General features: G+C 46.2%; 2 protein-coding genes and 1 long non-coding RNA gene across 8 annotated transcripts in view; 1 reads left to right on the forward strand and 2 right to left on the reverse strand.

The window, feature by feature from the left end:
• Positions 1-16,126: 16,126 nt before the first annotated feature.
• On the reverse strand, positions 16,127-42,699 carry LOC141564520 (uncharacterized). Of its 5 annotated transcripts, none has more exons than XR_012488643.1 (5): positions 34,290-42,699; positions 32,684-33,465; positions 30,335-30,472; positions 19,577-19,729; positions 16,127-16,308 (listed from the first exon to the last, which is right to left on the reverse strand). It is a non-coding gene; the product is annotated as an uncharacterized LOC141564520 (long non-coding RNA). The 5 variants fall into 5 exon arrangements; XR_012488642.1 differs by having other exon boundaries at positions 32,684-33,222; positions 34,290-42,695; XR_012488641.1 differs by lacking the exons at positions 32,684-33,465; positions 34,290-42,699 and adding an exon at positions 31,304-31,342.
• Positions 42,700-43,248: 549 nt separating this feature from the next.
• Positions 43,249-47,732, reverse strand: ZBTB45 (zinc finger and BTB domain containing 45). Of its 2 annotated transcripts, XM_074307076.1 has the most exons (3): positions 47,536-47,732; positions 45,271-46,832; positions 43,249-44,388 (listed from the first exon to the last, which is right to left on the reverse strand). In XM_074307076.1, exons 2-3 carry the CDS (start codon positions 46,820-46,822, stop codon positions 44,132-44,134), a joined length of 1,809 nt encoding a protein of 602 aa, XP_074163177.1. In that variant the 5' UTR covers positions 46,823-46,832; positions 47,536-47,732; the 3' UTR covers positions 43,249-44,131. The 2 variants fall into 2 exon arrangements, with proteins under 2 accessions (XP_074163177.1, XP_074163176.1); XM_074307075.1 differs by lacking the exon at positions 47,536-47,732 and having other exon boundaries at positions 45,271-46,978.
• Positions 47,733-68,229: 20,497 nt separating this feature from the next.
• Positions 68,230-70,500, forward strand: part of TRIM28 (tripartite motif containing 28) — a 5,219-nt gene continuing 2,948 nt past the window's right edge. Inside the window, exons 1-5 of the mRNA XM_074307078.1 lie at positions 68,230-69,207; positions 69,360-69,472; positions 69,900-70,032; positions 70,119-70,254; positions 70,338-70,454. Coding sequence (XP_074163179.1) covers positions 68,727-69,207; positions 69,360-69,472; positions 69,900-70,032; positions 70,119-70,254; positions 70,338-70,454 — 980 coding nt within the window. The 5' untranslated portion in view covers positions 68,230-68,726. The remainder of the gene's footprint in view (positions 69,208-69,359; positions 69,473-69,899; positions 70,033-70,118; positions 70,255-70,337; positions 70,455-70,500) is intronic.

The raw sequence follows: 70,500 nt of genomic DNA on the forward strand, positions 1-70,500 counted from the left end.
GAAAGTTCTCTCTCAGGAGATGTGTTGTAGCCCCACTTTGTGTCAGGTGTATATAGCACAAGTGCTAAAGCCAATTAGGAAGGCGTGGCTTCATGCCATGATACTACATTATATGGATGATATACTGTTATCAACGAGCAGTGGGAAAGATCTCTCTGCCTTGCTTAAAGAGACCATGAGCATTCTTGCTCTACATGGACTGGTAGTAGCCTCAGAAAAGATCCAACATAACTATCCTATCATTTACTGGGACTCCGCATGGGGACTTCTGCAGTTACCAATCAGATACCTAACTTACAATTAGACAGGGTAAATACTCTGAATCTATTTCAGAAACTAATTGAACAAATTCAATGGTTAAGGGCTCGTGTCTCTATTCCTATTTCTTTGATGCAGCCTTTATATGACATCTTGAAAGGAGAGTCTGATCTAAACTCCCCTGGTAAATGGACCTCTTCCATGAAGGACACAATTTATAAGATCATTGCTCTTGCTTCTAAATCTGAAATGGCCAGGTGGGACTCCACGTGTCCTGTAAAAGTCTCTTTAGTAGACAAAAATGTCCTTTCATATTACATCAAGGCAGTAAAATTTTGGAATATGTGTACATGAAAAGACCACAGAAGATATTACCAAACCATATATCAAGATGCTGGGATAACTTGCCCTTGAGGCAGTAAAAAGAGCTTCTCATCTAACAGGGAAAAGACTCTTACTATATTTACCCTTTGAACTGGGAGCTAGAGAAGTCATGATGCAAATTTATTGGCCATGGGCCATTGTGCTTAATGGGCTATACTAAGGCCCCTTCTACAAGATTGCTCCTTTCTTTGCTCTCCCATAATTCGGTACAGCCCCCTCGTGAGACAATTGATGAGCCTGTGCCAGGCGCAATTGTCTTTACTGCACCACTAAGAACCACAAGGCCTCAATTTATCATGAGCACTCAAGAGTTTCTGGTGTTAAAGACTTCCTATGACTCCACCTAGAAAAATGAGCTTTTCAATATTCTCCAGGCCTGTAAGAGATACTCAGAGCCCATTACAGACAGTTTATATGCTCTCTGAGTGCTCAGAGGCATTGAGGATACCATCCTATGACCTCAGACCTCTTTAATTGCTAACATTCTGGCTGAATTGCAGCAGATTTCACAGACTAGAAAATCTCCCATTTATGTCCTGCACGGATACTCTCAGCAATGCTGTGCAGGAGGCATAATTGTGGGCAATGAGATAGTGGACTGTGTTTAAATGCTCCCTTTTCACGGTTGCCACACTCTCTGAACATGTCCATGACTTTCTCCACTTACCTGCTAATTCTCTACATTGCCTTTATGGCCTCACCTGGGGAACAAGCCCAACAGATAGTGAGTGAAACAGTGTGTTCGGTTTCTCCCTCCCCCACTTAGTAAAGGAATTATTCCCCGGGGTTTATTCCTCAGTGATTTGTGGCATCATATGGATAGCACTGGAGAACACGCAAAAAGTCTTTTGGAAGGATGTGGAAGAACACTGGCAAAGTCCATTTCTAGTACTTGGGAGAGGGCTGGATTATTTATTTCTTGCAATCCTGACAGGGAAAGTTTCTGGATTCCAAAAAGAACAAAGAAAGTTGCCTCTATTAAAACAGGGGCCAAAGAAGAAGAGGAGACGATCCAAGAAATGCCCGAGACAGCACCATAGGGAAGAGATGACTACCCTTGCTGGACTGGCTTAGTGATTGTATCCAACATTCTTCCTTTCCCATCCCCTTCTATTGGATCCCATAAGCTCTATGTAGCAGTTTTCATATTATTGTTTCTTTTGCTTTTGCCTACTTTGCTAGGATGCTTTATATGTATTCTCTATAAATTCTTTAGAGGTACTTAAGGAAGAGCTTCTCATTCTTCAACATGAGAAAACTCGGTCTTAATTTAAAAAAAAAAAAAAAGGGAGATGTAAGGGGCAATAAGCACTGCTCTCTCTTTGAAATATGCCATGGAGCCTTTATAGCCAAATCTGTTGATAGGGTGGGTCCAGGAGGTAATGAGGGGCTTGGCCTCTGAGGCAGGAGGTTGTGTCTTGCAGGAGTTAAAGGAACTGCTAATACGTTTCTTGATGGGGGGATGTCTTCTTGCTAGATCTCCTCCTGGGATGCAATGCTAACTCCAGAAGTCTCCCTTCTGGGGCCTCACCTAAGCAGTTCTCAATGGGCCAGGCAATCCCAGAAGAGAGATAGCATAAATAAACAGCCTTGAGCAGAACTTATTTTCTTGCTTCCTGCTAACCCCACTGAGAGAATGACTCAATAAAGACAGAATGTTGATCAATTATCTTAAAGTTTATCTGGGATAATCCCCAAAATTATTATCCAAAGATCCTGGTAGAATGTGCCCAGATGGTCTGGCACAAAAAAAAAAAAAAAAAAAAAAAAAAAGTGTTTATTTCAAGGATTTTCTTTTTATTTTAATGAGCAAAAGTATTTTTTCTAAAGAAATAAATAATAGACATCTTTAAAATGTAATTAGCCAAGACACAATTTATTCCTTGGGTAAGTACAAAAACTGAAGCTTGTTTCAAATGCTGCGAGAGCAGGGGAGTGATGGGAAGAGATGGAAAACAATCACCAAGAAATTACATTAAACTTACAGATGTGATATATCATGAAACAATATGAATATTTAGTATATTGCGTGAAATGACATTTTTGAAGAAAGGATTGATAGTTCAGACAATAAAAATGATAGTGAATACAAGTGATTGTCAATGGAGACCATCTTTCTAGTAATGTGGACAGAACACTCCTAGATTCAGGTCTAAATCCTGCTAGGATTTAGGCTAAGTCAGCCATTCTGCCCTCATGACCAGAGTTGTGAATGTCTTGAGAATGCCAGCCCTGCCTATTTCACATGTATGGTGTAAGGATCCAATGTGATTGTGTGTGAAGCTCTTTGTAAAAAAGAAATTAACATAAAAAGGAAATGGGAGGTAAAATGAGGCAAATTACATCATATGAAGAGATGTAAAAGACCTCTTATAGTAGAAAGAAAGAATAGAAGGGGGTGAGCATTGTTTGAACCTTAATCTCATTGAATTTAGTTTAAAGAAGTAATAACATGCATATTAGTTTGGTACAGAAATTTGTCACACCCTATTAGGGAAGTCTGGGGGAAAAGGATAAGAAAGAGAACCCAAATCAAGGCAATCTTAATAAACTTTGAATAGAAAATGCCATCTGCATCCAAAAAAAAGAACCATAGAGATTTAATGTAAATCAACACATGTCATATTCATTGTTTTTTCTGTGTTTTTTTTTTCTTACCCATGGTTTTTCCCTCTTGCTCCATTTTTTCTCTCCCAGCATGATTCATAAAGCAATGTGTTCCAAAAAATCAATCAATCAATGAAAAAATAAAAATAAAAGAATGGCTGATTAAAAAAAAAAAAAAAAAAAAAAAAAAAAAGACGGCAAATTGAGGAGAAGCAAAACACTGGTAATAAGGGAAAGGGTAAAAAGAGAAAGGTATAAATGGGGAAAACAGTATGACACAGAGTTTTTTGTTTGTTTCTTTTCTGAGGCAAATGGGGTTAAGTTGATGTGGGTTAAGATTCCTTTCTAATTCCCAGCCCCCATGAATTCCAATGGGAGATATTTGGACTCTCCCAGCCCCTATGGGATCAGAGCTAACTTGGGCTGTCCCAGTCCCCATTCTAATGATCTGCTCAGGTTTCTCAACCCCCACCCCAAGCACAAACAGTTCCTTATCTAAAAACCCATTGAATTCTATTCAAATTCTAACTCAGGCTGAAACTCAGCCTGGAGCCAACATGGGACTCCACCCATGAGCCCCTTCAGATAAAAAAGGAACCCTGGAGTCCACTCCTTGCAGGAGTCCCAAACATGGCATCCTTGTGCGGGCCATATCAGGGGTTTCTGCCCACCTGGTGCCAGCCCTGGCCCTGGTGTCTTTCTACCTTTCAACCTTACTTCCAAACCCCACAATAAACTTTTTTTTTATCAATCTAGGTTTTCAGGCCTGTAAATTCCTCTACAGGGAACCCTGCACCACCACTAGAACTCATTTAACTCTGTATCCTTGCGCCGAATCCAAAGGGGTTGCAGGGAAGCTCCATTTGACTTCCTGTACCTAGAACCCCCCACTAGACCTCAATTAAACCTAATTTTATTTAGATACTCCTTATCTAATTCTCATCAAAGTGACTAGCCCAAGGTCACACTCCTGATATCAGGGATAGTACTCTATCCACTGCACTACCTAACTGCTCCAGAGTTAATAATCTTAACTGTGAATTTGTTGTTTTTTGGTTTTGTTTTTGTTTTTTTTTTATCGGTTCTACTTTTATTTTTTTAATTTTTTCCATCTTATAATTATAATTTTTTTTGACATTACATATGCATGGGTAATTTTTTTACAGCATTATCCCTTGTACTCACTTCTTTTTCACATTTTCCCCTCCCTCCATCTACCCCCTCCCCTAGATAACAGGCAATCCCATACATGTTACATGTGTTACAGTATATCCTAGATACAATATATGTGTGTAAAACCGAGTTTCTTGTTGCACAGTAAGAATTGCATTCAGAAGGTAAAAGTAACCTGGGTAGCTTAACTGTGAATTTGAATGAGATGAATTCTTCCCATAAAATGGAAGCAGATAACAGAGTGGATTAAAAGCAGAATAAAAAAAAAAAAAATTTTGAAGCAGAGAAATACATACAGAATAAAGGTTAAAGGTTGTTGCGCAATCTATTATGCTTCAGCTAAAGTAAAAAAAAAAAAAAATATATATATATATATATATATATAGGGGTACTGATCTCAGACCAAACAAAAGAGAAAATAGATCTAATTAAAAGCAAGAAAAGAAACTACATCTTGCTAAAGATAGATGGTGATAGATAATGAAATTATAACCATATAGACAGTGATAGATAATGAAGTAATATCAATACTAAACATATATACCAAGCAGTATAGTATCCAAATTTTTTGAGAAGTTAAGTGAGTTATAGGAAGAAATAGCAAAATCCTATTGCTGAGGGACTTCAATCTTCCTCTGTCAGAATCAATTGCTAAGCATCTAAATTCTTAGAGGAAAATTTAAGTGAGTTGCAAGAAGAAATAGCAAAAGTATACTAATGGGGGAGCTCAACATCCTTCTATCAGAACTAGATAAATCTAAATAAAAAATAAGCAAAAAAGTTAAGGAGGTGAATTTTAGAAAAGTTGAGTATGATAGACCTTTGGGAAAAAATTGAATGTGGATAAAAAGGAATATATCTTTTTCACAATGGTATGTATCGGGGCATTAAAAACTTCACAATAAAATGCAGAAAGACAGAAATATCAATGATATCATACTCAGATTATGATGCGATAAAAAATACACTCAATAAAGAGCCATGGAAAATTATAAACCAAAACTTAATTGGAAACTAAATAATCTAATCCTAAAGAATGAGTGGGTCTAACACCAAATCAGAAACACCCAATAATTTCATCCAGGTGAATGATGATAATAAGACAATGTACCAAAACTTATGGGATTCAGTAAAGTAGTCTTAGGGAAATTTTTATATGCATTATTCAAATTATCAGAAGAGTAAATACAGAAATAGTCTCATTTTGGAAAAAGAAATTGAACAACCCATCAACGAACTTCACAAGAAAAAATCTCCAAGGCCAGATGGATTCACAAGTAAATTCTTCATTTAAAGTTAATTCCAATATTTATTTAAACTAATTGGAAAAACAGATGAAGAAGGAGTCCTACCAAATTCCTTTTATGACACAGATATGGTGGTGATTTATACCTAAATCAGGAAGAGCCCTAATTTTATAGGGCTAGATATCCAGTCTTTCCAGAACAGCTATACTAAATATAGAATAATTTCACTGAATAAGCAATATGTCAGCAGAATTACAAGTTGGGTGAAGCAGAGTATCTCTACATAAGATGGATAGGATTCTCCTTAATTTGGGTAGGACATGGTACAAGCCATCACAGTCATAAAAATGGCCATCTGCTCCTATTAGCCAAAGGATTGGTCTAGAGGTACAAAAATATTTGGGGGGATTTTCCAAATAGTTGTCAACTCTGCTAAAGTGGGTTTAGTCATCATCACAAAGCAAAACAAGGGTGGAAGGTCTTTAGTTAACTTCCTGTAGTTAAGCAAGTGAACTGAGAATCGGCAGCTTACAACTCTGGAGCCTTATATATATAGAATTTTGGTATATGATTCTATCACATTGATTAATACTGGTTAGAATAGAATAGGGATCCAAAACGAATTATTTCTTTTATTCCCCACCCACCCACCCTTTAATCCACAGAAAACACCAGCCTTTTTATGAATCATTACAATCTAAAAGCATAGAGGGCAGTCTTTCTTGGGTAAAGCAAAACCAGAAGGGGGCTATCCCTTACTGAGGTATAAAGGTGACATTAGAGAAGAGGGAGATGGGCATGATTTATAAAATACTGATCATGTTCCATTTGATTATACATTAACTCATAATATCCTAACACACACTGATTATTTGAGGTGACTCATTAACAAAAATCCAGAGGGAGAGATACCTCCTGGTAAAACATGCCTAAAAGATATGAAAATTGGGAATCCATAGTGCATTTGATCAAGCACAGGAATGTGAGCATTGCCTACCCTGTACATGAGTTCTGGAAATCTTATGAATTTATGAAAAAGATTCAAGCAATTTTGACCAACAGTCACTCCATTTTGGTGATATGAGCCTCCTGATCCAGTCTTCTGGACATCTCTCCTCTTTGCAAAACTGGAATGAGTGGGGGCTTCAGAGCAGCTTCAAGTGTATTTGCTTTTCCTATTCAGGTCACTTGCAGAGGTTTCCGTCTCTGTTAAAAATTTGTGGTAAAATTGATCTAAATACAATTCTAATTTGCTATTACAATAACCAGGTCAGATATTAGAGCCAGCTCAATCTTAATAGTACTAAGTGAACATATCATTGGGGTGAAACAAGGATGTCCATTATCACCACTATTATTCAACATTGTACTAGAAATGTTAACTTTAACAATAAGAAAAGAAAAATAAATTAAAGGAATTAGAACAGGCAATAAGAAAATAAAATAAAATAGCACTCTTTGCAAATGATATTATGATATACTTAGAGAATCCGAGAAAATCATCCAAAAACCTATCGGAAACAACTCATAGCTCTAGAAAAACTGCAGGATATTAAAAAAAAAAAAATCAAAGGAGAGTCATTGAGTGAAAATTTTTAAAGCATCCAAGAAAAACAAGATGATTGTGGGGAAAAAGATTTAAATCAGCTAGAAAAGGAGATAGAGTCTTAAAGACAAAAATAACTCTTTGAACATTAGAATTGGGCAAGGGGAACCCAGTGAAGCTATGAGAGAACAAGAAATAACAAAAAGATTATAAAGTATGAAAAAAAAACAGAACAGAATATGAAACATAAGAAAAATAACAGATCTGGAGAACAGATCAAGAAAAGAAAATATAAGAATAATTGGATTGCCTAAAAGTTGTGACCAAAAAAAGAATCTTGACACAATAATGCAAAAAAATAATCCAAGAGAATTGTCCTGGAATGATAGAACACAAGGGAAAAAAATCCACTGATCACCACCTCAACAAGATCCTTTGTGGAAAACACATAGGAATATTATTGCCAATTTTCAAAAACCCCAGATCAAAGAGAACATTTTGCAAGATTCTGGAGCTACAATTAGAATTGTACAGGATTTATCAGCAGTAGAATCATATCTACTGGCAATCAAAAGAACTAGGCCTATGGCCAAAAATATCATATCCAGCAAAACAAATTATCTATAATACTAAATGAGAAAAAAAAAATGGACATTCAATGAACTTGCAGATTTTTAGGACTTTGTATCAACCAAACTTCTATCAAGAACCATTATCAAAGATCAATTTCAAAGAGTTTAACATGGACAAATTATGTCTTATTTAACATGGGAAATGTATAGCATATATTTAGGATTGAGATCAACAACAGGGCAGCTAAAAAGAAAGATTGGGGCAGACTTGAGATAAAAATAGTAATTTCATACATATGAGGTACAGCAGAAGAACAGACACAGAGACATTAGAGAGGGAAGGAGGGCTCATAGTTCTGAAAACCTGTCACTTTGGAAATGGGTTAAATAGGCAATACTACACATATACTATGAAGGGTATAACACCCTCCAAAATCTACAAAGAAATAAGGGGGTAGGGATGAGCAGACAAAGCAAATAGTGGGAAGAAAACAAGGGAGGGATCCATGGATGGTAGGAAGTTAAGTAATAGTAAGGCAAATTAGGAGAAACATTAAAGCAAAGGGTCAGCAGGGATGGGAAAGAAATGTGTGTGTGTGGAGGGGTATGTATGCGTATATACATATGTATATGTATATCTTTTCTTAACTATACCCTGCTTGGGGGTGAGAGAGGATGAAAGGGGGAAAAGAATAAAGTAAAAAAGATGAGCTGCAGAGAACAAAAGAACAATTTACAAGGAAGTCAAAATGGATACTCATGAACAGTGGTCCTCAAAAAAAAAATTTTTTTTTTAAGGTGGCAGTTAAAACGGGCCACCATTGTCCTTTTTTTTTTTCCCCCTGAGGTTGGGGCTAAGTGACTTGCCCAGGGTCACACAGCTAGGAACTGTTAAGTGTCTGAGACTAGATTTGAACTTGGGTCCTTCTGAATTCAGGGATGGTGCTCTATCCACTGCACCACCTAGCTGCCCTGGTCCTCAAACTTGTTAAATAGGAGGCCAGTTCACTGTCCCTCAGACTGTGGGAGGGCCGGACTATAAGTAAAAACAAAAACTCACACTCTGTCTCTGCCCCTCAACCCATTTACCATAACCCAGTGGGCTGCATAAACATCCTCAGCACGCATCTGGCCAATGGGCCATAGTTTAAGAACCCCTGCTCATGAATATAATGTCTTCTAAAATATAAATATTTCCTTGGGCTGGTATTTGTTTTTCATAGAGGGCCAATACTGAATAAGTCCATGTACAGGAAGAATCTGGTTCAGGTATTACTTGAGACCTGCTCAGTGCACAGTTCAAATGAATGAGAGATAGTCTTTTGAAGAATGCATGTGACAGGAACAAGGTATCACAACTATGCTATTTATCACTGTTATGATAAAGACATTATTTAGCTGCTGCTATTTCCAGCTCTGTGATGAGAACTACATCATTAATATCAAACTGAAATGTCAAAGTATGGTCTATAGATTAACTCTGGAAGGCCTGCAAGAGTATAGAAATTCAGGCTCTCAGGTTAATAAATGAAAAACACGTAATACATTTTCCATATTTTCCACCTGACTCATGCATATCAATCACACCCACACTCTCAATATTCATTGAGGCTGGACTCTGTGGTTGAACAAGGGACCTGAATGACCTGGCAGAGGAGAATGACCTCTTGGTGAGGTCAATGATTAAAAAAAAGAAAAAAAAAAAAAAAAGGTAAGCAAGAGGTGAAAGTAGTTTATCACCAGGCTAATACGAAGATTAGGATATAAGAAATAAGATATGATATAAAATATAGGATTGATTCTTGTCCAGCTGATATCAAGATAGCATACATATTGAATTTGAATAAGGCAAAATCAATCAGGTGGCAGGGACAGAGAGACATCCTATGAAAAATCAGGCAAGGATCCAAAGAGACTTTGACTTTGTTAATTGCTTATTCACCATGAGGAGGCAGCTTAAATTTTATTGAGACATTTTATTGAGAGAACATTACACTCACTGGGATATTTTAATAAAAAAGGGGAAAAGGATAGAACAGTTACTAATCATACTTTAACAAAAAAGTAGGAAAATTAAAAAACAAAACAAAACAAAAAAAAACCTTGGGTTATTAATTGCATAAGTCAGTATTTGAATTTGGGAACACATAATTGACAAAATTATTCAAAATTTTAAGAGGAGATTCTAACCCCAATTCAAAAAGAGTGACTAAGAAAGTGAGGATCAGCTGCAAAGAGCAGCTGATAGTATTTACAGATGCTACTAACAAACCTCTTTACATATATTCCACCTACTTCTAAATGTTTTTAACACCCCATTTGAATCTACATAGCAGAATGAGTTATATGCAATTATTGCTGCACTGTATACTGCTCAATGACATAATTTTTTCAAATAGCAAATATACTATTTATGTGATTAATAATGTAGAAACAGCCCCTGACCTGGACCCCCTGCTGGCTAAATGAGATTCCTTTAAGAGTAGTTGCTTCTATTGTTTTAAAGACTGGTTTATGTTTGCAAAATGTTAATAACTGAGTAGTTTTTGTTTTTTTAGTTTATGGCTTTTGGCAAAGCTGGAATCCTTTTCCATGTCACTGTTGTGTTTGTATCTCTGTCTCTGTGCAGAATGCCTGTTGGTCTTTGTTGTGAGCTAGATTTTGTTACTTGGAAAGATTTCTTAACATCCCTGATTTCCACCCTAAACAGGGAAAAAGTCTGACTTTTTCCTGTGGACCCCAGTTCTGGTCAATCTTGGAGCTACAGAAATAAAGTTAGCTAATTAAAAGTATAGAACTGCAAAAATGACATCTTAGCAGATTCTCAAGGTTTTGAGAGAAATGATTAAGAAATTTGACTAGTCATTCTAAGATTGCAACAATAAAAAACAATTAGGAAAATAGCAACTCCTCTTTGACTTCTACCTTATCTAGTCTCCTTTTACTTCATGGGGAAATTATCCCAGAAATAAGCCCTCTCCACAACTCTGATCATTCAGCATGCTCCACTCCCTAGAGTCCTGAGGGTATCTTAGTTGTGGGGATTGCTAACAAGAACAATATAGCCCAAGTCCCTCTGTTTGCTAACTCCTTTCATCTCAGATCAGATTAAAAGAATGCTAAAATACTAGAGAGAAACTCAAATTCTGCCTCACCTGTAGAAATGGGGAAAGTAGTAATAGCTATGGGGGACCCATACAATCTTGCCCAAATACCTCCCCAACCCAGCTTGGGGAAATGAGGATAGAGTGGAGGTCAAGCCCAGTGGTCAGCATTCTCTGAGCCCTAGAATCCGAAACTACCATTGATGGGGGTTTGATTCCTTTCTAATTGCCCAACCCCTATGGCTGACCTTAATTCACAAATCCTAATCAAAAGCACCCTTTTGAATATCCAGGCCCAGCCCCCACCATCAGCTCAGCTTCCCCCAGCCCCCACGGGATCTGAGCTATCTGAAAAACCCATCAAGAACTTGGGGATACCACCCACAATCCCCTTCTAGGTATAAAAGAGCCGAGTTGGAGCTCTCTCCTTGCAGGAGCCCTTCCTCCCAACACATGGTATCCTTCTGGCCACGTAAGGGTTCCTAGCTGCCCAGCGGCCACTTCTGGCCCTGGTGTCTTTCTAACTGAGCTTTACTTCCAAATTTCTACAATAAAGTTTATATTTATCAATCTAGGTTTGGGGGCCTGTAAATTCATTTACAGGGGACATTGCACCTCATGGGATTATCTTACTATCTATACACCGACAAACGGGATTCCCCATTTCCTTTCCCTCATTACCATCGAAGGGAGATGGAGACACCAGTCACCCAGCCTTCAGCAGGTTCTGTCAAACAACTGCCTGGGAAGAATCTGGGTGCCTCTGGCAGCACCCAGTATGGCAGTGTGAAGTGAGAAAGCCAGTCAGTCTCTGCATTTGGTAAGCCCGCCATTCTCTGTGTCAGTTGCAGAAATGTATTAGTTATATAATTTATGGCCAATTATTTTATCTCTGCCCAGTTTTCTGATTTATAAAGAGAAATAATGATTGTTACCATGAAGATCATATGATTACAAAAGTGTTTAGCATAAAATATCCTATATGAATATTAACTTTATTGGATATAATTGCTTCAAATTTGTTAACTTTACACGTGACAACATACAATGTCAATGTTGATATAAATGATTTGTGTGTGTGAACTAAATTAAGCAAAATCAACTAAATTAAGGCCTCCCTAGGACTAGGAGAATAGTGCATAGAGGAAAGAGTTGGTTTTTTTTTTTTTTTTTTCCCTCCTTCCCTGACTGAACTAGGGATAAGGGTGAAAAAAGAAAGAAAACATACATAATTTAGTGGTTTGTAATTTGAGAAATGATAGAAGCAATTTTAACGGAGCTTTAATTACTACATCTCTAATCAGAGCAAAAGGTCAAAAGAAGTCATAAGCACAACCCAAATATGTAATATCTTGCTGATTTCAATCTGAAAATATGTAGTCATCATATTCTAAATAATTAGGTGAATGAGTATTTGTCCTAGTCATCTATCAGTTAGTAGTTGTGACTGTAGGAAATAAAGTCCTTTAAAGGTTTCCAAAATAATGTGAGAATAACTAAGATTGTTAAGACCTGTTATTTTATTGAAACTAAAGCTAAAGCGTCTTTAATATTTTTATGTACTGTGTGTCCTGTGACACATACATTTCTTTACATGAAAAACTGCTGGCCAATCTATATTGGTCTCTATACATCTTAAAGCAGTCCTTGTGGATTTGGCTTTCTAGCTCAGATGAGCCTAACCTCTCTGTTAGACTTGTTTTTTTATTCTAGATATCGGTCAGAGGGCAGCTGCATTAACAAGCTTCAAGGAGCTGAATCAACCATTGGATGCTTCAATCAGTTCCATAAAAGAATGGGACCCTGCAAGTGATTCAGTTTTATGCCCATTTTCAGCAGAAAGAAGTTTCAGAAGATGAGATCACTGCCCCTGCCCTCGGAGGACTTTGGGGCCCAATGGTTTGGGGAAAACTTGGAACTGCTTGTTGTCTAGGTCTCCTTGGGACTTATGATGGGACAAATTTTTACATCTCAGATATGGGATTTCTGATATTTCAGACCTGTACAGACATGTGTGGAATACAGATGTTTCTAATTACAGATACTGTTTTAAGAAATGGAATTAGAATCCAGATCATGAATGTACCAGGAGGTACATTGTAAAATGTTACAATTGTGTTTTATCCCAGTGTCTTCTAATTCATTGCCTTTGGTTCTTCTTATTGAACAGCCATCCTATGTGATGGCGCCTACTAAGATTAATCACAATTGGTACAGGTCAGCAGGTGAACAGACTTAGGATGATATCAAAAGAAAATCAGAAAAAATAGAAGTAGGAAAAGATTTGTTACTCATTGCTGGAGTTCTAGCAGCAAAAGCAATGACTATTTTGCTGTTTCAGCTACAGCTCTAACAGAATCTATTCAGACTGCCCATTCTGCAGAACAAAAATATATCACGAGCTCTTAAAGAACAAATTAATGAGTTAAAACTAGAATTAAACTTAATAGAACAATCATTAATTTGGTAAGGTAATCATGTAAACAATTTGGAAACTTGATTACAACTAGCCTGTGATTATAGATTCACTCATGTATGGGTAACTCCATATGGATGGATGGGATAATGATATCACCAATGTGATATGCTTCAAATAAAGAACAGGATAAACGGAACTCTACAAGATTCCAGCCTCACCTGGAATAGATCTATTAGTTGCTTTAGCAGAAAACATGGCAGAAAGGAGCATCCCTGGAATTGGTCCTGAGAGCATAGCAAACCAAGTGGTTAAAAAAATAAATCCTAAAAATAATCTGACTTCTATGCTTTTGCATTTTGCTCCTCTTACATATGTTATTCTTATACTCCCTGGCTTAGCCCGTTGTGCTTTCTGGCATGTTTTTCAGTCATTGTCAACTATGGGAACTGAAGTTCATAGGCTTCACCTTCTGGAAAAAAAAAGGGGGGGGAAATGTAAGAGACCAATATCGAATAAATCCATATACACGAAGAGGCTGGTCCAGGTTTTACTTAAGACCTGCTCTCTCTATGGGCACACAGTTCAAAGCACACACCTTCTCCCTTAACAATGAGGGAAAGATGTACTGAAGATAAATTTAGGGTCATCTTGATGAATGCATGTGACAGGAACAAGGCAGCACAACTATGCTATTTGTGACTTGTGATAAACACATTGTTGTTATTAGTTACTGCTCTTTACAACTGTTATGATTCATTGTAATTGTTTGGAACTCTGTTACGATACATTGTTATTGTCTGTTACTATTCATGTCTCTATTTTGATTGGTATGTTGGTATAGTTGCTTTTGGTCTGTTATGTGATACATTGTTATTGCTAATGTTAAATGGCAAAAGTATAGTCTATACATTAACCCTTTAATGTACATAGTGCCACCTAGAGGTAGTTGGCATTAATGCAACACTAGCTTAACCACTATAATAAAGGAAAATTGCTAAGCAAATCTTTCTGCCTAACTCACGGATATTATTCATACCCAGCCACGCTCTCGATATTCATTGGAGCTGGACTTCAACAGTTGTTATATATTTTGAATCCTCCCTATGTTCTGCTGAGCAATGTTCTCTGTTTTTCTGTTTTGCTTATTCTTTCTTTAAATAAAACAAACTTGAAAAAAAGTTTCCTCAGGTTCCTCCAGTACTAAAATACCCACAAAAATATGACAGCTAGCATTTATATATACAATGATTCAAGATTGCAGAGTTTATCTAACCCTTCATTTGAACATCCCCATAGGCGCTGTTTAAAGATAAGAAAACTGAGGCTAAGAGATTATGGTCCCACAGCTAATAAAACAGGATTCAAAAACTCAGAACTTTCAGATTCAAAATCCAGCATTCTACTCACTGAGCCACCTAGCTGCCATGCAGTTAAATCAGGGTCCAGCACAATTTTTAAATCCTCTTCTTTCTTGGCCTCTCCATAGCCTTTGCCACTGTGAATTATCCACTTCTGAGGTCTCTTCTAAGTTTTCAGGGTGCTGCTTTCTCCTGATTTCCCTCCTCCCTCTCCTTTGCTGGAGTGTCCATTAATTCCTAAAGGGGACCTTGTGAGCCCTCCTTTCTTCTTCAGTACTATCTCATTTGAAGATTTGTTATCTCTATTCATTTATCCAGCACTAATCTCTTTCCCAGCCTCAGGTCTGGAGAACCAGCTACCTATTAAACATCTTCAACTGGGCTAGCCCAGCTGTTTCAAATTCAACATCCCAAACTCTTCACACATACCCCTCCTAAATTTCCTATTAAGGAAGTTGAGAGCACAACCATCCTCACCTACAGCTTGGATGTCATCCTCAACTGGTCATTCTCTCTCCTTCACCACCACCCCAATATGCAACCTATTACCAAGTTCTGTGGGGCTTGACTTCCAACTTCTTTGGGCCTTTATCATTTCACACCTGGGTTGTCCCAATAGCCTGCTGGGTAGTCTTCCTGCCTCAAGTATCCTTCACTCCAGTTCAACCTTCACCCACCGGTCAAGGTGATCTATCTCACAGGAAAACTTAATGATATTGCTCTCCCTACTCAGGAAGATCCAATGGGGCCCCATTAACTCCAGGATCAAATCTCCAAGTCTCTCTGTCTTGTTCATTTGATTGTTTTGAGACAATATGAGTTGTGACTTACCTGTTGTCCCACAGCCAGGAAGTATCTGGGGCCAGATTTGAACTCGGGTCGTCCTGACCCCAGGGCCAGAACTCTATCAAACACACCATCTACTTGCCCCTCATTGCTTTTGAAACCTCTTCACAACCTCACTCAGCTTTCCACTCTTCCTACATTATATATCCCTCTGATGATCCAGGGGCATTGCTATTTCTCAATCTCGATTTTCCATTTTCCAACTCCATACCTTTGCCTAAAATGTTCTCCCTCCTCACCTTCACCTCCTTGTTCTCCTGAATATTGCAAATCCCATCTCCTGCAAGAGGCCTTCCTCAGTTCCCCCCACTGCTAGGGTCTTTCTTCTAACATCATCTCCAGTTTACCCTGCGTGTACCTTGTTTGTAATTGCTAGCCCACTGTTTTCCTCATTCGATCGTAAGGTTCTTGAAGACAAGGTGCTGTTTTTTTACCTTTTTAGTCCCTGTCGCCTAAAATGCAAGCAGCTGCTAAATATGTTGGATAGGAATGGCGGCCATGACCGTGGTTTTCAGTGCTGGTTGTGATAAACTAGTTGCTTTGTCTATTTTTCAAATTGTTTAACAATAAGGGAAGTTGTAGGTGGGAAAAGGGTAAACATATACTTGTAAATGAAAGTGATGTAAAATGATCTATTTTCTGGATTCTAGAAAAGTATTTTGCTTTTCCCAAACTCTATTCTCAGTGTAGCACTTCATGCACCTTCTCCCGGATGGAGTTATGAAAAGCCGCCACAAGGTAAGAGCAGCCAGCGTTCGTGAGCCCCCATTGGTGTGTTCTTCTTACCAGTCATCCTGGAGACAAAGATTAAGGAAAAAGACATTTACTTCAGTGGCATAACAAATAAAATGGCAAACCCCCTTCCTCAAGTCATATGTATACACACATACTCCATATTGTTGTAGCTCCAAAGATGCACCGACCCAAGTTCTGCCTTAACTGTTCAAACAAATAAAACATTTGCTATCGCTATGTGGTATATGTCAATCATATGTGTGCTACCCCATGCACATAGGCATTTCCTTTGTGGGGAAATTGGGAGGACCTGTTTTATAATGAAGAAATCAAAGATCACGAAGACTCAATGTTACAATGTCTTTCAGGGCTCCCAAATATATCCTACCCAGAAAGCAATTTTTGCTTCTAACCCAGGTTAAAGTAACTTGGTCATTTCTGAAAAAGGCCTCATTTCTAATAGATAGATAGATAGATAGACAGACAGACAGACAGACAGACAGATAGATAGATAGATTCAAATATATAAGAATACAAGCCATTTCCCTTTGATAATCAAAAAATATAAACAATTTTCAGATGAAGAAATTAAAGCCATTTCTAGTCACATGAAAAAATGTTCTAAAACACTATTGATTACAGAAATGCAAATTAAGACAACTCTGAGTGGCCACCTCACACCTCTCAGATTGGCTAAGATGACATGGATGAGACATGGGAAAACTGGAACACTAATGCATTGTTGGTGGAGCTATGAAATGATCCCTCCATTCGCAATTTGGAACTATGACTAAAACTGCTATAAAACTATCCATAGCCTGCTGACGATATCTCTACTGAGTCTCTTTCCCAAAGAAATCATATAAGAGGGGAAAAGCACCCACACAGGCAATAATGTTTGTGGCAGCCCTTTTTGTAGTGTCAAGAAATTGGAAACTGAGTGGATGCCTATAAATTGGAGAATGGATGATTAAGTTATGGCATATGAATGTTTTAGAATATTATTGTTCTGTAAGAAATGACCAGCAAGGGGCAGCTAGGTGGCGCAGTGGATAGAGCACCAGCCTTGAATTCAGGAGGACGCGAGTTCAAATCTGATCTCAGACACTTAATACTTCCTAGCTGTGTGACCCTGGGCAAGTCACTTAACCCCAGCCTCAGGAAAAAGAAAAAAAAAAAAAAAGAAAAAAAAAAAAAAAAAGAAATGACCAGCAAGATGATTTTAGGGAGGCCTGGAGAGACTTATCAGAAACTGCTGCTGAGTGAAATGAGCAGAACCAGGAGATCCTTGAATAACAACAATTAGATTAAATGATGATTAATTGTGATGGACTTGGCTCTTTTCAACAATGAGGTGATCCAAGACAATTCTAATAGACTTGGGATGAAAAATGCCATCGAACCCAGAGAGAGAACTATAGAAACTAAGTGTAGTTCAAAACATATTTTCATCTTTATTTTGTTGTTTCCTTTTTTTTTTCTTTCTCATGTTTTTCCCTTTTGACCTGATTTTTCTTGCAGATTGGTGAATATGAAAATATGTTTAGGACAATTGCATATGTTTAGCCTATATTAGATTGCTTGCTCTCTTAGGAAGAGGGGAGGAAAGGAGGGATGGAAGGAGGAAGGGAGAAAAAATTGGAACACAAAAGTTTTGCAAAGGTGAATGATGGACAAGAGATACAAAGAGAAATTCCATTTAAAGTAATTGTCAATAGTATAAAATATCTGGGAATCTATCTGCCAGGGGAAAGTCAGGAACTATATGAGCAAAACTACAAAACACAAATCATGTCAGATCTAAACAATTGGAAAAATATTAAGGGCTCTTGGAAAGGCCAAGTGAATATACTAAAGAGACAATACTACCTAAACTAATCTATTTATTTAATGCTATCCCACTCAATTACCAAAAAACAACAAAATTCATATGGAAGAATAAAAGGTCAAGAATTTCAAGGGAACTAATGGAAAAAAAAAAAATCAAATGAAGGTGACCCAGCTGTACTAGACCTAAAACTTTATTATAAAGCACTGGTCATCAAAACCATTTGGTATTGGCTAAGAAATAGACTAGTTAATCATAGAACAGATTAGGTTCACAGAACAAAATAGTCAATTACTATAGCAATCTAGTGTTTGACAAACCCAAAGACCACAGCTTTTGGGATAAGAATTCGCTATTTAACAAAAACTGTTGGGAAAATTGGAAATTAGTATAGCAGAAACTAGGCATGGACCCACACTTAACACTGTATAACAAGATAAGGTCCAAATGGGTTCATGATCTAGATATAAAGAATGAGATTATAAATAACTTAGAAGAATATAGGATAGTTTATCATTTAGATTTGAGGAAGAGGAAGGAATTTGTGACCAAAGAAGAACTAAAGATCGCTATTGGTCACCAAATAGAAAATTTTGATTATAAAAGTTTTTGTACAAACAAAACTAATGCAGACAAGATCAGAAGGGAAGCTATAAACTGGGAAAACATTTTTATATTCAAGGGTTCTGATTTCCCTTGTTTTGTTTTGTTTTTTTCTGTTTTTTTTTTTGGTTTTTTTTTTTTTTTTTTTTGCTGAGGCAATTGGGGTTAAGTGACTTGCCCCAGGGTCACACAGCAAGGAAGTGTTAAGTGTCTAAGGCCACATTTGAACTCAGGTCCTCCTGATTTCACAGCTGGTCCTCTATTCATTGCACCACCTAATTGCCCCGGGTTCTGATTTCCAAATTATATAGAGAATTGACTCAAATTTATAAGAAATCAAACCATTCTCTCATTGATAAATGGTCAAAGGATATGAACAGATAATTTTCAGATAAAGAAATTGAAACTATCTGTAGCCACATAAAAAGGTGTTCCAAATCACTATTGATCAGAGAAATCAAATTAAGACAACTCTGAGATACTACTACACACCTCTCAGATTGGCTAAAACAACAGGAAAAGGTAATGATGAATGTTAGAGATGTGGGAAAACTGGGACATTGATACATTGTTGGTGGAATTGTGAACAAATACAATCATTCTGGAGCTTGATTTGGAACTATAATCAAAAACTTATCAAACTGTGCATACCGTTTGACGTAGCAGTGTTTCTACTGGGCTTATATCCCAAAGAGATCTTGAAGGAGGGAAAGGGATGCACATGTGCAAAAATGTTTGTGGCAGCCCTTTTAATAGTGGCAAGAAACTGTAAACTGAGTGGATGCCATCAGTTGCAGAATGGCTGAATAAATTGTGTTATGTGAATATTATGGAATATTATTGTTCTATAAGAAACAACCAGCAGAATGATTTCAGAGAGGCCTAGAGAGACTTACCTGAACTGATGCTAAGTAAAATGGCCAGAACCAGGAGATGATTATACACTTCAACAACAATACTATATGAGGATCAATTCTGACGGATGTGGCTCTCTTCAACAATGAGATGATTCAAACCAGTGCCAATTGTTCAGTAATCAGGTGAGTCAGCTACACCCAGAGAGAGAACTATGGGAAATGAGTTGGAGTACAACATAGCATTCTCACTTTTTCTGTTATTGTTTACATTTTTGTTTTCCAATTCAGGTTTTTTCCTTTTTTTCTAGATCCGATTTTTCTTGTGCAGCAAGATAACTGTATAAATATGTATACATATATTGGATTTAACATATTTAACATGTATTGGACTACCTGCCATCTGGGGAGGGAAAAAGTTGGAATAGAAGGTTTTGTAAGGGTCAGTGTTGAAAAATTGCATATGATTTGTAAATAAAAACCTATATAACATTATTGTTATATAACATTATTGTTTTATATATATATATAATATATATAATAAAAAATATATATAATATATATATATAACAAACATATATATAATAAAAAAGGTGAATGCTGGAAACTGGTGAAACTGCTGGTGAATGCTGTGTATGTATTTGGAAAAATAAAATGCTATTTTTTAAAAAGCCCTCCAGCCCTTCTTGTAGTGGCTAGAAACTGGAAAATGAATGGATGCCCATCAATTTGAGAATGGTTGGGTAAATTGTGGTACATGAATATTATGGAATATTATTGTTCTGAAGGAAATGACCAGGATGCTTTCAGAAAGGCCTGGAGAGACTGACATGAACTGATGCTGAGTAAAATGAGTAGGACCAGGAGATCATTATATACTTCAACAACAATACTATATGACGATCAGTTCTGATGGACATGGCTCTCTTCAAGAATGAGATGAACCAAATCAGCTCCACCAACTTTTAAACTAACAGAACTTTGCCAGCAATGTGGACAAGCGAGCCATGCCCCTCCTAGACCTTTTGCCTGGCTCTTAAAGAAGCCGAAGCTTCCAGCCTCTCAGAGAGCAAGCATGTCCCATACGTTTTAAAACGGGACTTGGTTTCCCTAATTTGGTCATCCTGCCTTAGAGCAATGCCTCCCATCATAGCCTTTTAACTATAGAAGCTCAAAACTATGCTTTTGCATGCTCATGCTCATGTCTACAAAGACAGGGGATTCCAAACTCCTCTCGGTTTTTTTCCTAATCTCAGAGCACTTGCTTAAACTTTCCTCAGCTCCTTGTGGAGAGATGAATAGCCTAGATGTGGAAACCAGGCTAGGTCCTTTCTCTCACTTTCCTACCCAACTTTACAGGTGGGAACTTTTCCCTCCTCATTTTCTCAGTCCCAAGAACTTTTGCTCTTAGCATATATACTCTCTCCCTTTTTTCTGGACTGGCATTCTATGATCCTTCCAGCAATTAAAGATTTCTTTTCTAAGCTCCAACCTTGGTCAGGTTGCAGCTTCAAGAAAGATCTTTGGAATGATGGGGAATAAAATTCCAAATCAAATTTAATTACATTGCTAAGAGAGTGAAGATAGCTTCTTTCTTTTCTCTTCTCATTCCCTGACTGCAGCAGGAAAAGAGGAGTTAGAGAGACTGAAACTATTTGAAAACTCCTTAACCACTTTCAATTCGGTGAAAACCTTTAAAGGAAAGAGGCCTTTCCTGTTGACTTTTTCTCTAACTTGCAGAATTCCCTTGTAGGGATTCCTGTGGTGTCTCTCTCTAGACTTGTTCTCTATTCTAAAGCTGCTCCCTAACAAATTCTTCCTTGCTCTGTTGTGCCACAATTCTCTTATACTGTCTCAGTTTCCCTAAACTGATCTCTATCTTGCCTCAGTTTCTCTGGCATTACAGCTCAAGGAGCATTTTGTTGCTCTCCTTCTCTAGAGAAGGTCAAGGGGCTATAGAACCTGGATACTCTCTAAAGTCAGGCGAAGAGCTACTGAATGGAGAACACTAAAGCTTTTTTTCCCTAGAAGTCAAGGATTTCGGTCTTTCTGATTTCCCATTTGGTGACTGTTCATGAAGGTTTTTTTTTTCCTCCAATAAGCCACTATCCCACCCTTTCTATAGCAAGGTGAGACAGCTCGACATCGACATCCCAGGATAATAAACCCTTTTATCAATTTAGGTTTTGGAGTCTGTAAATTCTTTTACAGAGAACCTCTGCGCCACCAGAAGAAAGTCCCCAAAACTCCCTATCCTTGTGCTGAATTCCAAGGGGTTGCAGAGCCAAACCTCTCCATTCAGTTCCCTAAACCTGCCACTAGACCTTATCATTTAACTCCCTGACCACAAGAAACCTTAATCTCATTTTGGCTCCTAAATCTAAACTTTATCATTTGTAGTCACATGAAAAAATGTTCTAAGTCACTATTGATTAGAAAAATGCAAATTAAGACAATTCTCAGGACTTTTTCACATCTGTCAGATTGACTAAGATAATGGAAAAAGATGATAAATGCTAGTGGGGATGTGGGAAAAGTGGAACATTAATGCATCATTGGTGGAGTTGTGAACAGATCCACCATTCTGGAGAGCAATTTGGAACTTTGCCCATGGGACTACAAAACTATACCCTTTGATCCAGCAGTTTCACTATTGGGTCTGTATCCAAAGTAGATCATAAAAAAAAAAAAGAGAAAAGGACCTACATGTGCAAAAATGTTTGTGGCAACAAGAAATGGGAAACTGAGTGGAGAATACTGAATAAGGCATGGGATACGAATGTGATGGAATATTGTTCTGTAAGAAATGATCAATAGGATGATTTGAGAGAGGCCTAGAGACTTACATGAACTGATGCTGAGTGAAATGAGCAGAACCAGGAGATCATTATACACAGTAACAAGAAGACTATACGCTGATCAGTTCTGATGGACATGGCTCTCTTCAACAATGAGATGTTTCAGATCATTTCCAATGATTTTGTGATAAAGACAGCCAGGACTCTGGTCCAGAGAAAGGACTGTGGGAACTGAGTGCAGACCACAACATAGCATTTTCATTTCTTTTGCTATTTGCTTGAATTTTATTTTCTTCACTTTCTTTTCTTGATTTGATTTTTCTTGTGTGGGATGATAATTGTATAAATATATATGCATATATTGGACTTAACATATATTTCTACTATGTTTAACATACAGAACTACTCACCATCTAGGGGAGAGGAGTGGGAGGGGGTGGGGGAAACTAGAACAAAAGATTTTATAAGGGCTAATATTGCAGAATTATCTATGCATATGTTTTGAAAAATAAAAAGCTTTATTAAAAAAAAAAATCAGGAAAGCTTAAGTCTAAAGTTGTATTCCTTGAGCTCAATCCATCTTAAGTGGCCAACAATCATGGGCACTAAGTAGTACGTTGGACAACTCTGACAAAAGAACTAATTCCTTCCCATAAAGAGGGACTTCTACTGAGCTTTGACCAACTGTAGTTGGAATTTGATTTAAAATCAGGCAAAAAAGAGCATGAGATTCTCCTTTAGACCATGATCTCCATGAGGGCAGGATTGAAGCTCATTTCAGGTTAATATGAACTAAGAGAGTAGTTGGGTGGCCCAGTGGATGGAGTGTGGGGCTAGGAATCAGAAAGTTGAGTCTTCAGGACTTTCTACTGGTTGATCCAGAGCCGTCCACTTCACTCTGTTTACCTCAGACATTCATTTGTAAAATGAGCTGGAGAAGGAAATAGCCAACTAGGTTTGCCAAAAACAAAACAAAATAAAAAATGAACCAAAATGGGCCATGGAGATCTGGACATGGCTGAAACTCGTGAATAACAACAAATGAAGTATAAGCTCTGAATTCTGCAGAACAGGTAAAACCAGTGGCTTCCATGGAAGTGGGGGGCAAAGTTTCCCTTTTTGGGGTTATCTGGTTTAGTTTCACTTTAGCTGTCATCTCATTAAGAAAAAGAATACCTCAAGAAAAGATACCTAGGCTTTAGCAGAATATTACACAAATGTTTAGGAAAGCTTTAGGTCTCACTAGCTAAGAGAACGGAAACTTTGCTTGGAGAGGTTAATCGCATTTGTTTTACTACTCTGATCAATGCAATGATCCAAGACAATCCCAAAGGATTCATTCATGGTGAAAAAGTGCTTACCACATCCAGAGGGAGAACTCAGGAAGTTGGTGCACACACAATTTTTTTAGGATTTTTTGCCCCAATATGGCTGCCATGGAAACGTTTTTTGAATTATTTCATATGTATAGCTGCTATCACATTGCTGGGCTTCTCAGCAGATGGGGGAGAGGATAGGAAAAAGGGAGAGACAAGAATGCTAAAAATAAATAATAAAAGGGGGAGCAGAGAGAACAGCAAGGAAGAGGCTCCTTCCAAGCAGAATGCTTTTTATGTTAATAAGATGCTTGAGTCAAAGGAAAAATTTGTCTAAATGGAAAAAAATTAATTTATGTCATTTGACTAGCAATCATCTTTGTTTCAGGTCTATGTTGTTTTTGGTTAGTATTTGGATATGGTCTAGTAATTATCTATAAGGGCCCAAGCCTCAATTTAAAGAATGCATTGTTTAAAGAAATTTTTAAATCATGATTTTTCTCCCCGTTTGATGTCTCTGACAATATCAAGAGAAAGAAGGGGCTATTTTACAAAGTCAAGTCCCCAAGAATATTTTTTTTTTAAAGAAGCTTCCTTTAGCCTGTAGAGAGTATAACCTAAGCATAGATTAGGGTTCAAGCAAAGACAAAGAATAAATAGTGTGTGAAAATTTAGGGTTAGAGTGGGGAGCGAGCATTTAGTGTGTGAAAGATTAATTTGACTCCTTATCATAGCACGGATGCTTATAATGTTAATTCCATTAAGATTTCGATTGACTTTCATCATAGGGCAATTTAATTAAAAGGTTAAGTAAATGCCTACAAAATTATACCAATTCTTACAGAATGTAAGAAATCTCTTTGAGTGATTTGGAACCTGAAAAGTCAATCTCCTGGAATAAAAGTTTTGCAAAATCTACAGAAACAAAGTGGAAAATCCATTCCAGGTACAGTTAACTACTGCCACCAATTAGGGACACTGAGATGCAACAGTATAATGATCTATAACAACTCTGAAGGATTTATAATGAAAAGTTTTACCCATACCAAGAGAAGAAATCTCAATACAGATTGAATCATGTTTATTTGTTTTTTTAGCTTTATTTTTCTTGAGGGTTTTTAAAATTAGGGTGGGAGATCTATGTTTTCTTTTATAACATGACTAAAAGTCATGGGAAATCTTTGCAAATTTTCTTATGTGGTTTCTTAATAAGCACTGGGGATGAGGGATAAGGAAATCTGGAAACCAAAATTTTTTAAAAATATAAAAATAAATTTGTTTTCAATGCAACTGGGGAAAAGATTAAATTATTTTTACAAGAAAAAATATTATAATAATAATACTGAGCCAATGAGTTGTTGGGATGCACACTTCTGAGTCTCAGTGGACCAAGTAGTCAGTAGCCTAGGACAAATCCCTTTAATAAAGAATTTTCATGCAAATATTTCCCAGTAACAGCTAAGTGGTGCAGTGGATAAAGCACCAGCCATGGAGTCAGAAGTACGGGAGTTCAAATCTAGTTTCAGACACTAAACACTTCCTAGCTGTGTGACCCTGGGCAAGTCACTTAACTCCAATTGCCTTAGCCCAAAAAAAAAAAAAAAAAAATGTGTGTGTATGTGTGTGTGTGTGTGTGTGTGTGTGTGTATTTATATTTCCCAGAAGACAACAATTTCAAAAACAGCTAAAACCTATACAATAGAATAAGGAGTCTGTTATTTAAATGGACATTAAGATGCATCTGGGATGGGGTGGGGGTTGGGGGGGGCAGCTGAATAGAACATCAGTCCTGAAGTCAGGACGGATGTGACTTCAAATCTGACCTCAGACACTTAACACTTCTTAGCTGTGTGACCCTGGGCAAGTCATTTAACCTCAATTGCCTCAGGGGGGAAAAAATGATGATGCATCTGTATTTTCCATCCTTTCTGCTCTGATTATAGAGATATTTGCCATCCATTGTTACAGTTCCCTTTTATAATAATGTCAGATTCAAAACACAATTAAAATTTAAAATCAAGTATTCTAAAATTGTTGTTCATTATATCCCAGTCTGTGACTGGGAACATCTTGAGTCTAGCTAAGAGCTTATTCTTGAGGTCTGGGCTTCCTATATCTAAGCATGGATAATTTTGCCAAATAATTGCTACTGTTTAAATCAGTGGCTCCAAAAAGCAGTATAGGGTATGACTTAGTTTTGGAAATTATGATGACCCTTCAATATTATTAAGACGTCTAGTTCGGGCTATTTTTAAAAACTTAATCCTTGTCAAATTTATTGCGATTTATACAAATAACTGACCCATCAGTAGCATATTGACTTTTTAAATTTTTTTTTCCCTAATCCAGAACCAAAAGGAGAATTGTTGAAAGGAGATTTGAGGGGAAACATAACTAACTCACTTTGTCCTGGATTTGATGGGTTATATTCCTTTCTTTTTCTGAAGCTTCTTTGACAGATATTTCCTCTGGCATCTCCTGTAACACTATTCACTTTCCTCCATCCAATAAAGCCGTAATAGAACCTTAACAGGTGCTAATTAACTAAACACCTGATGAAGAAATTACCAAAAAAAAGTTTTCTCTGGTCTGGTGTAAATGGCCATACTAAAGGACCCTTTTTTCTTTGTAATAATTAATCATTTAATTAACTAATAATACTAGCAACTAACTTTGGTGGGAAAGAGTCCCTTCCAAGTGATCTTACCCAAAAATGCTTCAAAAGAAACTCTTTCTTCTGTATGTTCTCTGGCTCATGTCTCATGTGTCACATTACTTGGGATGATAAGATATTACACAATCAGAACTGAGAGTTAGAGTCAGGATTTAGGCTGCCCAAGCCCACAGCATTCATCCAGTTCAGCCATTGACTTTCCTGATCACTTTTCCAATTTGACTCAGGGGCCTTCTCATAATGGAGATTCATCCACTCCTGTGGCTTCTTCCACTAGCTGGGAAATGCCTCCAGAACAACTGAAAGAAAGCCCAGGCCTAGCCTCTATTTGCTTCTAAGGTTACCCCCACACACACACACACAGAGGCATCTCTTTCAGCTTTTTGTGCTTCCTACCCCCACTCCAGTATTAGAATCTAAACTCTTCAAGGGCAGGGATTGTTTTTCTTGGGAGTATTTGTATTCCCAGCATTTGGTGCAGTGCCTGAAACACAGGAATTTTTTACTAAATGCTTTATATATATATATATATATATATATATATATATATACACTTTTTTTTTTCAGAAGGAAATGACAAATTCTTTCAGTATATCTTCCAAGAAAACACCAAATGGGGTCACAAAATCCATTTTTCAAAAGAGGAGAAGCCTATGTTCAATTTGAAGAAAGATGTTGATAAGGTGGAGAGCAGCCAGAACAGTAAGGGCCCCAAATGCATGGCCTATAAAGACTGTGGAAGGACATTTAGCCTGGAGAAGAGAAGATTCGGAGGAGATGAGAGAGGCGCTTCAAGCATCTGAGAGAATCTTAAGGAGGAAATATTAGGTAATTTCAGTAGTGAGGCAAATGTAGACTAGACATTAGGAAAACTTACTTGCATTTAGTGCACTAAGTGGCATGGGGGAGGACCACTGGTTCTGTCTTGGGGAGAAGTCTGATTGGCTCTTAGGCTGCTTCCAATTCCAATTGGTCACATTTAGCCTGGATTTCCCTGAGTTTAAATTCATTTGTCAGTTATCTTTAAATAAAGCCTATCTTTAAATAAAAACCTTTAAATAAACTTAAAGAAGGATTGAGGGGAGGAAAATAAGGAAAGAAAGAAGGGAAGTGATAGAGACAGATTTTATTAGGATTGGTCAAAAAATGCTGACTTAGTTTGGTTGTTTCCTTAGGCTAGTTCTCCTAGGCTCATCAAGCAACCAACAAGCAATCATTAAGCACAAGATTCCCAAACACCAAATTAAAAGTGAAAATCCCTGCCCTCCTTGGCTTCCACTCCAAAAGGGATATCTAGATAAAATCAAAATCCAGAAACCATGAATGCCAGAATGAGAGGGCAGGGCAGCCAGTGCAAATGTGTGGGGATGGAAGATAAAATAGGATGTGCAAGAAACAATAAAGAGGTCAGTGTCACTGAACCATAGAACGTACAAAAAGGAATAATACACAATAAGGTTAGGAAGGTGAGAAACTGCCATATGAACACCAAACAGAGCATTTTATATTCAATTCAACAAGAATCATTAGAGTATATAGGGGGAGCAAAAGGGATGACATCATCATTCCTGTGTTATAAGCACATGAGGCAAGCACTCCTCCCTCTCCCCCCCAAGAAGCTATTGTAATAGTCCAAGTATAAGGTGTTAAGGGTCGGTACTCAGATGGGGGCAGCATCAGAGGAGAAAAAGGAATTTATGAAAGATGCTATGGAGGTTGAAATTGACCAAAGATGCCGCAGAAGTGAAATGGACCAGAAGAGATGCTGCAGAGGTAACACGGATCAGAGATGGAGCACAGATGAAATGGACCAGAGATGGTGAAGAGGTGAAATCGATCAGAGATGGAGCAGAATTGAAATGAAGCGAGATGGAGCAAAGGTGAAATGAACCAGAGAAGCTGCAGGGTGACATGGACCAGAGAAGCTGCAGGTGACATGGACCAGAGATGCTGCACAGATGAAATGGAGCAGAGATAAGGAAGAGATGAAATGGGAGCAGAGATGTTGCAAATGTGAACAAAGGAATTGGCTTGGGGGGGGGCAGAGTAGGAGGGGATGGGGATGGAGGGTGTGAGAGTGAGGAGTCCAGGATAACTCCTAGGTTGGGAGTCAGAGGAAATGGGAGGATGAAGGCATCCTCTACCAATAGGGAAAGTAAGGAGAGGGAAGAGTTCAAAGGAAAAAAAAGTGAACTCTGCATATGTTTGACAATAGCCACTAGGGGGCCCAGCTCTCTTCAGTTCTAACATCAGATACTCATTAACTCTGAGACCTTGGACAAATTAATTCACTTCTGTCTGCCTTTCCTCAACTGTTACATGGGAATATTTTTAAGGACTTATCTCTAAGGGTTAAAATGAGCTTATCGTCACAAAGTGTTTTCCAGACTGGCTATAAATGTTATTATTATTTTTCTTATGTCCATGTCCCCTCTGCAGCATCTACTAATCTACTATGCTATCTTAGAGGATTGTGAGGGTCAAAGGAGATCACCTATGGACACACCTTTGCGAACCTTAAAGAGCAGCTATTATCACTCTCAACCTCCACTGGGAAGAGTGGTGCTCTCCATTCAATAATGACCATTCTCACACGAGTCAAACCTTTTATAACCCACTACCTTCAAATTTCTGTATATCACCATTTACTCCATAAGCCCTACCATGGGGTTGCTCATTCTCATCCCCTCAACTCTCCCACACCCCAAAAGTTTCATTTGAACTCCACTGAGCCTTCTGGATTGCCTATTCCAGACAACAAACTTTGCTTTATCTTAAATCTTTTCCTCTCCCATGTTTCCATCTACTAGGTTTTTTTTGTTTTGGAGGCAAAGCTACATAATTTGCCAGGGTCACATAAATTTGGTCCTCCTCACTGAACAGCTAGTGCTTTATCCACTGCACCACCTAGCTATCCCCATCACCAGCTCTTAAAGAAACTTGGCTTTCCCGAAAGACAGTCACCCTGATTGCTCTCTCCAGCAATGACTGTCCCTTCACTCACTCTCCAGGAAGTGGGATCCCTCCCTGCTCCCCAGGGTGATATCTGGCTTCTCCCCCTTCATCACTCAGTGACCTTTCCTTTGAGGTTCATGCTGTTTATATCTATCACCCAATTAAAATCTACAAACACTTCCAAGACACTCCCTTTCTGAATAAATGAATTACCTCATAGCCTTTCTCTGCTTCCCAGGGCTGCCCTCATGCACAGGGGACTTCATATCACTTAGACACCCAAACCTCTCTATTCCTCCACCTGCTCATCTCCATCTACCTCGGCCACACCCAGGATCCTGCCATCATCCACAAACTAGCACCTCCATGGTTACTTACCTCTGTGATCAAGATCTCTAAAATCCCAATGTAAGCTACTAGCCTTTCCCCTCTCCCTCTGGCTCCCTTTCCATGATCCTACTCTCCCTTGACTCCTCAGTCCTCTCCCCTGCTCCAGCTACTCCTTCCTCTTCTCCCCCTTGGTGGCCCAGCTCAGCCCTTTCCCGAGCTCCTCTCCTGAAACCCTTGATCTCTACCGTATGTCTAATCGTGCCTCTCTTCCCCAAAGCACCAGACTTGAATCACTCTCACCCCGTCTCCTTCACACCTACACACATAATGGTGAATGAAAATGGAGCAAATCACAGGGCCCATGCCTAGCTCCCTCATCAACTCACTCACCAGAGGTTCTTCTAAACCTTTCCCTCATCTCACTCCTTCAGCTGAGACTCCCTATTTGATTTTTTCTTTTATAAATCTTTTAATTTTCCAAACATTGGAGTTTTCAACATTCATCTTTGCAAAACCTTGTGTTCCAAATTGTTTTCTCCCTCCCTTCCCCCATCCCTTCCCCTACATAACAAGTAATCCAATATATGTTAAACATGTGCAATATTTTCACAATTATCTTGCTGCATAAGAAAAATCAGATCCAAAAAGGAAGAAAAGGAAAAGAAAGCAAACAAGAACAAAAAAAGTGAAAATACTATGTTGTGCTCCACAATCAGTCGCGACCCACCTCTCTCCGGGTGCAGATGGCGCTCTCACAAAACCATAGGAACTGGCCCGAATCACCTGGATGTTGGAAAGAGCCTCGTCCATCAGAAGCGATCATTGTATAATCTTCCTTTTGCCATGTGCAATGTTCTCTTTCTTCCTATTTAATAAAAAAAAAAAAAAAAAATTGAGGCCATTTGCCATGAGCTTCCTCTTCTCCCTTCTTCCTCTTTTCCCATCACTGAGGAGCTAACCCTAACCCTGACCAAAGTTGACCCCTACTTGCTGCCCAACAGGGGCTAACCTGCTAACTACTGTCCTAGATGGACATCAGTGCCTCCACTTTTCCTTTCTCTCTTCTTCACACTTTATAATCCAGCGTCTGACCTCACCCCTCCATCAAAACTGGCCTCTCCAAAGTGACCACTGGTCACCTAGAGGCCAGATCCAAAGGTCTTTTCTCAGCCTCCTGGAGCTCTCTGCAGCCTTGGACACTGCCGGTCACTCTCCTCCCCGGACGCTCTCTTCTCTCCTGGTTCTCCTCCTAGCTCTCTGCCCCCTTTTAGTCTGATTTTTCTTTCCCAACATGACTCATGTGATTGATTGTACATTCAATGCCCACTTAGGAAGAAAGGAGGGGAGGAACAATCCTGGCTCTGCAGGCGAACATACACGCTTTCTCACACGCAGGCTCACAGGAAGCTTATTCTCTCACACAAAACCAGACTGGAAGCCAGGAGAGTGGAGACATGGGAAACTTGCCCCCAGGGGCCAGGCCTCCCTCCCTCCCCCTCCCCCTTAACCCACTGCTGCTCAACCCTGAGGACACTGGTCTTGGAGTTGAAGAAAAGAGGGATGGATAGATGGAGCGCAAAGAGGAGAGGAAGAATGGCAGGAAGAGTGGAAGGAAGGAAAGAGAGATGAAGGAAGGAGAGAGAGGAAGAAGTGAAGAAAGAGGCCACGTTGCCCCCTCGCCCTCTACCTGACTGACCTGGAGCAGGTAATGACAGCCTTCAAAAGCCTTGGCGGAAGCAGCAAGGAAGCGGAAATGACATCACACAGCCCCCCTCCAACCTTTAGCTGATCTGGGAAATGTAGTTCAGGAACCCCGCCACAAGGATGCCCATGCCCAGAGAGCAAGGAGCATGGCAGAGGCCCGTAGGGGGTGTGGCGGCCTCCCCCCACCTCCCACCTCCCCTCAATCCCCCTCTTCCTGCCCTCCCCAGTCCAAAGACAAGGGCTTAGGAAGGAATGAGCATTTATGTCGTGCCTACAGGGTGCCAGCTATGAAGTCCCTCTCAGCATCTAGGGCCGCATTGATTAAAAGCCAGCTGTTTACATATGTCTTACACTGGCAGAAGTGCAGCATTAGAGTTAGCAGAAATGATGCACCCCAGGGAGAGCCGGCCAGGCCAGCGGACATTTATTCAGCCCCATGGAGTGGTCTGGAATCAGGAGGCTGGCACTAAGGCCAGCCGGGTTGCCCCTGCCAGTTTTCTCACCCACTCACAGGAGGAAACAGGGGAAGGAGAGAGAAGAGGGCAGCGCCAGGAGGAAGTCCAAGCAGGGAAGGGACGAGTGAGAGGAACCCAAGGGAGCCCAAGAGGGAATGGAGGCAGCTGAGGGAAGTCCCATGCAGCAAAGTAGGAAGAAGACCCTTGCTCTGAGTCCCTGTCTTCCCTGCTGTGGCCAGGATCCTTGCATGACATTGAGCAGGCTCTTCCTTCAACATGAGTCACCTGATGTCAAGGGAATTGTATGCTCTGGAGAAAGGAGTCTCCCCAACATTCAAACAGCTCCTGCCCAGTGTGAACCCTGAGCCGGGAAATAAGGGAGGAGCTGGGAGTGTGAATCCTGAGCTGGGAAATAAGGATGGAGCTGGGAGTGTGAACCCTGAGCTGGGAAATAAGGGAGGAGCTGGGAGTGTGAACCCTGAGCTGGGAAATAAGGGAGGAGCTGGGAGTGTGAACCCTGAGCTGGGAAATAAGGGAGGAGCTGGGAGTGTGAATCCTGAGCTGGGAAATAAGGGAGGAGCTGGGAGTGTGAACCCTGAGCTGGGAAATAAGGGAGGAGCTGGGAGTGTGAACCCTGAGCTGGGAAATAAGGGAGGAGCTGGGAGTGTGAATCCTGAGCTGGGAAATAAGGGAGGAGCTGGGAGTGTGAACCCTGAGCTGGGAAATAAGGGAGGAGCTGGGAGTGTGAACCCTGAGCTGGGAAATAAGGGAGGAGCTGGGAGTGTGAATCCTGAGCTGGGAAATAAGGGAGGAGCTGGGAGTGTGAATCCTGAGCTGGGAAATAAGGGAGGAGCTGGGCCTTGCACACTCAGATGGTTTCTCTCAGAGGTAAATGCTCCAGGCTGGAGTGAGCTCACCCTCAGGCCAAAGCTGGTCCCCATTCAAGGCATGCATAAGGTTGCTCTCCAGGGTGAATTTTGGATGATACATTAGTTCTCCAGCTAAAGGCTCCACCATATTCATTACATTCAGAAGGTCTTTCCAGTATGGATCCTATGATGGGGCTAAGGGAAGAATTGAAGGTAAAGGCCTTTCTACATTCACACATACATAAGGTTTCTCTCCAGAATGAATTGTCTGGTGTCCAGTAAGTTGTTTTCTCAAGCAGAAAGCCTTTCCACATGACACTCAAGGATTCTCTCTCTCTGAATTGTCTGATGGGAAATAAGGGATGAACTTCGGTGAAGGCCTTCCCACATTCATTACACTTATATGGTTTTTCTCTAGCATAAATGCTCCCATGTTGATTAAGTTCTGTTGTCTGGAGAAAAGTTTTTTCCATTCATAAGGCTTCTTCTCTCCAGTATAAATTGTCTGATGTCTAACAAGCTGTTTGTTCAGGCGAAATGCCTTCCCACAGTCACCACATCCAAATGATTTCTCTTCAGAATGAATCCTAAGATGGAAAGTAAGGGATGAACTTTGAGTGAAAGCTTTCCCACAATCACCGCATTCATATAGCTTTGTGCTAGTGTGAATCCTGTGATAAGGTATAAGAGACGAGCCACAGTGGGACAGCTAGGTGGCACAGTGGATAGAGCACCAGCCTTGAATTTAGGAGGACCCTGAGTTCAAATATGGTCTCAGACACTTAACATTTCCTAGCTGTGTGACCCTGGGCAAGTCACTTAACCCCAGCCTAAAAAAAAAAAAAAAAAAAATCAGTGTCAAGAGACAAACCACAATTATAGGCCTTCCCATGCTTATGTTCACATAATTTCTCTCCGGCACGGCTTCCCAGATGTTCAGTGAGTAGCATGATCTAGGAAATAAATTTAGCTCCAGTGTGTACTGGCTGAGGGTTAATGATGGTTGAGCTATGATTAAGGGCTTTCCCACATTCATTAAACTGCGAAATGATCTTGAAACAGCTTCTATTCCAGAGACTGGGTTTAGAATACAGACTGAAGCTCTTTCTCTGTGCATTACGTGCACTCTGCTATGGAAAAAGGAAAGGCCCTAGACTACCCCTTCTATCATATTTCCTACATTCATACCCATCCACTTGATCAGAAGTGAATGAGATGAGGTGAGATCTTTCAAGACAGTTGTGAAAATCGAGTAAGGCTTCATCTACTTCAGAGTTCGAGTAGGCCTGAAGGACTCTGAAGTTCGAGCAAAGGGCGTTGCCTTCCCCTCCTATGATATCATCTCCCCTATTTCATCCAAATATGGGCAACTATGTACTTATTGGTCAAGTTCAATTTCATGGGTAGATCTCACGTTTAGAATGTAAGACTCTCAGCCAATGAGGATGAGAGTCAGTGGTGGGAGGGGGCGTTTTGCGTTAGGGATTAAAGGTGCTGTCCTGCCCACAGGAGGGGCTTCCTCTCTTCCATTGCCTGCCCTTCTCCCGAGAATGTACAATAAACTTTGCTTTTCTCTAGAGCTCTCTCCAGCTTTTTTATTAAATGGTGACCCCTCACCATTTCTGTACCACACAGAAGTATTTCTCTGGCTGACCTTGAATTTCTGAGAACATTGGTCCTCCTTGATATGCAGCTTCTCTTAAGTCAACACCACATATTCCCAGGCTTCTCTTAGGTTTAGAGACAAATCACCCCATGAGTGAATCTCCAGGGGTGACTGTTCCATAAAAGTGTCCTGCTTGGGAAATGACTCCTTGCTTTCAGGGCTAGTAACCCAATCTGAAAAAAAAAAAAAAAAAAACTTTTAAAAAATATGAATAGTTCCTGTAGCTTCCAGCTATAAACTTTAAAGGATGGGGGGGAGGGGAAGAAAGGAAAGAGGGTGAAGAAGAGGGAGAGGGAAGGAGCAAACATTCATACAAGCACCCTCTGACATAGGAGATACACATTCCAGCAAGCTTTCCTTGACTACAAACATATCAGCACCACCCACCAAAAAAATCTGGTTTTATGCATGCAGCCCACCAGCTATCCTCCCGTACCTCTCCTCCCTTTTACAACTAAGCTCCTGGAGAGTGCTTTCCTTCCTGCTGCCAGATAAGATTCCTAGATATTCCTCCTATCTCTCTCCTAACTTTTGTGACTCAAGCTCCAGAAGGCTGTCTACAATGTAGATTAGTTACTAATGACTTTTTCTCAGTCTTCATTCTTCTGGACCTCTTTGCAGCCTCAGACACTGTGATCACCCTCTCCTCAATGTTGTTCTTCTCTCCAGGTTGTTGGGACACTCCTCTTGAAGCTGGAAAGAAACTGTTCCCTTTACGAAGTTATGTTCCCTTTAGAAAACTATTTCCTTTTGATCTGTGATCCCTTTTAGAGTCTCAGCCCCTCTGGGGAAAAGCATATCTCCCCCCAGATAAGTTATCTTTCCAGGATGCCAGAGCAAAGATTCAATTAGAAATCCTGGTCAAAAAGCACCCCTTTGAAGTGTTTGTTAATTCCAATAGGAGATCTAGGCTGAGAATAGATAAGCATCTAACTAAGCCTTTGAACCTTGGCTCCTGAAGCCCCAAGACTCCTTAAAAAGGGCAAAAGGCCCAAGCAATTTTCTGGGACCCTTTTTGTCCGCTGAGAAAGCATTCCCTTTTCAGCATAAAATTCCATTTCTCAATAGGGCTCTGCCACTATAGAAGTCAGCCTCTTAGCAAACTGGTTTCTATCCAATAATAAACTTTCATTTTGCAATTAAGAATTTGGGAATAAGTGAATTCTTTCATTTTAAACTTGCGGCAGATTAAAAGGGGATTTTTAACAACTGTCTTATTGCCACTAACCTCATCACCACCAGGAATTGAGGGGATTCAAACCTCATCACTGTCTCTCTTGGTTCTTCTACTTGTCTAATTATTCCTGCGTCTCCAGTGCAAGTTCTTCATCCAGATCATACTCTAACCATGGGTATCCCCCAAGCTACTTTGTTCCCCTCTTTGATTTAACCTGGGGATTCCATTATCAAGATGATTCTCAGATCTTTGTCCAGCTCTAAAGGTCTCTCACCTCTCTCAGACATCTTAAATATCATCTTTCCCCCTGACCTAACCTTCCTAACTTCCCTCTTACTGTAGAGGATAACCTCATACTCCCAGCCATCTAGGTTCTAATAAGAGGGTCATCATCAACCCCTCACTTTCTCTCATCTGGCATGCTCAATTAGCTGAAAAGTTCTATTGTTTCTACCTTGATAGCAATTCACCAATAAATTCCCTTCTCTTCTCTGGTACAGCTGCCACTCTGGTGCAAGCTTTATCTCCTCATATCTGGACTATTGCAGATAAGCTCCAGTGTCTCCTTATCACCTCCAGAATCAAATATAAAATCCTCTCCTGACTCAGGGCATCTTATCTGGCTGTCCACCGTGCCTGGGAAGCTTTCACTCCTCCACTTTGAATATTGACCTCCTTGGTTTCCTTCAAGTCCCTGCTAAAATCCCATTTCTACAGGAAGTGTTCCCTAATCCCTCTTAATTCTAGTTCTTTTCTTCGGTTGATAATCTGATTTTATCTATAGTTTGTTCTTACAAGCAATCTGCATGTTATTTCCTCCATTAGGCTGCCAGGTACTTAAATGCAGGGACTGTCTTTTGACTTTGCATCCCCAGCACATGTGTCTGACACTTGGCAAGTACTTAATAAAAGATTGGTGAGTTAAACTTCAAGGAGCTGCCATTTTAATGAGGGAGAGTGATGCCTGAAAGCAGCTAGAAGGGAGTTGAGGAAACAAATAAAAATTACATCCCACCTGATATTGTATAGTAACTTACACTTCATGAAAAAACTTTCACAAAAATTTCACAAAGTAGAAAAACTGGTTATTCCACTTCCCAAATGAAGAACTAAGGCTCACACTTGTCCAAGGATACACATCCAAAAGATAAAAGCAGGAATTGAACCTGGCCTTCTTAACTACTAGCTAAATGACTTTTTGGTCACAGTATGTAACTTCCCTTTTTTTGTGACCATCTTGTGGATCTAGGTGAGATGACATCTATACTGAAGAGCATTTAGGCTGATCTGCTCCTAAGAGAAAAAAAGACATGATAATGGGGTACCCTGTCTTTTCCACATAAAACTCACATACCCCTCTTCTGTCTGTCCTCAAGATTCCAAGACAATGTCATAGTAAATTGAGTGCTAAGTGTGGAGTCAAAAAAACCTCCATTTAGGATAGAAAAAAAAAAAAAAATGTATAAGTCCCTGTTCTCAAGGAGTTGATCTATTTTAAGGGAGGGAAAGAGAGATGTAACATATTTATATATAAGCATACACAAGGTTATTGAGGGGCATTAGAGCCTGGGGAACAATCAGGGATGGCTCATGTAAGAGGAGATAGTGCGGTTCATGTAAGAGGAGATAGTGCTTGAGCTAAATTCTGAAGGAAAAAAAAACAACAAAATAAAACTAAGCAGCAGAGTTGAGAAGGAAATACATTTTAAGCATGGGGGAAATGCAGGGCCCTGTAGTCAGAAGGTTAATCTGACTGGGTCTTAAAATCCATGAATATACAAGAAGGCTGTGAAACATAGGATGGAGACAAGTTGTGAAAGGTTTAAAATGCCAGACAGAAGTATTGCTAATGGATCCTAGAGGTAAGTAACAGGGTGCCAACAATAATAAGATAGAGTAGCAAGGAGTCTGCACCAGGGAAGTGGTAGTGTCAGAGAAGAGAATCCAACATATTAGAGAGAAGTTATGGAGGTGAAATCTATGGGAAGATGCAAAGATGAAAGTGAAAAAAGTCATATTAAAGATAAACTCTATAAGAGATGTCAGGGCAAAACTGTTGAGAGATGTTGTGGAAAGTGAAATCTATGAGAGGTCATGGTAAATTGATGAGAGATGTGGACGTGAAATCTATGAGAGAAGATGCCAGGGTGAAATCAACAAGAGATATTAGAGGTGAAATCCATGAGAAATGATGTAATAATGAAATTAATGAGAGAAGTTTTAGGGGTAAACGTGAGAGAAAAAAACAAAGGGAAAGTGTGGAAAGATGTTGTGGAAGTGAAATCTATGAGAGAAGATGTCAGGGTGAAATCAAGAGATGTGAAATCCATGAGAAATGATGTAATAATGAAATTAATGAGAGATGTAGAGGTGAATTATGTGAGAGAAGATAAAAAAGGAAAGTGAGGAGAGATATTGTGGAGAAAATACAAAGGGGAAAGGTCTTGGCACACTAGTGGGTCTGGGAAAGGGGAAAGACAGTGAAGAAGGAGTCCAGTTTGACTTCTAGACCTTAAGCTTGAGAGAAGGAGGAAGGTAGGGCCCAAAAAAAGAGGTGTGGTCATGAGATGGAGGAGCTTTTAGGAGGTAAAATGATGAGCTCATAGACTAAAATAATATCATGAAATCAATGAAGGACTCAGAATCCATGAGGGAGACAGAAAGAGGGTGGGGGTGGGGGGGAAATCACATCATAAAGACTATTCAGAAAAAGATAAAGAGACCATTCAGGGCATGAGAGTGAAGACAATGTTTAAGGCTGCAGAAAGAGCATGAAGATTGAGAAAATGTGCATGGATTAGAAAAGAGATCACTATTCACTTTGAAGAGGCATGGGCTAATGGATATGGCTTTAGGCACAAAAGCTTCCACTCTTAATAAGGGGAGACCATCTACATGGGCAGTAGGGACCAAGGAAGGGCCAGGATAGAGGAAATGACAGAGAAGGTAAGAGGAAGAGGCTGAAGCAATATAAGTTATGATTTGATTAGGGTTCCAAAATTTGAAATGGGAGAAAGGAAGGAAAAGGGGAGAGAGAACAAGAGGAGACAGAATAGTTAAGGAATATAGTTGAGAAAAGTAGGAAAGTTACAGGATCCTATTTAGCCAAAATTGGTAGGGTCTCGTTTCTTGAGGCTGAAGAGATGTGGGGGCCATGTTGGAAGGCAGCTAAGGAATAGTATGGAATAAGCATTAATTAAGTACCTTATGTGCCCAACAGGCTTAGCACTTTACAAATATTATCTCAATTGGTCTAAATAACAATGTGGTGCCTTAATGGGCCAGAACTCTGGAGAAATAAACTTGAGGCAAGGATTCTTACAACAAAGTGTTAAGTCAGTGGAATTGATAAGACAATGGCTATCTAGTTTAGCATGGTGGTTAATAGTTCTCCGTTAGTATGATTGATTTAATCTTAGAACAGATGATTGTGATGTAATGATTGGCTTATACTCAGTATGATGAATTGATTTAATTGTAATAGAGCTGGGGTTCTCAAACTAGGGCCCGAGGGCCAGATGCTGGGGTTATGGCAAATGGGCTGAGGGGTAGACACAGAGTGTGAGTTTTTATTTTTTCTACAGTCCGGCCCTCCAACAGTCTGAGGAACAGTGAACTGGCCCCCAATTTAAAAAGTTTGAGGAGTACTGTAATTGTACTGTATAAACTGTAGACAATCTCAGCCCCAAAAGAGAAGACTTGACCAGCTTCATGGTGGCTCTCCTGCCTTCAACACTTCTCCACTAAGACCAAGGACTCAGGCTGGTCCCGAGATCCTCCAGAGAGCTAGTCTGGACACTATATTTTAATCCACCCCAGCGTGGGAGCTCTAGAAAGCAACGGTACATTTTGCCACCCCAACTTGGGGGCTCTAGAAAGCAGGACATTACATTTGCATGTGCAGACTGCTGGCTGGCTCACTGGATAGGAGCAGAGACTGAGACTGCTGGTGAAAACGGAGACTGAAGGAGACAGTAAAGACTTTGGACTTTATCCATGACTATTCTCATGGTGATTATTCTGCTGAGACCAAGACTGGTCGAAGGACCTCGAGAAAGGTAGTCAGAACATAACAAGGTGCCATGATGATCCCCATTTCACAATTGAAGAAACTTAGGCACACAAAGATTAAATGACTTGTCCAGGCTTACAGAGTTGGTGGATACACTAACAGCGCCCTGCCTGCCCCACCTCCATCTCGCTCAGGGAAGGACCCAGTTGACAAGGAGAGACTGTAGACTGGGTATGGGGGAGGAGGGATGACTGAAGGTACAATCTTCTGGACAAGATGAGAAGGGATGAGAATGAGATAGAGAGGGCTGACTTTGGCAAGCCGAAGGGTCTCCTCTAAAGAGCCCAAGGGGTGGGGTTCGTCATGAAAACAGCCTCCCTCGGCAGGCTCCTGAACTTCCTATTTGGTGGAATCCCCAACCCTCCCACCTAAGGGAGTGGCCCACTAACTCAGGCATCTGGACACCAGCCCAGCTTCTTCCCAGGTGGGGACCCAAACCAGGATAACCCATCATGTGGAGAAGGCCCTTTGGACCTTCCTGAGCCCCTTTGGAGCTGCATTTCTGGAAGCCTGGACAACCTATGATGCAGCTTGACCCTTGCAATCACCCAGAGAGGGAGATGCTATGATTATCTCCATTTAAAAAGGAAGGTAACTGAGTCCTGGATCCCACAGCTCCAAGTGTCTGAAGCATAATTCCATCTCAAGCCTTCCTGATGGACCCACTGTGCCCCAAGCTGGATCTACCCTCGAGGGCCAAGCAGAAAGAGGCTGACCCTGCTAGCCCAGGAACAGTGCCCCTTCAGTGTCCCATGACTCCAGTCTTCTTCTGCACCAACCTAGTTCTTTGCATGTAGTAGATGCCAAGTAGAATTTTGCAAGAAAATGAAGCAGGAAGCAAGATCAGTAAATAAATCCTCAGTTCAGGACCTTGAAAAAGCAGTGAAGATTCTGTTCCCCTCCATGACGCCTCAGTGCATCAGCTGCCTTTCTCTGGTCTCTCTGCAGCTGACCCTTGGTCCCCTGGGTCCTCCCTCCAATGCTGACCCCAAGTTACTTTTTGGGCCCCTGAATCCCCAAACAAGAATGGTGGTTCTCTGCCTCTCACCTATGTCTTTATCCAAGTACCATGGAATTGGTCAACAGCCCAGGGCTGAGCACAGCTCCTGGAGACCTGCACAGGAGTCTCCCCAACTCCTCAGCCAGCCAGTTCTTCCCTCATCTCCTGGCTTAATCTGCCCCACCTGCTCTGGTCAGGAGGCTTGCCCAGAACTAGTGAGAAATAACTCTGCAAACATTAAACGGCGCACATTTATAATGCACTTTGCAAAGTGTCCTACGGGCTGAGGCTAGATAGGAGCTCCCATGACGAAACAAAGGAGGAAGGAACAGGGCCACACTATTTCTACCAACTGATCCGAAGGTGCCATCCAAAGAACAGACCCACAGGGCAGACAGGTGTCCTGGCCTTCAACTGCAGGGGGACAGCTTAGGCTACCCACTCACTCACTTTGGCCACAGGCCAGGAAGCTGCCCACCTAGCTGAAGGGCCGACTCCTTGTCCACCATAGGGATGCAGGGCCTCCCTCATCTGCCCACGGGAAACCCTCTCCCTCTGGAGTCCAAGGGGCTTCCCCTCATACCAATTGATTTGTCACATTAGGTTGTGATACCGCAAGATCTGGGGATGGAAAATGGGGGAATACTGGGGATGGGGAGTCCCTTCGAGTCCAGCACCCGCCAGGTTGTGGGGGGACAGGAGACCCAAAGGAACAGAGCAAGGGAGTCCTCCCTCCAAAGGGCAGCATTTGGGTTATGTTCCTATCCTGGTAGAGAGCCTTCTGGGAAGGGTCCAGGGTGGCCCCATGCCCCCATGGTGAAGGTCACAGCCACGTCCTTGAAGATCACTGACCCCTGGAACACCGAATGCGTTTGTCAGGACCGCCTGACGGGCTAGTCCAGGGTACAGAGAGGGGAAGGGGTCCTTGCGGATGACTTGTCCAGTCTCATTTGAAAGAACTAAGTGCTCTATTTGGTCTAAAACCCAGGAGAAATGAGCAGAGACCCCAGGACAGGAGCTTCTCCCATCCCCCAGCCCTGATTCCCTGATCTGGGCCCCCCCAATTCCCTTCGGAGCCAATAAGACAGGGCCCTTTTTTAGGGGGCAGAGCCCGGACTCCCCCCACTCTTCAAGAACATCTACCAAGGGGCGCTGACCAAGGCTCATCTAGAGTTAAGGGAACAAGGGTCGGGACAAGTGAGGGAAAACCTCCAGGGAATTGGGGGGGGGTAGGGGAAGACCCTCAGGCAAATCCCACTCACCTCAAGGGGTCTAGGAGTCAGAGTCCAAGGGGCCACAGAGGGGCCAGAGAAGCCAGAACTGGGGGGGAAGGGGGACTAGGTGAGCCCGGGCTGAGATTGGGGGTGTCCGGAAGGGAAGAAAGATTATTTCCAGAAATCCCTGGGCTTTGGGGGAAGACCTGGGGCGAAGCCAGCAGCTGTGGACATCCTACTGTAAACATACTAGGTAGGCCCCCGGAGCCTGGGAGACAGACACGGCAGAGAATTCACGGGGGGAAGATGAGGAAGGGGCCAAAGGTCAGAAGTCACAGCAGCTCTTCGGGGCGCGGGGACCCCTCATCTTTCAGCCCCAGCTCCTCTAGGAGCTGGAAGTGATACCTGCCCTCCCCCAAACCCGCCCCTCAGCCTCGCTCCGCCCTGGCCCTGCCCCTCAGATTTAGGTCTCCACGGCCTGCTGTCCTTGCCATGGAAACGGGGGAGGGGAAATACCCAAGCTGGACCTGGGGTTGGGAAGACCCAAGGAAAGTGGGTCCGCATTTATTAAGCGCCTAATGTGTGCCAGACACGGTCGGAGGGCTTTACAATCATCTCACTCGATCTTCACAACCCTGGGGGGAGGTAGTGCTCTGAGCCCCATTTTTCAGATGAGTAAACTGAGGAGCACGGGAAATGATTCGCCTAGGGTCACACAGACTGGACTGAACTCAGGTCTCGCAGACCGCAGGTTCTGCTCTCCCTTAGTGCTGGCCCGGAGGATGCTTGGCCCTCGACTCCCTTCTCCCTCCCCCAGGAGCCCATGACGTCCTGGGCGGTGGTCCTCCCCTGTGGCCAGAGGGTCCATCCATCTCACTCCTGTTCCCCTCCGCCTGGGCTTGCCCGGCCGCCACCGTCAGCGCTGGGGACCCCCTCCCAAGCCCACAGCCGATTTGGAGCCGACGTTAAAGTCGGCGCCTCCCTTTCCTTCCCCCCCCACCCCCCCCCCCCGCCAAAGACAAGCCCTGTCCCCCTGCCCCTCCCCCCTCGCCCCCCCCACCCGTGACAGAAGTGGGAGCGAAGGCAACATGGCCTTCTCCCTGACAAGGGGCCTCAAAGAGTGCTGGGAATGGGCAGCTTGGCTGGTCGTGGACACCCCCCCCCTCTGGTCACAGGCAGGATGCTGACCGAGCAAGGGGGGGAGGGGAGAGGAGGGCAGACTGGCATCTGAACTGCCCCAGTGAGGGCCCGAGTTGGGTCTGCCTTTGGGAGGGAGCTGGGGTGGGGCTGGGGGCCCGCAGGACCCACATCTCTCTTGGGAATCGCCATGGCCAGAGGGACCTTCCCCAGCGTCCTTCCTGAGGGCGCGTGGCTTGGGGGGTCGGCTCCCGGGGAGCCGCCGGGGCGCTAACGCCCTCCGCTCCCCCCTTCGTTGGACGTCTTCAAGCAGAGGCCGTTCCCCCCAGTTGTCGGTCAGTCAGTCAGTCGGTCAACAAGCATTTATTAAATTGCCTCCTACGTTCCAGGCACTACCACGCACGGGGTTACAGATACAAGCAAAAGACAACGCCTGCCCTCGAGCTCACATTCTAGCGGGAGGGGCTGGAGGGGGCGAGCGGGAGCGGGGACCCCCGGAGCGGAGCTTCAGCCGGAGCCAGGCGGGCGAGGCCGCTCTTCCTCCCCGGCCCCCCCAGAACTCCTGCCGTTCCACTCAGCCCAAGCTGGGCAGATCCTTCCGCATCCTCCCGCGGTTGGATAAGGGTAAACCCCCGGATGGAAGAAGACCAAACACGTCTCCTCGGCTGCCCATCATCACAATCCTTGAGCCCGGCATTCCAAGCCCCCCCAGCCGCCCCCCTTGCCTCCCTACGGTCCCAGCCCCGACCCTCCAGCGCCGCCCTCCTGGCTCGAAGGTCTGGGGGTGGGGTAGAGGGCAGCATGGCTTAGCCTGGGGGGGAGGGGGCAGCATGGCCTAGCCCGGTACCACCACCTTCGGGGGTCCTTGGAGCCTATGGGGGAGGAAGGGGTCAGAGAGGCATTGCTGTCCAGCCGGGGCTTTTCAGTCCAACTTTATGAACGCACCGCTTCTCAAAATAAAAACCCGGAGTCACGGGGAAGGCTCCAAACGCCAAAAAAAAGGGCCACATACAGCGGCACCGACAGCTCCCCCCCCCCCACAGGCCGCCCACCCCCACTCTTCCCCTGGCAGCGAGTCCAAGGCTCGGCGGGAGTGGCAGGGCCCCGTGGCAGTGCCCGTGGTGGAGGCGGCCTGGAGCCTCCCCGGAGCTTCGGACTGCCAGAGGCCACTGGGAGGGGCCGGGACCGAGGGGAAGGAGGGCGCGGGAGTCCCCCGGGCCCGGCCGGGGGTCAGGGGGCAGGGTGGGAACTGAGGTGCCGCTCCAGGAGCGTGCGGTGGGAGAAGACCTTGGCGCACAGCGGGCAGGGGACTCGCTCGGGCCGGTGCGTGCGCATGTGCACATTGAGGGAACTCTTCTGAGTGAAGCGCTTGCAGCAGACGGAGCACTGGAAGGCCCGGACCCCCGTGTGGGTGACCATGTGCTTGAGGAGGTAATCTCGGAGCGAGAAGGAGCGCCAGCACACCGAGCACTGGTGGGGCTTCTCCCCTGGGGACACGGAGAGACACGGGCTCAGAGGCGCCCCCCCCCCACGCCATCGCCCCCGGCCTCCGGGCGGCGCCGAGGCTTGGCCCCATCCCCTCGGGCCGCTCCTTCCAAGGCGGCGTGGCCAGCCTGACTCCCCGCCCCCCGCCCGGGCCGTCCCCCTTCTGGTCCTCTCCCTCTCTGCTCCAAGTCTGGGATGGAGCCAGATCCGCGCTTCCCAGACTCTGGACTGCACGTCACCCAACACTACCCAGTCTAGCCTGCAAGGGACACCCCGGCTTGAGAGAGGGGGCCGGCCCCTTCCACGTCTGGGACTCCGGCCGCCGCGGGATCCCCACACCTTACGTGTCCTCGGCTCGGCCCGGGGCATCCCTCCCCCAGAAGTCCCCTCGGGCGCCCGCTTTTCCCACTCTTCCCCTTCTGGGCTCAGGCTCTCCACTTTCCCCTCTCCCCCCTCCGGGCTCAGGCTCTTCACTTTTTCCTCTCCCCCTTCAGGGCTCAGGCTGTCCACTTTCTCCTCTCCCCCCTCCGGGCTCAGGCTCTCCTCTTTCCCCTCTCCCCCCTCCGGGCTCAGGCTCTTCACTTTCTCCCCTCCCCCCTCTGGGCTCAGGCTCTCCACTTTCTCCTCTCCCCCCTCCGGGCTCAGGCTCTCCTCTTTCCCCTCTCCCCCCTCAGGACTCAGGCTCTTCACTTTCTCCTCTCCCCCCTCAGGGCTCAAGCTCTCCTCTTTCTCCTCTCCCCCCTCCGGGCTCAGGCTCTCCACGTTCTCCTCGGGCGCCAGCTTTTTTTTCCCTCTCACCCCCCCCCCCCCCCGCCTCACTTTCCTCTTCGGCGCCGCCCCGCCCCCGGCTCCCTCCAGGCTCCCGCTGTGCGATCTCTCCTTACCTGAGTGAATAAACATGTGCTTCGTGTAGTTCTTGCGGGAGCTGAAAGTTTTCTGACAGTGACTGCACTCGTAGGAAGGCAGCTCCGGGGGCCGGGGCCCTGGCACGGGGGGCGCGGGGGGACCGGGACCTTCGTTATGCTGGATCTGAATGGGGCCCAACCCCCCCAGTCCGGCAGCTGCCGAAGCGGAGGCGGCGGCCACCCCGCCGCCTCCCCCCGCAGAGCCTTCTGCCTGGAGGGGGCTGAAGAAGGGCGGGGGCTGGGGGGGGCCCGGGGGAGGAGCCGGCAGGTGGAAGGGGAAGAGACCGGGAGCCCCCGCGCCCTTCACGGCAGAGGCCGCGGGCCCGGGAAAGCCCAGGGTTCGGGGCTCGGGAGGTCGAGGCCCGAAGCCTGAACTGGGAGGCGGCCCCAAGCTGCAGTCGGGCCGGGCGGGAGCCTGGGACGGGCTCTCTAGCGCCGCAGGAGCTGCATCCCGGGGTCCCCCCTCGGTCACCTCCTCGTTGGGCCACACGGGGATGAAGCTCTCGGGGAACACCTCTTCCGAGGCCGCGCCGAAATAGTCTCTCCCCCCGGGGGCTTCCGAGGGGGGCAAATCTGGCACCGCGGCCGGGGGGTCCTTCCGGGGCTCTTTGAGCCCCTCGCTGAAAAAGCCTCCCCCGCACTGGCTGAAGCAGGCCCCCCCGCCGGCCTCCTCTTCCTCGGCCGCATCCTCGTCGTCGTCCTCGTCGTCGTCCTCTTCCTCGTCCGCCCCGTCTCCCTGGCCCGAGCCTTCTCGGACCGCTTCTGGACCCCCCAGCCCCGCGGCGGCCGCGCGCGTGGGCGAGGTTTCGCCCTCCTCGTCCTTGATCACCACGGCCAGCGGCTCCAGCAGCTGCAGGCGGACTGGCTGCCTCTGCTTGCGACTGTGACAGCCGTGGGGCCCGGCGTCCGTGGCCGTGGCCGTGGCCGCCGCCGCCCGCTGCTGCTGCGCGGAGAGCAGGTCTCGGAGCTTGTAGCGGACCTCGGCCCCCCCGGGCCCCGGCCCCCCCGGCCCCGGCCCGGGCCCCGGCGCGCAGAGCTCGGCCGAGGCGGCGGCGGCGGCGGCGGGCCCCGGGGCCCCGTCCTCCGGCCCCCGCGCGCCGGCTCCGCGCGCCTGCGAGATGATCTGGGTGCACTCGTCGATGACCGTCTTGATCTGCAGGATGGAGGCGGCCGTGAGCACCTGCAGCGCCTCGCTCTGCGCCACCACGAGGGAGCCGCTGTACAGGAACTCCACCAGCTGGCGCACGGTCTGCGCGGGCACCACGGGCGGCACCAGGATCTCCGAGTGGCCCAGCAGCAGCTTGTCCTGGAAGAAGGGCGAGCCGGCCGCCAGCACGCAGCGGTGCGCCCGCAGCGAGGCCTCCCGGATGCGCACCGTCACGTCGCAGAAGTGCCCGCCCAGCCGCTGCCCGTTGAGGGTCTCCAACAGGGAGCGCGAGAAGTTCTGCAGGTGGATGTAGTGGACCGCCTCCGCCGCCGCCGCCGAGGCCGAGGCCGAGGTCGTGGCCGTGGCCGCCGCCGAGGCCGCCATGGCCCTCCCCCTAGGCCGGGAAGGACTGGGTGAGGGGTCTCTCCTCCCAGCGGCCCCGAGGACATGCCCGAAGGGGCCGGAGCTTCCCTCGGGCGCAGACCAGGCCCCACGCTCCCACATGCTTGGGAAACTGCTGCTGGACCAAGCGCACCCAGCCCCCCCGCTACATGCATGGTCACAGGAGGGGCAAAGCGCCACCCCTCACCCGCCCCATGATGACCCCTGAATCGTCCCAGGTGTCTTCTGTCACCCCCACTCCAATTTGCCTGGGGTGGCCTTCAAGCCATCCCCACCCCCATGATGCCTTCGAACCATTCCCATGCCTTCCCACCTGTCACCCCCGCCTGGCCCGATGTGTGCCCGGTGCCGCCCCCCACAATGCCTCCGAACCACTCCCCTGCTTTCCCCTCTGCCCCAGGGCTTCTCTCTTCACCCTTGCACCTGCCCCTAGAATGAACCCTCTGTCGGACACACGATCTCCCCTGGGTCAGTGCCCTCTATGTCTCTTTCCTGGTCCAATTACCACCCCCTGGGGTCCAGCCCCTCTTCAGAGCCGCTCTTGTGTCCCACCCTTTAGGTTCCCCGGGCCCCATAGCGCCCCCTCTGGTCCGGCCCCTTCACAGAGCTGCCCTTGTATCCCATCCTTTAGGTTCCCTCGTCCCCACAGCGTCCCCTCTGGTCCCGCCCTCCTTAAAGTTACCACTGTGTCTCACCCTTTAGGTTCCCCCGGCCCCACAGCGCCCCCTCTGGTCGGGCAGCCGCCGCCCTGATCCTGCTACCTCCTCTCCGTAGCTTTGCTCTCCTCGTATCCGGCACCCACTTCCGGCCTCAATTTCGAGAGGTGGGTCTGAGGAGGCAACGGGAGGGAAGTGACGTCAAGGGCACGCAAACCCCACCCCCCACCCCCTGCCATACACACTACCCCCATGGAGATAAGATGTGAGAGACGAGGACTTTCCCTCCAGCTTGGATGACCGGAAGCACGGAGGGCTCGGAAATCCCTCCGGGAGTCCCGCCCTGACTATAGAGCTGAGGGCGGTCTCTGGGGCTAGCAGGGCTCTGTAGCAGAAAGCATCATCGAGAGAGGCCTTTCTCTCTTCCTGGAGGACCGAAGGAGGCGGGGCGGGCCAGCCTTCCCTGGGTCCGGGGGCCGGCGGGTGAATGGGCCTGTGGGAAGGGGGAAGGGAAGGAATAACTGAAAGAAGGAAAGAGCCCGGAACGAGGGAATGCAAAACCTCGCTAGAGCCGAGGCGGGAAGCCCGAGGAGGCGGGGCGGGGCGAACACGCCCCGGCCTGGGACAAAGGCCGAGGGGATCACTGGAGTGGCCAGGAGCGGTCACGTGGGCGGGGCCGATTTCCCTCCTCCCGCCGCGGCCTCCTTTTGTGTCCCTAGGAGCGAGCCCGGCCCGGGCCGGCCCCCTGGAGGCGGAGGCTTCTCGCGCTGGCCGGCCCCGGGCTCCCCTCTGTCTGGGCGCTCCGCCCGGAGGCCACCCCGATTTCCCTGGTGCCCCGACTGCGCCTGACTGGGCGAAACACCCCCCACTCTAGCCGTGGGTTTAAGCCCCGCCCTCGAGGAGCTGACAGAGCGCAAACCCTCAGAGACGGCACACGCGGGGCCGAAGTGGGAGCCCCAGAACTTAGAGGCGCTGGGGGTACGGGGCTGAGATTTGCGCTGGGACTGGGAGGTCTGTGGCGGGAGCGCCAAAGCACGGGACGAGGCGCCAGGACACTGGGAAGATCCGGAAAGCGGCGTTAGGCAGGACCCTGGAGCTGGAGGGGGAGGGGGAGGGGGGGCAGAACCTGGTTGGGCCCTAAATCCACTTCGTGGATGAATGGAAGACGGACGGGCAGCCCCTCCCCACCCCCAGCTACGGCAATAGTCCCGGCCAGAGGCGAGGCCGTTCTCCCCTGGGAGAGCCCGGTCCGAGCAGGAACGGACCTGATTGAGAGAGGCTGCAGATGCTGGCAACGTGTTAAATGTCCGGGCGGGGTACCCCAGCCGTGACAGGGAATGAGGGAAGGTTCCGGGGAAAGAGTGAGCGCGGTATCGGATGCGCCGAGTTTAACTGGGCATCGAGTTGGAACGGCCAATGGAGAGAATTGGAGGCAGAGTCCAGAGTTCGGCCCGTGGCACCAGAGCCCGCTACACACACACACGCACACACACCTGCATGGCGGTTTACTAACGGGCCAATTGCTTCCGCAGGACTCCAGGTGTTATGCCACAGTTCTCTTTTATTGTCCTGACTCAGTTTCCCTAATTATCCTGACTCAGTCCGGCCTCCATTTACTGCTTCTCAGTTCTGCAAACCTCCTCTCCCTCTTTATCAGAATCCTGGATAGAACATCACAATGCCTCTCCCCATCCCAAGCCATCTGACAGATAAGGTCTTATCTAGGCCTTTTATTGTCCTAGTGCCTCCCAGGATTTTGTCATCCCCATCCCGTCAGAATCCCCTTCCCCCTCTCAGCACCCCTGCCTCGGACTACCCTCTGCCTGAGCCACGTGTATATGTGTCATTGAGGACGCTGCTGGATTCTTGGATAGTCTCATTCAGCCCTGGGACCATGGATCCAATTTGATCCCAGCATATCTCTCCATTTAATAAATTACTAAATACTCTCTAAGCTCTATCTTGCTCAGTTTCTCCCACATTACATAGGCAGTTTTCCTTTTCCTGCCCTCTCCTCCACAGCCCCCGGAAAGCCTTGGACGGTCCAAGACGGACCCAGACAGGGAGCCCAGCGTTCTGCTCCCTTGTACCTCCTCCGCCAACCCGGAGAGGTACTCTTTCCCTGGCTTGGAAGCTGCCCACCAAATAGCCTTTCCATAATCGGCTCCCAAATGTCCTCTCTGAAACTTCTCTGTGATCCAGGCCAGGAGAGGGAGGAAACAAAAGATAAATGGGAAAGAGCAAAGAGAGAAGGAAGATAAGGGAATGGGGAGGGAGGCAAAGGATGAGCTACAGGGTCCTCCCCTGCTGTTTCCTCTGTGTGACTCTCTTCTTGGCACCCTGGGAAAAGAAGGAGCTGAGAGTATCAGCATCCAAAATAGCTCACGAGGACTGGAGGGGTGCAGGGCAGGCTGGGAAGCAGGCCTCCCCCTCTGCCCCGGCTCCAGGAGCAGCCCGCTACTTCTCCCACGCACACACCGGCCTCTGCTCCGTGAGTCCTGGGGAAGGCAGCAGGCCATGAGCCTGTCCTCAGCTCCCAGGGGCAGACATTGCTGTCTGTCTATCATTACGGTTCAAGAGCTGTCGCCTGAAAGCTGCAAAGCCAGAGCGATCGTCTTCTGGTGGTAGTGGAGTCTTATCTGACCCTCATTTAGGGTTTTCTTGGCAAAGGCACTGAAGCAGTCAGTTCATTTTCCATATAAGGAAACTGAGGCACACAGGGTGAAGTGGCCTGCCCAGGGTTACACAGCTTGCAGATTCTAGCTCAGGAAGGTAGGTGGGTGTTCTCGGCCTCCCACTCGCTGCCCTCTTGGAGGACTTCACGGCAGAGACCCAAAGTGTACTACCCTGTCCCAAGCCGACTGGCTTATTGGTGCAGCGTCTACATGGACAGAATGAGGTTCTCCTTTTGGAGAGAGGCAGAGTTGTTCTCTGCAGCTTCCAGTCCTCCATTTCTGCCCCCAAAGCAAGAATTGTACTCCATGGTATCTCCTCCAACCTGCTTCAAACGCAGCTGGGTGGTGTAGTGAATAGAGCACATTGGAGCTGGAGTAGGAGGACCTGAATGCAAATCCAGCCTAAAACAATTATGAACTGTGATCCTGGACTAGTTATTTGGATTCTGCCTCAGTTTCCCCATCTGTAAAAATGGGGATCATCATAACCCCCACCTCCCTTCTTGCCTCTCCCACTGCTGCCCGCATAGTCTCGGGGAAGGAATCATGGCAAAGACACCCATGTGATGAGAGAGAACATTGTTCCCTTTCCCTAAGCCTCTGGTCCCCCAAGGGCCTCCAGGAAGAGACTGGCCATCATCGCTCAGAGCAGAGCCCCAGGAGAACGCCCCAAGCCAAGATTCCCATGGGCATTTCGAGGAGAGCCCCCAAGAGTCCAGGGGCCCCGCAGAGTTCTGGGCCACGAACACCCCTCCCCACTCTGGCAGGAGACCTTGGCATTACGGGTTTCTAATGCACTAAATATGGTCAGAGATGACAAAAGAAACCAGTCGCCCTGAAATGAGTCTGCACTCTTTGTTCACATACATAGGTTGAGAAGCTCTGTGTCCAAGGACAGGTATGGGTGCTGTCAATTATACAGATGGGGAAACTGAGGCAGACAGGTTCTGTGAGTCTGAGGCCGACTTCAGGCTTCTTAGTGCCCCTTCGCTGCCTCTGGAGGCATGAACATTGGTAGCGAGGGCGGGATTCCCTTTCAGTGCCCGACGACTCGTGACCTCATCCGGGCCTTTCTTGGCCAAGACCCTAGGCTGGTTGGCCGTTTCCTCCTCGGCTCCTTGCATTCTGAACTATGGCACCACCTGGCTGCCCAGGATGCCTTGGACAGAGCCAAAGGTCCACAGGCTGCTCCCTTAGCCATGGGGTATGATCAGGCTGCATCTGACTTCTGCTCACCGTGTCATTTCTGAGGTGGAGAAAGGGATACCCCAAGCTCTCTGTCCAAGGCTTGACCCCTCACCCCCCAAAACCGGTTTTACAGGGACCACCCCTAGAGAATAGCAAAGGAGCCCATTGATCCAAATCAAACCAAACAGATCGGGGTGGGGGTCCCCCACAGAATGTATAGCAGACAATACAGAGGGGCCTGGGCCTGGCCAAAGGAGGCTCCCAAGGCTCTAGAACAGCCAGCGGGGACGTGCCTGGGATGGAGACTTCTTCCTAGAGGCCCTTCTGGAAGCTGGATGCCAGATGTTCCTGCAGGGGCTGCCGCTCTAAAACTCTTAAGTTTGCCCACTGAGCTGAGCCCACGGCCAAGCCTTGGGTGCCGGGGCCATTCCTCCCCTGGGCTGAAAGTCCTTGCAGTCCCTGGCACAAAGCCACAGGGACACAGCTCTTGGAAACAAGGATCATTCCAAGTAACCAATGGCTGAAACGCAAATAAAACAAATGCAGCACGCGCAGGAAGCACTGACATTTCTATAATATGAGCCAAACCCTAATGTGCTAAGCATTCAGCAAGCACTGGCTCATCGGAGCCTCACAACAGTCCTGGCAGAGAAGAGCTATTGTTACCCCCCCATTTTGGGGAAAAAAGGGACAAATTAACAGCCCAAACGAGGTCACATCTGAACTCTTACTCTGGCCACCCGGAGCCCTGTGCCTGAGCAGCCCTTATAGGAGTTAGTTGTCTGTTGATCATTTCCCTTGTTAGTCACTTGAATGATGAAAGCATCTTATTTTGGTCTTCCTCAAACTTAGAACCCGGGTAGTATCCACTCTGCAAATCCAAGACTGAAAACCAGGGGCTGCCCAAGCCTGGGCATTTGGCACTGCCCCCTGAGAGCAGTCCACGGGGGCTGCTGATTCTGGGATGCAGCACCAGCCAGCGAGGGTTCCCTGAGACCCTTAGGGTCCATAGATAGAAGAATCCTCCCAGCTCTTTCTCGGAATGGTCGGCCACTGAGTCATACCCGAGGACACAACTCTCCTTTTGCTGAGTTCCAACCTCAGCTTCTCCTTCCACTGCCCAGCAGCCCACCCCTCAGGATCCAGCCCGGGGGCTGGGCTCACTGGAGTCCCTTGCACAGTCAGCATGGATGGTCCCAGGGGGCAGATACGGTCCCAGCTTGTGTCCTCTAGAGTTCCGCACCCGCATTGGAGTCTCTGCTGCGTCTTCGGCAAGGGCTGGAGGCCTGGACAGAGTAGAGCCACAGCATCCTTTTTTCTGCTGGCATGGACACTAAAAGTCACCTGGGTATACCTCAGACAAGTCTAAGTCCTGCCAATGCTTTTAAAAGTGTTACCTGGCATTAAAAAAAATATTTCCGCCAATAGGAATCACCATCCCGACACAGGGTCTCAGTTTTTACTATGTCTGCATGAGTTTCTACGGAACACACCTACAGGGAAATGAGGTGGGGGTCAGCGTGACTGTCCTTGGGGTCCCAGTGAACGAGATGAGGTGAGATCTCTCAGGACAGCTGTGAAAATCGAGTAAGGCTTCATCTACTTCAGAGTTTGAGCAGGCCTGAAGGACTTTGAGGATTGAGTCAAGGGCATAAAGTCTCCTTCCTGCTATTCTCCCATGACATCATTTTCTCCCTATTTCAGTCAAATATAAGCAACTATGTACTTATTGGTCAAGGTCAATTTCTTGGGTAGTTCTCGTGTTTAGAATGTAAGACCCTCAGCCAATGAGGGTGAGGGTCAGTGGTGGGAGGGGGTATTTGGGTTAGGGATTAAAAGTGTTTTGTTTTGTTTTTTTTATTTTTTAAAATTAATTTTATAATTATAAAATTTTTGACAGCATATATGCATGAGTAATTTTTTAATAACATTATCCCTTGTATTAATTTTTCCAGATTTTCCACTCCCTCCCCTAGATGACAGGCAATCCCATACATTTTACATGTGTTACAGTATAACCTAGATACAATATATGTGTGTAAATCCCATTTTCTTGTTGCACATTAAGTATTAGATTCCAAAGGTATAAGTAACCTGGGTGGATAGACAGTAGTGCTAACAATTTACATTCACTTCCCAGTGTTCCTTCTCTGGGTGTAGTTGTTTCTGTCCATCATTGATCAACTGGAAGTGAGTTGGATCTTCTTTATGTTGAAGATAAGGGATTAACAGTTCTTTATATTGAAGATAAGGGATTAACCCTGCCCAGAAGGTGCTTTCTCCCTGCTCCAGGAGTGGGACCCCCTCCTCCTAAGACTATATAATAAACTTTGCTTTGCTTCTAGGGATCTCTCCAGCTTTTTTTATTAATTGGTGACCCCTCACCATTTTTTTTTAACATTTTTAAAATTAATTTTATAATTATAACTTTTTCTTTTTGACAGTATATATGCATGGGTAATTTTTTACAACATTATCCCTTGCACTCACATCTATTCCCAATTTTCCCTCCTTCCCTCCACCCCCTCCCCTAAAGGGCAGTTAGTCTCATACATGTTAAATGAGTTACAGTATATCCCAAATACAATATATGTGTGCAGAACTGAATTTCTTGTTACACAGGAAGAATTGGATTCAGAAGGTAAAAGTAACCTGGGAAGAAAAACAAAAATGCAAACAGTTTACACTCATCTCCCAGTGTTCCTTCTCTGGGTGTAGCTGATTCCATCCATCAAGTGAAACTGAATTAGATCCTCTCTTTGTTGAAGATATCCACTTCCATCAGAATACATATTGTTGGGGCAGCTAGGTGGCACAGTGGATAGAGCAGCCCTGAATTCAGGAAGACCCGAGTTCAAATCTGGTCTCAGACCCTTAACACTTCCTAGATGTGTGACCCTAGGCAAGTCACTTAACCCCAGCCTCAGAAAAAAAAAGCTACGCACAGTTTGATAACTTTTTGAGCATAGTTCCAAATTGCTCTCCAGAATGGCTGGATGTATTCACAATTCCACCATGTATCAGTGTCCCTGATTTCCCACATCCCCTCCAACATTGCACTCAGACACTTAACACATCCTAGCTGTATGACCCTGGGCAAGTCACTTAACCCTAGCCTCAGGAAAAAAAAAAAAAAAAGAATACATATTGTTGTTGAAGTGTATAATGATCTCCTGGTTCTGCTCATTTCACTCAGCATCAGTTCATGTAAGTCTCTCCAAGCCTCTCTGTATTCTTCCTGTTGGTCTTTTCTTACAGAACAATAATATTCCATAATATTCATACACCACAATTTACCCAACCATTTGCCAACTGATGGACATCTGTTCATTTTCCAGTTTCTAGCCACTACAAAAAAGGGCTGCCACAAACATTTTGGCACATACAGGCCCCTTTCCCTTCTTTAGTATTTCCTTGGGATATAAGCCCAGTAGTAGTATGGCTGGATCAAAGGGTATGCACAGTTTGATAACTTTTTGGGCATAGTTCCAAATTGCTCTCCAGAATGGTTGGATTCTTTCACAACTCCACCAACAATGTATCAATCAGTGTCCCAGTTTCCAGGCATTCCCTGCCCCAACATTCATCACTATCTTTCCCTGTCATTCCAGCCAATCAGACAGGAGTGTAGTGCTATCTCAGAATTGTCTTAATTTGCATTTCTCTGATCATAGTGATTTGGAACACTCTTTCTTAGGAGTGGAAATAGTTTCAATTTTCCATCTGAAAATTGTCTGTTCATATCCTTTGACCATTTATCAATTGGAGAATGGCTCCCTCCCCATTTCTGAGCCACACACCAGGGTGGTCTCCTTTCTGGCCCTGCTCCACTTTCCTACAGCTGGATCAGAAGATTTCACTTTTTCCTGACCAAGGCTGCACCCTCTTTACCAGTCCGAGCCACATAAGTGCACCTGAGGAAGGCTATCTCCTAGGGAGGGGGCAGCGGTGTCTGAGAGCCCCGGCCTGGGGAGGGCCACAAAGGATGCTGGCGGTCAGGGAACAAGCTCTGGGGCTGTAGGCCCCAGAATCCTTGGCTGGGAGCACTCAGGCCAGGAAGCTGTTCCTCATCATTCCATACTCTTCTAGAAGCCTTGGAGTTCAGAGATGGCCACCACCCCACCCCTACCACTCCTCAGTTACACCTCTCAGCCATAAAATTAGCTTATAAGAGAAAGAGATCAAGTTCAAGGCACTGATATGTTAATTTTATGGCTGAGAGGTAAGACTTAAATGCTTCTGACTGCTGAATTCCCTAGGCTTTTAAGGAGCTGACAGCACAGTAAATCTTTGCCCTTTAACCTGGAGACAAATGGAGTTTGCTAATTCTTTCTCTGTACTGGCAACACTGATCTGGGGACCCTAATATTGTTGGGGTATCTTCCATCCACAACTATCACAGAAGGGCAGGTGACCTTGTGTCAGCTTTGGTGGTCTCTGACCTGGGTCCCCCCCAAGAACATGGGGTTGGGCAGAACGGCCCCTTAGCCTCCCCGAGAACATAGGCTTGCACAGAATGGCCCTCCCGGTCTCTTGGGGGATCAGGACCATCACCCCCTTGGCCCCTTAGCCTCCCCAACATGGGGTTGCGCAGAATGGCCCTCCCGGTCTCTTGGGGGATCAGGACCATCACCCCCTTGGCCCCTTAGCCTCCCCAAGAACATGAGGTTGCACAGAATGGCCCTCCCGGTCTCTTGGGGGATCAGGACCATCACCCCCTTGGCCCCTTAGCCTCCCCAACATGGGGTTGCACAGAATGGCCCTCCCGGTCTCTTGGGGGATCAGGACCATCACCCCCTTGCCTCTGGTAGTGAGGCTGGAGCAGCCTGGGCTCCAAGCTGCTCCTGAAAGCTCTTATTTCTGCAGCTGGGCTGTGGTTCCTGTGTCTATATCACTCGGATGCCATCAGCTGCGAGGGGCAAATCCCAAGCCCAGGACCAGCTGCAGTGGACGGCTGCCCGCATCTTCTGGGGCCCCAGCTCCCTCTGCCTCAGTCTCTGCACACCTTGCTCCACCTTGAGGAACTCAGGAGGCCTCTTTCCTTGCTACATAGTCTCCTGATCCACATGACCCCACCCCCAAAAAAGAAATCTGAGATAAAGGCTGTAGATAAGCCCCCCCCCCCACAGGCATCAGCCCTGGCCCCTGAGGGCATTCACTGGCTCCCTCGGGTTATCTGACACTGCTCATTTTGTCCCTCTAAGGGAGTCTCCCCTTGAGAGCCAGGGTTCCTATCCAGGGAAAATGCCATTTGGGGGCATAGAACCCAGTGAGGAGGGCGCCACCTTCTCCTAGATGCTTGGGCAGAATTCTGTGGGTTTCTCTGCAGAGCGGCCTCCTGGGACTGGGCAGTGGAGGCTCCAGCCCTTCAAGCACTGCTCAGCCTCAGACAGACAAGTCTGTACACTTCCTGCCCGGGTGCACCTCCAAGGACAGAATTCTCTGGCAGGATCAGAACTTCCTGAGGTGCCTCCCAGCATCACTGACCCCAATTGTAGACCCTTCTCACTATTCTGCCCAGCGTCCTCAAGATCAAGGTCTGGTGGAATGTTCTCTCTAAATGTCACGTTCTCTGTTGAGGTTTTCTCAGGGTCTCTGGAGGCAGCCTTCACCACAAGTGCAGCCAGGGGTTAAAGTCCAAATTCTTTATTGTCTCTTTCCAAGTCTTGTCTCCTTTCCTGGGGCCCGGTTAGCTTTCTTAGAGTCCAGATCCTCTATAATCTCCTTTCTGGGACTGGGCAGCGTTCTGGAGAGCCTTTCAGTCTGGCCTTGGTCTTAATGGGGGAAGCGCAGGACTCCAGGCCAGCCACCAGGAAGATCTAGATTGAATAGTCCAGATCCTCCATAATCTCCTTCCTGGGACTGGGCAGCTTTCAGGAGAGCCTTTCAGTCTGGCCTTGGTCTTAGTGGGGGAAGCGCAGGACTCCAGGCCAGCCACCAGGAAGATCTAGATTGAATTTCTTCTCTTGGTTCTGAGAGCTTAAGCTCCTGCCTTTGCCTTCTCTCTGAATGAAGACTGGCTGAGGCTCAACACTGAATATACACCAATCATTTCATCACTAGGAAACCATTATTTGTTGCAGGATGAAATCGATGCTAAATTAGATTTAACCACTGTCTCCCAATTCCACTCAGTACCTTGTTTCAAGTTCTGGCCCATAACATCTTCTTGTAGAATTAACTCAATCATACTGAACCTTGCTAAATGAGATAGCTATTGTCTCTATCAACTCCACTGACTTAGTACCTTGTAAGAATCCTTTGTTTCAAGTTCAGAGTTCTGGCTCACAACAGTCTGAGTCTATTCCTGTCAGGAGACCTCCATCCTCATCAAATGCAAAAGCAAGAGAGTACCTTTCAAGTTTCTGCGCTCACTTTTTCCAGAGATTGCTACATGTGTGCCCACCTGAGCCCACAAATATCAATGCAGTACTGCAGCAATAATGCCTAATATACTATGTATACATAATATACTCAGCAATAGAGTAGTACATGAATGTGAAATTGTTATGGGGGGAAAGCTCCCCTTTGGTTTGTGTGGGAAATTATTGTTTCTGAAACAAATTTACTACAATGCAGAAATTGTGGAGATACAACTCTAGATTTTCTTAGGAAAAAATTCTGAGCCAAGAATGAGAGTTTCTAGAAAAACTTTATCAAGAAAATCATATCGGTGGACAGAGAAATAGCTTTGGGTTTTTTGTTTTTTTAAAACATATAATAATATCCATAAAGGTCACCCAGGACTAGTCAAACAGATTCATTATCTCATGCTTCCTTCCTTCAATTAAAGTTGGACAAACTAAATTAGAATGAAATCTTAATCTCATATCTTCCCCAAGGAAAACAAACCAGACTTTGTGGGTAAACAGAGTCAGGTTACAGATTAACAAGAGAGTTTGCTACACTTACAAATCCACAAGGGTATATTTGAAACCAGTCACACTGGGCTAATTGAGAGGAAGAGCTTTACATGACATGACCAGAGTTGTCAAGGCAAGGCAATCTGTCCACAAATCAAACCTTTCGGGAAGATTATAAAGATGCTGGGACCCCTTCTCTAGCTGATTGGATTGCTTATCTCAGGAACGCCAACTTCCCTTAGTACCAACAAGCCATAAGCTAGCTTTGTTTTGCTTTGGGGGGCAGGAGAGGTTAATATTAACAGGAAACAGGTTTCAGGAGCCAGCCAGATATTCAGGAGAAAGAGCATTATGAGAATGAAATTAAAAATTAAATAAAAGGAAAAGGAAAAAGTCATCACAAAGTCATGAAAACAATATCAATGTGCTTCTAATGTATCATCATTTGGCAAGTAATTATCCATTCAGTAGCATTCAGACTTTGAAGAAATTCACCCTACCAATAAATGCAGCAATTGGTACCATAGCAGGATGTAGCCAAGCCAGAAAGGGTTTGTTACACCTCCAAAAAAAAAAAAAAAAAAAAAAACCCATTAAAACAAAATTTAAACTACATTAACATTTCAACATATAACCAGGAATAAACAAAATTGTGGCTGAAAAATAAATTCTACTTCCTACGAAGAGATTTTTTTTTTTTTTAAATTAAAACAAAAGTGGTCCCAGAATGACAAAATCCTCCTTCAGAAATACAACTGGCCACAGGGAAATGTCAAAAACTTGCTCTAAATCTAGGATATCCTTCCCAAAGCCTTAGTTCCCTTGCCTTTTTAAAATAGCTGGTGGAAATTTCATTAGGAGCCTTGGCTCCTTTTCACATTTGGGCCCTTCCATGAGTTTTTGACTAAATGGTAAACTCAGAGGGCAGGGAGGCATACTTAACGCTTATTAACTTGAAGTATTTCTTTTGTGGGAGAAAATAGTTGCTCTATTTTGTATCTAGAGAACTTCTCAGGAAGAGCCCTCTGACCCTTTTATAAACTTGGCTGTGGCCATGTTGAGGGGTCCCAGAAGTCTCCTCCCACAGGTAGTCCTAAACCCTGTGGGTCCCCAGAAGCTGCTGCCAGCTCCAAGGAATGAATACTCGCTTCTGGTGGCCCAGAAGACAGGGATCAACTGGGTATCACTTGGAGAACCACAGGAGGCCACTGGGCCCCGGCTCAGAGGGCCAGACCCTGAAGGGCTGCATGTTCAGAAGGCTGGACCCTGAGGGGCTTCATGTGTGAAGCCCTGTGTAATGATGTTCTGGACCCAGAAGCCTTCCATTCAAGGGGAACAGCTTTCTTATGAGTCCCTAAGGGAGGGCAAGTTCCTCATGAGCTCAGGGGAAGGGCTGGTCTCTGTAGCTTGGCCTCCTAACTGTGTACAGGCAATCAAGAAGGGAACAAACACAAGAGCTCCCTTGGATGACTAAGGACCACTTAAGGACCAGATAATCCTGTCAAAGACATCATCTCTGATTGAGTGAAGTAGCTGTGGGAGTCAAGCTAATCCTGTCAGTGCCAGAAACTCAAACAAGGCCCTCTGGGGTCAGTGCCCTTCTCTGGGGCTCACTGAGTTGCCAAGGCCCTTCCCTCACACTCAGTGGGACAGGGAGGAGACCCTCAAAAGGTGGAGAGGTGAGGCAGGGGCCTGATGTTGGCCATCCAGTGAAGACTGTTTTGACATTTCTCTCTCTGGAAGCAGTTGGAATTAAGTGACTTGCCCGGGATCATTGTGAGATTGAATTTGCACTCAGGTCAAGATGCCAGGGCTCTCTGCTTTTAGGGTTAGCCAACCAGCTAGGGCCTGCACAAGAGGCATTCCTGGAATGCGCTGCCCTTGTAATTTGTGAGACAATTAAATTAGTCTCACAAAAACTATAAGGGGAAAGAAATTTAAAATTAGAAAAATAGAAAGTATCTTATTAAGTAAAACAGACCCTGAAAACAGATTGAAAAGAGATAATGAAAGAATCATCATGTGAGCAGCACGATTCCCACAATCATTAAAATTGCTCCAAAATAAATGTTATACACCAGCTATCTCCTATGGAGATAGGATGCAAAAGAAAGTTAAAAATTAAAAACTTTTTGAATTGATGCGCACTCAGCACTCCTCCCCCACCTCCCATGTCACTAGCAACAAGGTCAAGGACCCAATGTGGGCTTGCAACAAAATGCAACCCCGATCCCTTTCCCTCTTCCTAGAGCTGTGGAAATCCCATGGAGACACATGCTAGGACTATAATACATAGCTAGTACAACTGCAGCCCTTTAAGATCCTCTGGGGGGCTCTGATGGGGAAGGTAGGAGGGGGTGCAGTGGTAGCACTCCACTAAGTCTAAGAGCTGGCTAGGGCCAGTTTCGACCACCCAAAAGTCACTTGGGTCAGAGACTTAGGCTGATCAGTCATTAATTGCCCAGTGTGGGTGGACATTCAGCCCATTACAAGAGAGGAAGAAGTCAAAAAGTGAGCAATAGGGGAAAGTAAAGAGGAACAGAATACTGAAATTACCAAAGATTTCAGAAAGAAGAAAATTCAAAATCCTTGACCATAATAAGATGAATCAGGAGGGAAATTATCAGCAGAAGGAAATATGGTTTCTAGATTTAGCAAACAAGTTCAGTCATCTATGAATAACTGCTGCAAAATGAAAGAAAACGATCCAAGACCCAGAGGGCTTTGTGGAATATAAGCAGAAAATGGAGCCACAACACAATGTTCCTAAGTGGCTTAAAAGAGAAATGAGAATTATGAGAGTAGAAAGTATGGCCTGCACAGCAAAAATAACGTACAGAATAGGAAAACTTGAATCTATGAAGGCAAATCTCACCAAAAAAGTAAAAGAGAATAAAATAGATTGGGGATGCAAAAACACAAAAATCAAGAATGGATTAGAAAAAGAAAAGCATTGAAAATATGCTCACTTTGCAAGCAAAAATTATTGATTTCAATACAGACAACTTAAGGATCAAAGGCATCCAAAAATCATACAAAAGAACTACCCAAAACTTCTGAACACAAAAAATACAATATTCATTGAGTGAATAAACAGATTGTAGAGACTTTCTAAGGAAAACAAACAAACAAACAAACCTAAAAACCCAAACCTAGTCAGGGCATGGATTTTAGCTATTCAAAAACAAAGCATTAGGAGAAAAGACTTTTAAATGCATAGAAAAAGAGATTTGAATAACAACATTTTCTGTGTCTACCAAAACACAGAGAAGGGAATGGAACAAAGTGTTCTGAAGAGCAAAGGCATTCAGGATGCCCCCAAGATGACCTGTCCTGCAAATCTGAACATAACCATATATTAAAAAAAAAAAAAAAAAAAAAAAAGATGAATGTGCAATTATAAAGAAGAGTTTGAAACATTTTTGGAAAGAAAAACATCCCTGAAGAAATTAACTGCTTTTCCAATACCCCAGATAACAGAAATGCAGTGGCCAAGGACAGTTAACAGCAACAGAGACACAGCAGAAATGACTACAGGGCAATAAAAATAGTAATTGGTTCAAGGACTCCAAACAAGATAGACAAGCAGATGGAGACTTAACAAGGAAATCTTAAATAAAGAGGGGATCAATAAACAAAGCATAGAAATGATAAGCATGTAAAGAAAATTTATAATCATGAAACAGCATGCCAAAATTTCTAGAATGCTGCTAAAGTAGTCCTTACAGGAAAAATCATAACCTTTCAAACATATATTGCCAGATAAGAAAAAGAAAGGCTAAATGAACTGAATGTTTATTATTTTTAAAATCAAAAGCCCAAGAAATAATTTAGTGTAAAATAATCAAAGAGAAGATATAAAAAATTAGAGGGGAAATAAAAGTGGAAACAAAAAACAGAAAATGATGAGGTCTAGATATGGGGTATCTAAATGAAATTAGGGTTTAATTGAGGTCTAGTAGCAGTGCAAGAGTCTCCTGTAAAGGAATTTACAGACCTGAAAACCTGGATTGATAAAAGAGGTTTATTATGGAGTTTGGAAGTAAAGTTAAAGTCTAGTTAGTAAGAGGTGAAGGTAGAAATAAGAGGGAACCAGAAACAGGATTCCAGTGGGCAGAGATCCTTGGCATGCCAGGCATAAGGCTGCCATGTTAGGAATCTGCAAAGAAAGGGCTCCAGTCTGGCTCTTTTATATTGAGAGATTTAGCTAAAGGGGGCCTATGCGTGGAGTCCCAAATTGGCTCCTCTCTGGGTTTCATCGGGGGCTAGAATTTGCTAGGTGGGGGTTGAGAAACCTGAGCAGATCATTAGAATGGGGGCTGGGACAGCCCATGTTGGCTCAGATCTGTTGGGGGGCTAGGGGTTGGGACAGGCCTGGATCTTCTATTGGAATTCAAAGGGATGCTTCTTACCAGGATTTGTGAAACAAAGGTCTTAGCTTCTTGGATTGGTAATGCATCAGCTAGGAGGGGTTGGGAATCAGAAAGGAATAAATCAATCTGAAAGGATTAGTCTCTTAAAGGGATCACAACTGGCATCAAAATGATCAATAAAACTAAAAGCTGTTTCTCTGGGGAAGGGGAACCTCATAAACTTGAAAAATCCTTAACTACTCTTATTAAAAAGAAGAGAAGAGAAAATCAAATCAATAGAATAACAAATAACCAAGGTAAAATCACAGCAAAATTGGAGGAACAAAAAAGAATCCAAACATTATTCACAGTTCTATGTTAACAAAACTAAGAATATAGAAGAAATAACTTCAAAAATTTAAAATGCCCAAACTGTCAAAAAAAAAAAAACAGATAGAGATCCTAAATAACTCGGTTTCAGAAAAAATAAATCTGGGTATAAAGGAAATATCAAAGGGGGGAGGGGGGCTCCTCATCCTGATGAGCCCAGAAGGATTTTATCAAACTTCTAAAAAGCATTAAGCAAATTCTCAAACACTGAAAAAGAAAGCACCCTACCAGAATCCTTTATGTGACAAATATAGTCTCCATACTTAAACAGGAGAAGGATAAAACACAGAAGGGAAACTATAGGTCGGGATCATTAATGAATATTGACTAAAATATTCTAAACAAAATTCTAACACATTACAACAATTTACAAAAGAAGTCATTCACTTAGTTCACACCTTTAAAAGTATGAACTCCTTTAAGGGTGTGAACCAAGTACATTACCTTGTCTCAAGTTCTGGCCCATAACAGCTCCTTGTAGGATCAGATCAATCATGCTGAAGCATGCTAAATTAGATAATTCTATCCATTCCAGTGACTTAGTACCTTGTAAGAATCCTAACAAGTAAAGTTGCAAGCTACAAAACATTCCCCTCAAAATCAATAAATAGCATTTTTAGAAAATGATAACCAAACCCAAGGAACAATAATGGAAGAACTCCTACTCCAAATAAGTGACAAAATACATGAAATATATGGCGATCAGCCTCCTAAAGTGCACCAAAAACTTCTCTAGATTCAGTTACAAAACACTGTCTAAGGTAAAGAAACAAGAAATCACCTAAAAACTGGAGAATATTCTGTGCTCAGGCTAGGTCATATCAACATAAAGAAAACAATAATACCGCTTAAATTAGTTTACACTTTTAATGCAATACTAACCAAAGTAGCAAGGGGATGATTTATAAGTTTGCTCAGCAAATTTTAAAGAAAAAACAAAAGATTCAGAACATCAAGGAAAGTGATGTTAAAAAGGATGAAGGGGTAGACATATGAGAAAGGGACCTCAAAGCCACCTAGTCTTAACTAAAGATTAGAGAGGGCTGTCAATGGAGCAGCCAGGCGAGGTTCAAGCAGAAGAATGGAACTCAGTGAAAAAGTCCTAAGTGACTTCAGGGAAAACTTCTTATTTGGCAAAAGGGAAAAGGGGAAACACACCAGCTCTTGCAGTGTTGTCCGGGCAGAAGTTAGACCCTGGGTCCCTCTGACACAGGGGAGAGGAATCCCGGAGGGGGAGATCTATCTGGCCGGCATACTCTCCCATCCATTTTGCTCAGAAACTGCACTTGGCACTAAGCAATCCCAAGAAAAGAGGTTCGGGCAGACTCCTCCCCTCTCCCTGCCCTGTGTCCAGTGCAGTCTGGGACAAGCAGGAGCTGTGTGACCCTGGACAAGTCATTTTACCCTCATCTCCTTCAGAAAAAGAGGAGGAAGAGGCCTGGACATTTGGGAGGGCTGGATGTGGGATGTGCTGGCACACCCAGTGTCCAGGTGTTGGGAGGTGAGTGCAGGGGCTGGCCTTCATGGATGTTTCTTGGTTGGTTGCTGCAGCTGTCTGAGCTAAGGGCTCCAGGAGGATGTTGGAATCTCTGCCCAAAGCCTGATGGGAAGCAGGGGCCATACAGGGAGCAGGGACCCTTCTCCGGCTGCCCCGAGGGGCAGCCAGATGAAAAAGAGGAGAAGGGAGTGTGTTGAAACCCCTCCCATCAGGAACAGGAGCCGGGACCTTTGAAAGGCAGTGAGGTTCCAACCTAACTGGCTGGCCGGCCAGGCCACTGACTGCGGTTCTTAGTTTTGAGAAACTGATGTTGCCCTTGGTTGTATCTTATTGAGAATCCCATCTGATTGCAGGAATCCGCACTCAGAGGTTTAACCCCTTCCTCTGGGCTGCAGCCTAGACTCAATCTGTGGCACCCCAGAAATCCGAGGGCAACGGGGGAGCAGGGTCTGATCACAAAGGCTCCAGTGGGGGCTCTGAGTCTTTCCCTGTTGTCCCAGATCCTGGAAACCCCCTTTCCAGATTGCCTGCCCTTCCCCTCTGCTCTAGCCCAGCAGCTGCTCTCATTGCCTGGTTCATGGCCCCTTGATTGGCCATGGCTCGCCCTGCTAAGAATTGTGCCTCCGGCTCTCTCAGGGAAGCTTTTTGTCCCAGTTTTCTCTTCTCTCCAAAGATCCTGACCCCCTTGCCCACACACTGAGCTCGGTCCTGAGGGGCTGCCTCTCAAATCAGATTCTCTCTTGGCTCCCTCCCCAGTCTTCTCTGGAGTCTTGTCCCTCTCCTGGAAACAAACACATGCTCCACATCTTGACAGTAAAGGGCAAAGCTTTTCTGCCAACACTCAGACTGGCAGTGCCCCTACCAGAGGATGGGGATTACTTAGTTCGCTGGTCCTTCCCCCCTCCAGGCGAGGGACCTCAGGTTGCCAAAGGAATAGGCAGCCTCTCCCTCCCCAAGGGCTGGCCCAGATCAGGCCCACTTCATTCTCCCAGGTCCCTTCCCGTTTTTCAGCGCTCTCCTGACTTTCCTCCAGGGTCAGCACTCCCTGGGGTCCCTTAAAAGGGGCTCTCTTGGCCTGTTCCAGTGGATGAAGCAGGAGTCCTGGGCTCAATTCACACATCTAAAGAGAGAAAGGGGACACTTTCCCAAGGGTTACAAAGCTGGAAGGGTACATGGGGTCTTAGCTTGGGAAGTGGCCCTTGTGGCTCCCTTGGGACCAGAGGACCCCCCGCCTGGCCAGCTCAGCCTTCCCACCTCAGTCCTGGACCTGGACAAAAGGGCAGTTCCAAAATCACAGCTGCAGCTCGAGCCTCAAGTGGCCAGGAGGCAGAAGAGCGCGCCTGAGCATGGGCGCCCATTGCCCTGAATGGGAGTCTCTGCTTAGGCCTCTTAAAATGTGCGTGTCAGCTTCCTCTTCTCTGCCCTTCTCTCCATTTCTGTCTGCTTCTCCCCCATCTCTCTCTCTCTCTCTCTCTTTTTTTTTTTTAGGTTGTAGTAGACACACTTTATTTGGTAGGACTTATGATGTCTCCCGTGATGTCTTTCTCCCTCATCCCTTGTACCTTGTATCTTTCCCCCCAACCGTCCTCCATTTCTCCCAGGTCACATGCCTCAGCAACAGTCCTTGCAGTTCTCTCCCATTTCTCTTTCGCCATTTCCGTCTCTGCCTCTCTCTCCTCCATATCTCTGCCTCTCTCTCCTCCATTTCTCTCTCTCCCATTTCTTTCGTTCCCCATTTCTGTCTCTGCCTCTCTCTCCTCCATTTCTCTGCCTCTCTCCCCTCCATTTCTCTGCCTCTCTCCCATTTCTTTCTTTCCCCATTTCCGTCTCTGCCTCTCTCTCCCCCATTTCTCTGCCTCTCTCCCATTTCTTTCTTTCCCCATTTCCGTCTCTGCCTCTCTCTCCCCCATTTCTCTGCCTCTCTCCCATTTCTTTCTTTCCCCATTTCCGTCTCTGCCTCTCTCTCCTCCATTTCTCTGCCTCTCTCCCCTCCATTTCTCTGCCTCTCTCCCATTTCTTTCTTTCCCCATTTCCGTCTCTGCCTCTCTCTCCCCCATTTCTCTGCCTCTCTCCCATTTCTTTCTTTCCCCATTTCCGTCTCTGCCTCTCTCTCCCCCATTTCTCTGCCTCTCTCCCATTTCTTTCTTTCCCCATTTCCGTCTCTGCCTCTCTCTCCCCCATTTCTCTGCCTCTCTCCCATTTCTTTCTTTCCCCATTTCCGTCTCTGCCTCTCTCTCCCCCATTTCTCTGCCTCTCTCTTCTCCATTTCTCTGCCTTTCCCAGTTTCTGCCTCCCCCCTCCCTCTGATATTTTGGCCTTTTTCTCTTCCCTTCCCCCGCCCCCTTTTCTTTCATCCTTCTTCCTCAGTTTTGCTGTCTGTGTGTGGGTCAAGGGGCAGCATTTGGCCTCTATTTCTGGGGGTTGGTCCCTTTTGCGCTCACTGCCCCAGGGTTCCGAAGTGTAAGTGTGGCCTCGGCACCCCAGGATGGGCTGCCCGTCCCAGCACGGCGGGGTGCCGGGCTGAGAGCGCCTCAGATCCAGTCTGGCCTGGAGACGGTTGCCTTTTCTCTTGGGCAGGACCGAGAAGCATCGGCGGCTCCCAGGCCCAGTCTCCCTGTCAGGCTGTGGGACACGTTAGCCTTGTGATCCGAAGGGCTCTCCCAGGGAAGGGGGGGGCGCAGAGGGTGTGGAGACCAGGTGGGAAAATACAAGCGGGTTTCAGGGGTGTCAACCATCAGCTGGCGATGTGGGGGAGAGGTAGAGAATGGAGGGAAGATGCTGGAAGACTCGAGTGACGGGGAGGGAGGAGGGAGAGAAAGACACAGGGGGGAGGGGAGGGAAACAGAGGAAGGATTACAGGGATGAGGGAGAGGAGGGAGGAAAGGGGAGAAGAGGAAGAGAGTGGGGGGCAAAGGGAAACAGGAGGGAAAGGTGGGGAGAGGGAGGCAGGAGGAAGAGACGACTGGGGAGAGCGAGCCAGGGAAGAAGCCTGCTGCGGTGGGTGAGGAGCGGGGGACGGGGAGGAGACTGCTGCGGGGGTGGGGAGCTGCTTTGCTGCTGCTGAGTTTTCCTCTCTGAGCAATGGGCCCCAGGAAAGGAAGCAGGTGTCTCGGGAGCCGGATCTGGAGTCCAGAAGGCCCGAGTTTCAGCCTCGCCTCGCACCGTAGGAGCTGGATGAGCCCAGGTCAGGCCCAGCCGTCCAGGGCACTTGCGGGGTAACGTTTAGGAAGGCGATGCTTAGTAAACGCTAAGGTGCAAAAGTAGAAGCGCTGCTATCAGCACCTGCATCTGCATCCACTAGTCGCTACAACCAGCCTCCAGATGGGGCATCCCGCCGGCTCCTCCTCCCGGCTTGCGGGCCGTCCCCTTAGCCACGCCCCCGGGCCTTGCCCTACGCTTGCGCCGAGAACGGGGTTGGGGGGAGGGGGGAAACCAGGTATAGGAGCTTCCAAAAGGAACGTCCCCGAAACCCGAGTCCGGCGCCCCGAGCCCTCCGTCTCCTTCGGTTCCCGCCTCTGACGTCCACCCCCAAGCCCTCAGCTGCCCACACCCCTCCTGTCCCGTCCCGGGCCGCCCAGCAGCAGTGCGCAAGCGCCACCTCCGTCTCCGCCCCTAGCGCCTTTCTTCAGAATCCCGGGCCCCGGGTCCCGCCCTCGTGCGGGACGTCCTGTCGTCAAGGCGTAGCTACGCGCGGGGGCCCGAAGGAAGGCGGTTGGCGGGCAGCGCGGTGACGTCGGTTATTTAGCCCCGCCCCCCCGGCGTGCGTTCTCTTTTGCCCCTCCTCCGTCTCCTGCTCCTGCTCTAGCGTCTGCTCTTCGCGCTCCTCCCGCTCCCACTCGTGCTCCCGCTCCCGTTCGCCTCGGCGCGGCCCGGCCGCGATCCCATCTCCTGCGTCGGGCAACGCAGCAGCGAGCCCAGCAATCGCGTTCTTCCGTCCCGTCGGACGCGGACCCCGAGGCGGCGCGTGGCGTGGGCCTGGGCCGTTGGCGAGCCGAGCGGAGCCGAGCGGAGCCGAGCAGCGGCGGCGGCGGCGCGCACCGCGGTGCGCCTGCGCGAGGCGGGAGCGCCGGCCGGCCCCTCCCCTCCCCGTTCGTGGCGCGCGCGTCTCGACGCGCACGCGCAAAAGCCCGTGACCGAGGCCGCGCCCGCGCCCGCCGTGCCCGTGCGAACCCCCAGGGCCTCAGCCTCGGCGGCAGCGGGAGCGCGAGCAGCGTCGCGTGAGGCCCGGGCCGAGCCCCGGCGGAGAGCGCGCCAGCAGCGCGGGATGGCGGCGTCGGTGGCGGCAGGCGCGGGCAGCCCCGGATCCGGGGACGGGCCCGCCGGTGCCGATAAGCGTGGGCCCGGAGGCCCCGCAGGGGCGGCCTCGGCCGCGTCCGGAGGGCCCTCGGCGCCGGGGCCCGCAGCCTCGTCCGCGGCCTCCGCCGCCTCGTCCGCCGCAGCGTCGTCGTCGGCCGGGGCACCTTCGGGGCCCACGGCCGCCGCCTCCTCGGCCTCGGGCGCCTCGGGCCCCGCCGCCGCCGCTTCGGGCGCCGCCTCGGGCGGAGGGCCGAGCGAGGCGGCCGAGCTGCTGGAGCACTGCGGCGTGTGCCGCGAGCGGCTGCGGCCCGAGCGGGAGCCGCGTCTGCTGCCCTGCCTGCACTCGGTGTGCGGTCAGTGTCTGCTCCTCGGGCCCGCCTCCGCGCCCGGAGCCGCCGCCGGCACCGCCGCCGGGCCCGCAGCCGCCAACAACGGGGGCGATGGCGCGGGTAAGCGCGGGGAGGGGCCGGGCGGGGGAGGGGCGCCGCGTGCCGCCCGAGGCCTTTGTTCGGGGCCGGGAGGGGGGAGGGGAGCCCCTTGGGGGGGGAGGGGAACGAGGGGGGCCTCCTCGAACTCCCGTCTGCCCCTCCTCCCCCCGCAGTGGTGGACTGCCCCGTGTGCAAACAGCAGTGCTTCGCCAAGGACATCGTAGAGAACTATTTCATGCGGGACAGCGGCGCCAAGGCGGCCCCGGACCCCAAGGATGCCAACCAGGTACGCCCCCTCCCCCTGCCGTCTCGGGGAACCCTAGGCCCCGCTAGGGGAGCCACGCCCCTTTCCCAACCAGGTGAGCCCTCTACGTGGTGGGGAGCCACACCCCCTCGCCAGCCAGGTGCGCCATACTCCTCGCCTGCAGCCTGCGCCCCTCCCCCTTTCTGCCTGGGAGGGCCCCCACCTGTTGGGAGTTCTAGGGTACCGGTTCCCGCGGTACTCCAGGGCTACAGGGGAACCACGCCCCCCAGCCACACCCCTTCTCCAGCCCCTCCCCTTTCATGGCTGAGGCTGCCCCCATCTTGGTGTTCTCCCTCCCCTGCCCCCACAGGGGAGAGGCCCAGGGGTCAGAGCCTTCCCGACAGCTGTCCTGGGCCGGGCAGGGGCTGGCAGAGGGCAGGCCCTTCATGCTGCTCCCTTGTACCTGCAGTGCTGCACCAGCTGCGAGGACAACGCCCCCGCCACCAGCTACTGTGTGGAGTGCTCGGAGCCCCTGTGCGAGACCTGCGTGGAGGCCCACCAGCGCGTCAAGTACACCAAGGACCACACGGTCCGCTCCACAGGTGTGGGGGCCGGAGCGGGCGGGCAGGGGCGAAGAGGGGGGGCTCTGGCAGAGAGGGGTCCGTGACCAGGGGCTGTGCTCACACAGGCCCCGCCAAGTCCCGCGATGGCGAGCGCACCGTCTACTGCTCGGTCCACAAGCACGAGCCCCTGGTGCTGTTCTGCGAGAGCTGCGACACCCTCACCTGCCGCGACTGCCAGCTCAACGCCCACAAGGACCATCAGTGAGTGGGGTCCCGGGCGGGGTTGTGTGGGCTTGGCCGGGGGGCGGAGCGCCCGCCAAGGACTGGCTGTGTTGTGTCCACAGGTACCAGTTCCTGGAGGACGCGGTCAGGAACCAGAGGAAGCTGCTGGCCTCCTTGGTCAAACGCCTGGGGGACAAGCACGCCACCCTGCAGAAGAACACCAAGGAAGTGCGCACCTCGTGAGTGATGGCCCGGTGGGGGTGGGAGTGGTCGTGCCCACCAGGG

This window comes from Sminthopsis crassicaudata, chromosome 3 (genome assembly GCF_048593235.1).
Source record: "Sminthopsis crassicaudata isolate SCR6 chromosome 3, ASM4859323v1, whole genome shotgun sequence".
Lineage (NCBI taxonomy): Eukaryota > Metazoa > Chordata > Mammalia > Dasyuromorphia > Dasyuridae > Sminthopsis > Sminthopsis crassicaudata.

What these genes read in the sequence shown, in the direction of transcription:
- ZBTB45 (XM_074307075.1), bottom strand. Translation starts at nt 46,942, where the DNA reads ATGTGGGAGCGTGGGGCCTGGTCTGCGCCCGAGGGAAGCTCCGGCCCC. An exon ending in GCACATGTTTATTCACTCAG is followed by an intron (nt 44,389 to 45,270) that starts GTAAGGAGAGAT and finishes CCGTGTCCCCAG; the next exon opens with GGGAGAAGCCCCACCAGTGC.